We start from the raw sequence: 72,089 nt of genomic DNA, 5'->3' as shown, positions 1-72,089 counted from the left end.
GAGAGGTGCTATGAGCATTTTAGTATATATAGGTTTTTTAGCTTTTTCCATAATCCACTTTGGAAATAGACCTAGTAGTAGTATTGCATGGGTCAGAGAAAATAAGGAGTTTAATAACTCTTTAGGCACAATTCTAGTTTGTTCTCCAAAATGGTTGGATCACTTCACAATTATACGAACAATGAATCACTGTCTCAGTTTTTTTTTTTTTTTTTACATCTCCACCAATATTTGTCACTTCCCCCCTTCCAACCATTTAAGCCATTTTGTCATGTACCAAATTATATTTCAAGGTTATTTTATTTTGCATTGCTTTAATCAATAATCATTTAGAATATTTTATATGATTTTAAACTTTTTGGATTTCTTCACTGGAAAACTACCTTAATATGTTTTGATTGTCAACTGGAGAGTGATTCATATTCTTATAGATTTGACAAATTAATTTACATATTTGAGATATGAGACCTTTATGTGAAAAACTATCTAGAATCTTTGCTAATTTTCTGCTTTTCTTCTGATCTTGGTGACATTTGTTTTATTTGTCCAAAACCCTTTTTTAAATTTAATGCAACTGGAATTATTCATTTTATACCTAATTTTGCTATTATTTATACATAAATAATATACATACAAATAATATGGTCCATGTTCTTCTAATTTTCTTGTAAACTCTCTCTTTATACCTGTCATATAAACATTTTGACTTTGTCTTAGTTTATGCCCAGTTTCTATCCCACAACTTTAATAAAAAAAAACCAAAATATTGAATTATTATCCCCATATCCTGTCTCTTCTCTTGTTGAATACTATTGTTAATATATTTATTTGTTATTGTAAATGATATGTCTCCTTTGTTCCATTAATTATTTTTCTATTTCTTCAACAATACTACATAGTTTTCAAAATTATTACCTTATGATATAGCTTAAGATCTGGTATTGCTTTACCTCATTTTTCACTTTTTTCACAAGTTCCTTTGATATTCTTGACTTTTTGTTCTTCCAAATGTATTTTATTATTTTTTTAATTCAGTAAAGTATTTTTTGGTATTGGGAGGTCATTGAATATATAAATTAGTTTAGGTAAAATTGTCATTTTTGCCTTGCCTATCTATGAATTAACCAATATTAATTCAATTATTTAAATTTGATTTTATTTGTATGAAGTTTTTTAAAATAATTTTCTTTATATAGTTTTGGTGTTCTTTTTTTTCAGTAGATTTTCTCTAGGTATTTTATGCTGTCTAGAGTTATTTTAAATGGGATGTCTCTTACTATCTCTTCTTTCAGAGGTTTAATTGTGATATATAGGAATGATGATAATTTATGTAGATTTACTTCATATTTTGCTACTTAGGTAAATTATCCATTGGTTTAACTCCTTTTTTAGTCTAATCTTTGGGATTTCACAACTATCTCATCAAATCATCCGGAGAACACAGAAATTTCTGACCTATTTTGACATCTTTATTGAGAGGATTTTAATATTTAGTCTTATGGTAAAAGAAATTGTGAGTCAATGAAGTTTCCCCTTTTTTATACTTTTTCCTGTGCTGAGGTAAAAATAATAGAAGATGCAAGGACCAAATATTTCTCCTAGATCTGTGCCAGCATGAGGCTGAAGCCATATCAGAAACCCATATTAATTATGATGAGAAAATAATAAATAACTTCTCTTGGGGGAGGAAGAAAATTAGAAATAGCATTTTACTATCAAAATTTAATCTAGCTCTCCTCTTTATCCTCCATAAAGAGACTTTTTTGCTTCCTTTTCACTTTCTGCTATGAGGAGTATCATCTATATGTATAAAATTGTTTATATTTCTCTTGGAAACCTTAGTTTGAGCTTTTGATTTGTCCATCATGGCATTTTGCACATTGTACATTGCATATAAGTAAGTAAAATGACAATAAGCTGCCTTGTCTTATACCTTTTCCAATTGTAAATCAATCAGTTATTCCATGTTCAATTCTAATTGTTGTTTCTTGAACTATATATCATTTCCTCAAGATACAAGATACTCAGGTACTTACATCTCTTTGGGAAATTGCTTTTATTTTAAATCATTGTATTGCTGAGAATAGCTAAATCATTTACAATTGATCACAGTACAGTATTATTACTGCATACAATATTCTCTTGATTCTGCTCATTTCACTTTGTATCAATTCATGTAGGCCTTTGAGATTTTGGTGAAAGCATCCTGTTTTCATGTTTCACCATGACCTTGTATTGGTTCTTCAATTCCAAAATTAATTTAAAGGACTTATTTTACTTTATATTTTTTACTTTTTATTTTTAATAATATTTTATTTTCTCCCAGTTATATGTTAAGAAAAAAATTAACATTTGTTTTTTACAAGATTTTTAGTTCCAAATTTTTCTTTCCCCCTTCCTTTACCTCCTTCCCTCTGTCAAAGAGGTCAAGCACTTTGATATAGTTTATAAATATACTATCACTCAAAACATATTTCCATATTTGTTGTGAAAGGAGAAACATCAAAACAAAAAAAAGAGAAAGAGATAATAAAGTAAGTTAAAAATGTGCTTTAATCTGCACTCTGAGTCCACCAGCTTTTAATCTATTTATAGATAATATTTTTTCTTTGTGAGTTTCTTGTACTTGTCTCGGATCATTGTGTTGCTGAAAAGAGCTAAGGCAATCAGAGCTGATCATCACACAATGCTGCTGATACTATATACAATATCTTCCTGCATCTGTTAATTTCACTTCATATAAGTTTACACATCTCTATCCAGGTTTTTCTGAAATCTGCTTGTTTATCATTTCTTATTGTTCAGTAGTATTCCATTACATTTATATAGCTTGTTTAGACATGTTCCCAATCCATAGACATTCCCTCAATTTCCACTATTTTGCTATCAACAAAAAGACTTAATATTTTTACACATTTAGTTCTTTTTCCCCTTTTTATAATCTCTTTGGAAGATCTAATAGAGGTATTGCTCTATCAAAGGATATATAGTTTGGTTGTTTTTTGGGTATAATACCAAATTGCTTTCCAGAATGATATTCACAATTTTACCAACAGTGCAGTAGTGTCCCAATTTTCCCATATCCTCTCTAACATTGATCATTTCCCTTTTTTTAATCATAGAGGCCAATTTGATAAGTATAAGTTGGCACCTCAGAGTTGTTAAATGAGGCCTCTATAAGAAACACTTGTCATAAAGATTGTTTCCCAGTTTTCTGCTTTCCTTCTAATCTTGGGTGCATTAGTTTTGCTTGTGCAAAAGCTATTTAATTTAACAGCTTTTAAAAATATATAATCAGAATTACCTATTCTGTATTTTGTTATGCTCTCTATCTCTTTTTGGTCATAAAATTTTCTCCCTCTCATAGATCTTACACATAGATTATTTCTTGCTCTGATAATTGGTTTATTGTGTCACTCTTTATACCTGATCCATTTGGATTTTAGTATAAAGCAAGGTTCTTCAGCTTTTGCCACTTACAATCCCTTTTAACCCAATAATTTTTTATGAGACCATGGATATATAAGTATACAAAATAGATGTACGAATCAAACATTTACTGATAATAAATCATAAAGACATTCATCTAAAAATAATTTTGGTATACATGTAATTTTACCATTTATTAAATTCAAAAGTAAATTTATATAGTAATGACATTATTTGTTTATTTTTACATAAGGAATTAAATTTTCATGGAATATTTGATACTTTTTACAATGATCAAATTATTCATGTCTTTCATATTCAGTTATATAACTCTATATGGATATGAGGCCCACAATTCAAAAAGTTTTGATGTAGAATGTGAGATCCTGATTCATACCTAGTTTTCCAATTTTCCCATCAGATTTTGTCAAATAGTGAATTCTTATCCTAAAAGTCGGTGGCCTATATACCAAATCTATTCTACTGATCCACTACTCTATTTGCTGCTAATATCAGATAGTTTTGATGATTACTACATCATAATTGGAATTAATCATTCTTTAAATTTTTAGGAGAATCCATTCATAAACCATATAGTCTTGGTTTTGTTTGTTTGCTTAATTTAGGGAGTTCATTAATGGCTTGTTCAGTCTCCTTTTCTAAGAATGGTTTATTTAAACATTTTATTTTCTGATTAGTTAATTTGTTAAATCACATTTTCATAATACCCATTACTTTTTCTCAGAATGTTAGTTATAAGCATATAATTGGACAAAATATTTCCTAATGATTGCACATTCCTCTTCCTTTACATTTCTGATGCTGAATATTTAATTTCCTCTTCCTTTTTTAAAATAAAATTAATCAATGACTTATCTATATTTTTTCATTAAACCAATTGTAAGATTAATTTACTAGCTCAATAGTTTGATTTGATTTTATTTCATTAATATATTATTATTATTATTATTATTTGCTGAGGCAATTGGGGCTAAGTGACTTGTCCAGGGTCACATGTCTAGGAAGTGCTAAGTGTCTGAGACCAGATCAGAACTCAGGTCCTCCTGATTTCAGGGCTAAAGTCACCTAGCTGCCCCCAGTTTGATTTTTTAAAATTTTTATCTTACTAATCTCACATCTGGTTTTCATGATTTTCATTTTGTTGTTCAATCAGGAATTTTCAATTTGTTCTTTTTCATTTTTTTTCATTATATGCCCAATTCTTTGATCTGTTTTTTCCCCCATTTTACTGCTGTAACAATTTAAAGAAATATATTTCCCCCTAAATATTGCTTTAGCTGCATCCCATACATGTTGGTATGCTGGCTCCTTGTCATTCCCTTTCATGAAATTATTGATTCTTTTTATAATTTGTCTATGACCCACTTATTCCTTAGAATTAAATTATTTAATTTTCCATTAATTTTTAATCTGTCTTTCTACTGTCTTTTGTTGAATATAATTTTTATTCCACTGGTATATTTCTGTTATATCACAACTAAATTTTATTATTTTATTAAAGCTTTTTTATTATTTTCAAATCATATTCATAGCTGTTTCCACACTCACCCTCGAAAAACCTTGTGTTCCAATTTTTTCCTTCTTTCTCCTCCCCCTTCTCCTAAATGTTAAGAAATCCACAGATTTCCACAATTATCATGTTGCACAAGAAGAATTTGATCAAAAAGAAAAAAAAATGCAAGCAAATAACAACAAAAAAGTGAAAATACTTTGTTGTGATCCATACTCAGTCCTCACAGTCCTCTCTCTGGGTACAGATGTTCTCTTCATAATAAGACCATTAGAACTGGCCTGAAACACCTCACTGTTGAAAAGAGCCATGTCTGTCAGTATTGATCATCATATAATCTTGCTGCTGCTGTATACAATGTTCTCCTGGTTCTACTCACTTCACTTAGCATGTGTTCAATTAAGTCTCTCCAGGCCTCTCTGAAATTATCCTGTTGATCATTTCTTACAGAACAATAATATTCCATAAAATTCATATACCATGACTTAGTTAGTCATCCTCCAACTGATGGGAATCCACTCAGTTTCCAGTTTCTTGCCACTAAAAAAAAAAAAAAAAAAAAAAGCTACTACAAACATTTTTACACATGTTGGTCCTTTTCCCATTTTTATGATCTCTTTGGGATAAAGGCCCCATAGAGATGTTGCTGGATCAAGGGCAGACAAAATAAAAACTAAATTTTATCTACATTTCTCCTGAGCTAAGAATCCTGCATCTCTAAGTTTTGCTTGCACTTTACATTGACAGAGGTAAATGCTGTTTTTTTTTTTTTAAGAGATGAATAAACAATGCTGTTAGTAAAGTGTAGAATTTTTATTTTTCATTTAGTAGCTTCTGAATGTCCTTATCATTTTCATCTCACCTGATGTTCTCAAAGAGTTGGGGAATACAATTTAGAATCAAATATGTAACAAATGATTGGTTTAAAATTTGAAAATAAGTTCCAGAGGTGGAACCAAGATGGCAGAATGAAGCTGAAAGCTACCCAAGTTTTCCTGCTTTTCCTTGAAAAAAAAAAAACACATGAAACCAAACCTCTGAACAGAGTCTGATGAAATGAAACCACTCTCCAGCTTAGAACTCAAGAAATATTAGTCTCACTGAGATGAAAGTGGTGTTCAGTGTGCAGGAAAGCCAGAGAGAGGATCTTTCTTAATCACAGCAGATCTGCAACTGAGATACTTGATCCTAGATCAGTAGCAGAGTAGACCAGTGAGATAGCTTTCAATCCTTGTGCAGAAAGCAAATTATCAGTATGGCAAACTAGATTGTTCCTTGGAGAAAGCAGGAAGGGCTACCCCCTTGTTGTGAGCAAAACATCTTTGTATTTACAAAGCCAAAACTCAGAGATGCCTAGGAAGCTTTGGACAACACCATCTGTAACCCAAGAGCAGAGGTTGACCTTAAAAGTCACAAATTAAAAATAAAGAAAAAAGTAAACAAAAACAGAAAAGAACTTTAACCATAGAAAGTGATTATGGTGATAGGGAAGATCAAAACACCAACTCGGAAAAGTACAAAATCCCTAGGTAGGAGATATCAAAAGATGCTATGATTTGGTTTCAAAGCCAAAGAGGCTTCTTGGAAGCACTCATAAAAGATTTTAAAAGATAAATAAAAACAATAAAGAAATGGGAAAGGAAATGAGAGGTATAGAAAAGAGAATCAACAGTGTGAAAAAGAAAAATAATTTCTTAAAAAATACAATTTGTCAAATGCAAAAGATAAAAACCTCCCAAAACTGAAGAAAACACCTTCAAAAGAAGAATGAATCAAATGGAAAAAGAGATACAAAAGCTAATTGAAAAAAAAATACATTAAAAACCAGAACTAAGCAAATGGAAACTAATGATTATATGAGACATCAAAACTCAAAAAAACTAAAAAGAATGGGAAAATGTAAGAAAATGTAAAATATGTTGTTACGGGAGCCACCTGCTAGTGATTGCTGAAATGTAATTCTGACCAGCAAAACAGATCATGTCATGTGAGAGGATGATAATGATGCAAGGAGATAAAGAGGTAGTTACAATGAAAATCTCTTAACCTCTTATCTCTATCTCTGATTTATTTCATCTTTATACAGAATATATATTTTCTAAGCACAGCAAGGTTATTATTATGTAATGATAAGCATACATTCTTTCTCAAGCAACACTTGCATTAGCAAATTGTTTTATGACTTTCAGAGAGATATTTCTGATGCTTTGGTGTTGTGTTCTCTTTTTTTGTATAATATAATCATTCTCTCTAGGAGCAGGTTTCTCAGGGAGGTTTTCTGGAGGCAGCCTTAGTTTTGGTTCAAAGTAATAATCATTCCAAAGACAGCCAGTTGATAAAATCCAAATGTTTATTTTCTCCTTCCAAGTGTTGGGCCTGGTCAGCTTTCTTAGAGGCCTATCTCTCTGCTTGGTTCCAAGAGCTCTTGCAGTTTGTCCTTTGCCTCTGCTTTTTTCAGCCTCCAGCTAGCACAAAGGTAGAAGATGGAATGAATCTGACTTCACCTCCGAGAGTGAGCTTGTGGGCTTCTGTATCTCCCAGAGTGCTCTGTGGCCCTGAGAGCTTCTTGCTTATATGCTATTCACTGAGTACACACCAATCATTATATCACTGGGAAACCATTATTTGTTGTAGGATTAAATCAATTCTATACTAGATTTAAACATTGTCTCCTCAATTCCACTTAGTATCTTGTTTCAAGTTCTGGCCCATAACATCTCCTTGTAAGATCAGATCAATCATACTGAACCATGCTAAATTAGGCAACTGACATCACTTTGTAAGGATTCTAGCACTTTGGATTATGTTGGTCTTTTGGGGCCTTTTAGCTCTACTTTAAAGAGAATAAGATAAAGATTGCAATAACAAAACACTTCCTTAGTCTCTCTAAGGTGATGTGCCTCACAGCTGTAGGGCTGAAGAACTGATCCATCCCTTTGGTATAGTCATCTTTGACCATTTTACAAGCTCTCTGAGTTCCACATTTGAGCATGGACCTCAACGATATGTCATTAGAAAAAAACAGCCAATTTGGAAAACAGATTCAAGAAAGACAATTTAAAAATTATTGGTTTACCTCAAAGCCATGCCAAAAAAAAAAAAAAAGAGCCTTGGTTGCATTCTTCAAGAGATCATCAAGGAAAACGGCCTTGATATACTAGAACTAGAGGGCAAAATTATCATTGAAAGAATCCAATAATCAACTCCAGAAAGAGCTCCCAGAAGGAAAACCCCAAGGAATATTGTTGCAGAACATCAGAACTATAATCTCAAGAAAAAATATTACAAGCTGCCAGAAAAAAAAAAAAATCAGGTATTGAGGAACAACAGTCAGGACTCAGGGTCTGGAAGCTTATAGACTAAAGGGTCATTGGGTCTGTAATACCATATTCTGGAAGGCAAAGAACTTGAAATTACAATCTAAAATTCACTATTTAGAGACTCTGTGAATCATCTTTCAAGGGAAGAAATAAATTATTTCTATTGAACAAAACAAAATAACAGAAAATTTGATCTTCAAATACAGGTCTTGAGAAACAAAGAAATGTAAACAGGGAAAAAAGAATGATTTAAAGGTTAAACTGTTTATGTCCCTAGATAGAAAAATGATACATGTAACTCTGGAGAACTATATCTTTTATTGGGGCGTTTAAAGGGGCATACGTGGCAGAGGATGTGAGTATGAATTGACTTAGATGTGATGATATAAAAAAGGATATCAAGGAATGGGAAAATGTTTGTACTGTGAGAAAAGGAAAGGCAAGGTAAAATGAGATAAATTAGAACACATGAAGAGTCACAAAAGACCTATTACAATAGAAGAAAAGAAGAGAGAAGAATGAAAATTGTCTGAAGCTTAATCTGAACAGTTTTGTCTCAAAATGAGAATGATATATTCACTCAGTTGGGTATGGATATTTACCTTTTCCTATAAGAAATAAGGAGGAGAAAAGGGAAAGAAAAGAGAAGGACTAGATAGAAGGGAAAGCAGATATACTAGGAGAAAGGGGTAAGAAGGGGAAAAATTTTTGATGATGATGACATTCAAGATATTGAGAACTTTGATAATTAAGACAAAATTTTTTATTTTTTATGCCCTGGATTACAATGAATACTGCAGGAACTTAAACCATGTCTGTGTCATTAGTGAGACTGGCCAAGACAGTAGAAAGCATGAATTCCAGTTGATATGCAGAGAATCTTTATAACACTTGGTAAACCCATCGACTTCATCTCTGGACTTCCAGCCAGTTTATGCATTATTTCAGCACCATGATCATCTGTTTATTAGACATATTTGCACAAATTGTATCTTGTCTGTTTTATATTGGAGGAATATCAATTACTGCAGTTCTGATTATTGTATCATTTGCCCTGTAAAGCTGAAAGATAGTATCATTTTCTCTGCATGTGTTAGGTAGCTTCATTTATTTTTTGACTTATGAATGAGAAATTACTTAAATTATTGAACTGAAATAATTAAAGGAATGAGCACATAAGAAATGTTTAAAGAAGATACTGAGTTTTTAAATGGGTAATTTAATTATGTCTGTTAATGGAAAATGTGGAAAACAGGTTGAATATTGTTAATAACTTTTCCTTGTCAAAGAGGAAACCATCAGTTTCAATACCTGTTACACTTGTACTCGGATTACAAAAAATTTGATTATTTTATGATACTCTTAACAATATCTCACATTTTTATTTTGACTCTCTGTCCAGTGCCCTCCTTATCTCTACCTTCGCCTATACTTTAACTTTGCTTATCCAATAATAAACCTCTTTTATCAATCTAGCTCTCCGGGCCAATAAATGCTTTTATTGGGAACTCACGCTGCTACTAGACCCCCTTGCGTCGAATCTGTACCCCAAACCTGCCACTAGACCTTAACCCTAATTTCATTTAGGTACCCCAAAGCTAGACCTCAACAAATAAAACATTTTATAAAGAGATTAAAACAATTTATCAGCAAGATAATACACTATGACCGGGTGGAATTTATACCAGGAATGCAGTGCTGGTTCAATATCAGGAAAATATTATCATAATTGACCATATCAATAACAAAACTAATAGAAATGATATGATAATCTCAATAGATGAAAAAAAAAGCTTCTGACAAATACAGGCATCCATTCCTATTAAAAACACTAGAAGACATAGGACTAAAGAAGCAGCACCTACATAAGTCCATTAGCAAGTGTTATTTGTAATGGGGAGAAGCTAGAAGCACTCTCAATAAGATCAGTGGTGAAATAAGGATGCCCATTATCACCATTATTATTCAATATGGTGCTAGAAATATTGATTTTAGCAATAAGAAAAGACAAATTAAAGGAATTAGAATAGGCAATTAGGAGATAAAACTCACTCTTTGCAAATGAAATGATGGTATGATGAATCCTAGATAATCCTAGGGAATCATCCTTAAACCTGCTTGAAACAATTGCAGGATATGAAACAAACCCACACAAATCTGTGTATATATATATATTATTATTAACAAAGCCCACCTTCAAGAGATACAAAGATAAATTCCATTTAAAATAACAGTAGACAAAAATAAATATCTGGGTATCTATCTGCCAGAAAGTATATAAACAAAATTATAAAACACTTTTCATACACAAAAAAGTTAGATCTAAATTAATCATCTCTTTCCTTTGAATTTTCAGAGTTAGGGAGAGAAAGCTAGTTTCTAAGGAAGGAAAATTTAAGTTCAAATCTGTCCTGACTCATAGTAGCTGTGTCACCCTGGGAAATTCAACTAATCACACAATCTGATAAGTATGAAATATTTAGAGGTCTGTCCTATTAGTCAATCCAACAGATAAGAAGTACTAGGTAGTACCTAAGAATTGCTTTAATTTGGTTAATTTTAATTTCAAAATTATTCATTTCTCCAATGAATAATGAGTTAGAACATTTTTTCCTGTGGCTATAGATAGTCCTGATTACTTCATCTGAAAACTGAATATTTTTGATCATTTATCAGTTGGGAAAAGATTTGTATTCCTATAAATCTTACTCAGTTCTCTTTTGAGAAATAAGTCCTTTGTCAGACAAACGTCCTTCAAAAAAAATTTTTTTTGCAGTTACATTTGCTAATTCTATTTTCTCCATCCTATTCTCACTTCTGTTTATTTTATTCTCTCTCTCTCCTTTTACTCAGTTTCTCCTCAAAAGAGCTTTGCTTTGACTACTGCTTCCTTCAATCAGTCCTCTCTTCTATCACCAACATTTCTTTCTTTTATTCCCTTCCCCTCATATTTTCCTGTAAGTAATATAGATTTTCATACCCAATTCAATGTGTGTTATTCCCTCTTTGAGACAATTCTGATGAGAGTAATGTTCACTCCCTCTCATTCACATCTCCCTTGTTCCCCTACACTATAAAAGCCTTTTCTTTTCATTTACCATCTGTTGGCTGAGAACTACAGAAGCAGTTGCTCCAACAGTTGATTTAGTGGCTCTTAAAGACTCCTCCTGATTTTCTGGATTTGAGTCTGCCCTGGCAAGATTTGTGAAGAATTGTGCTATACTTTCATCAAGGTGTGAAGAAACATTCCTGCTAACTAAGCTTTCTTTTGTTTATTCTGATGCTCCAGGAATTGTTTTAAGGCATTATTTAAATATATTCAAATTAGAGTTGTGGGAGAGTTCAGGTGAGTCATTGCCTTTTCTTTCTTTTTTTTTAATAATAACTTTTTATTTTCATAATACATACAAAGATTGCTTTCAACATTCACCCCAAAAAACCCTGTGCTCCAAATCTCTCTTCCTTTCCCCACCCTCTCCTTTAAACAGCAAGCAATTCAATATATGTCAAATGTGCAATTCTTTTATACATAATTCCACATTTATCATGCTGCACAAGAAAATCAATTCAAAAAGGAAAAAAAATTAGAAAGAAAAAAAAAGCAAGCAAATAACAAAAAAAGTGAAAATACTATGTTGTGATCTACTAGTACCCACATTCCTCTCTCTGAGTGCAGATGGCAAGACCATTGGAACTGGCCTAAATCATCTCATTGTTGTAAAGAACCACGTCCATCAGAATTGACCGTCATGTAATAATGTTGTTGCTGTGTACAACGTACTCTTGTTCTACTTACTTCACTTATTTCTCCAGGCCTTTCTGAAATCATCTTGCTGATTGTTTCTTATAAAACAATAATATTCAACTTATTCATCTATTCCCCAACTAATGGATGCTCACTCAGTTTCCTGTTCCTTGCCAGTACAAAAAGAACTGCTACAAACATTTTTGCATAGATGGGCCCTTTTCCCTTTGTATGATCTCTTTGGAATAGAGACCCAGTAGAGGCACTGCTGGATCAAAGGGTATGCACAGTTTGATAGCCCTTTGGCCATAGTTCCAAATTACTGTCTAGAATAGTTAGAACAGTTCACAACCCCACTAACAATATATTATTGTCCCAATTTTCCCGCACCCCCCTCCACCATTCATCATTATCTTTTCCTATCATCTTAGCCAATCTGAGAGGTGTGGAGTGGTACTTCAGAGTTGTCTTAATTTGCAGTTTTCTGATCGATAGTGATTCAGAGCATTTTTTCATATGACTAGAAATGGTTTTAATTTCTTCATTTGAATATAGTCTGTTCATATACTTTGACCATTATCAATCAGAGAATTACTTGTTTTCTTATAAATTTGAGTCAATTTTTATATATTTTAGAAATGAGGCCTTTAATTGAATCATTGCCTTTTCTGTACCATGTTTTACAGAGTTTTTTAGCATGAATCTCTTCATTGTTGTTCTTCTCATCAATTTTTTTTCATGCCACTATAATTGGATGAGATTTGTGGCCCTCAAGATGTGAAAGGAAACAAGTGAGCAACTGCTAAGATGAGATTCTGAGAAGCTATTGTTTAGGGACCAATCATCCACCTTTCTCATCCTGTTTTTCTGAAATCCATATACCTTTCAGAAAATTGAGTGTTCTTCAAGTTCTAATATAAGACTAGTATTGGAATACAAAAAGAAAGTAGTCAGAAGAAGTCCTCAAATTAATGTTAAGCAAACTTCCGATAAATTATTATAATTAAAGATTATTGTCTATTGTCTATCTCCTGCTTTACTATATAAAAATAGTTCTGACTACAAATGCATATGTTATACATTTACTCTCTTCTCTTCAATTCTCTCCTTTCAGACTCTATATTCTTTTCCAACTGCTTTCTTCCTCTCTCTTGAATCTTGGAGTTGGTTTTATTCACAGTTCTCATAGTACTCTGGGAATGGGATCCACTAGGATATTGATCACTAGCTAAGTCTCAAAATGCAATGATTAAAACTGTAGCTACCATAAAACATGTGATGTCATCTAGGGACAGTATTACTGTCTACTCTAATTCCTTTAATCTCTTTCTCGACTCTTATTATAGAGGCTAGTGTTTCAAATACAGTATTGAATAATAATGGTGATAGTGGGCAACCTTGCTTCACTCCAGCTCTTACTGGGAAAGGTTCCAGTTTTTCCCCATTGCATATGATGCTTACTGATGATTTTAAATATATGCTCCTGACTATTTTAAGGAAAAATCCATTTATTCCTATACTCTCAGTGTTTTTATTAGGAATGGATGTTGGGTTTTATCAAAATCTATTGAGGTGATCATATGGTTTTTGTTAGTTTGGTTATTGATATAGTCGATTATGCTAATAGTTTTCCTAATATTGAAGCAGCCCTGCATTCCTGGTATAAATCCTACTTGGTCATAGTGTATTAGCCTGGGGATGATTTTCTGTAATCTTTTTGCTAAAATTTTATTTAACATTTTAGCATCAATAGTCATTAGGTCTATAATTTTCTTTCTCTGTTTTCAGCCTACCTGGTTTAGGTATCAGTACCATGTCTGTGTCATAAAAGAAGTTTGGTAGGACTCCTTCAATCCCTATTTTTTCAAATAGTTTATGTAGCATTGGAGTTAATTGTTTTTTAAATGTTTGGTAGAATTCACATGTAAATCCATCTGGTCCTGGGGGTTTTTTCTTAGGGAGTTGGTTAATAGCTTGTTCTATTTCTTTTCCTAAGATAGGACTGTTTAGGATATTTACTTCTTCCTCTGTTAATCTAGGCAAGCTATATTTTTGAAGGTATCCTTTCTTTTCATTTAAGTTGTCAAATTTATTGGCATAAAATTGGGCAAAGCAACTCCTAATTATTGCTCCAATTTCCTCTTCGTTAGTGGTGAATTCTCCCTATTTTTAAGACTAACAGTTTGGTTTTTCTCTTTCCTTTTTTTAATAAGATTTACTAAGGGTTTGTCTATTTTCTTGGTTTTTTCATAGAACCAACTCTTCATTTTATTAATTAATTCAATAGTTTTTTTTTTACTTTCAATTTTATTAATCTCTCCTTTTATTTTTAGAATTTCAAGTTTAGTGTTTGACTGGGGGGTTTTAATTTGTTCCTTTTCTAGCATTTTTAATTCAAGTCCAATTCATTGACCTTCTCTTTCTCTATTTTGTGCAAGTAGGTCTCTAGAGATATGAAATTCCCCTTATTACCACTTGGCTGCATCCCACACATTTTGGTATGATGTCTCATTTTTGTCGTTTTCTTGGGTGAATTTATTAATTATGTCTATCATTTGCTGTTTCACACAATCATTCTTTAGTATCAAATTATTTAGTTTCCAATTATTTTTGGTCTACTTTCCCCTTGCTTTTTGTTGAATGTAATTTTCATTGCATCATGGTCTGAAAATGATGCATTTACTATTTCTGCCTTACTGCATTTGAGTTTGAGGTTTTTATGTCCTAATATATTGTCAATTTTTATATAGGTTCCATGAACTGCTGAAAAGAAAGTGTACTCCTTTCTGTCTCCATTTCGTTTTCTCCAGAGATCTATCATATCTAATTTTTCTAGTATTCTATTTACTTCTTTGTTTCTTTCTTAAATTCCTTCCTTCTCCACAGATCTGAGAGGTAAACTATCCTATGTTCTTCTCATTTGCTTACAATATCACTCTTTATGTCTAAATCACGAACCCATTTTGACCTTATCTTGGTATATAATGTTACATGTGGGTAAATGCCTAGTTTCTAGCAAGAAGATTATAGCAAAATATCACAAGAATCACATATTCTGCCAAAGTGGGATTTTATGCCAAGCATGTAGGGCTAGTTCAATATTAGGAAAATCATCAGCATAATTTACCACATTAATAACAAAACCCACAGAAATCATATGATTATCTCAATATATAAGATGAAAAGCCTTTTGACAAAATACAGCATCTATTTCTGTGTCAAACACTAGAGGATATAGGAATAAATAGAGCTTTTTTAAAAAAATCATAAATAGTAGCTATCCAAAAACATCAGCAAACATTATCTGTAATGGAGATAAGCAACAAGTCTTCCCAATAAAGTCACATGTGAACCAAGAATTTGCATTATCACCATTCTTATCCAATAACATATAGAAATGTCAGTTATAGCTATAAGAAAAGAAAAAAAAAAGGAATTAGATTGGGGGATAAGGAAACAAATCACTTTTTGCAGAAAATATGATCATATATTTAGAGAATCCTTGAGAAACACCTAAAAACTACTTGAAATAATTAACAATAACAGAGTTGAAGAATATAAAATAAATCCCATAAATCATCAACATTTCTCTATATTACCAAAAAAGCAAGAGACAGAAAGGGAAATTCTATATATAATAATTAGTGACAATATAAAATGCTACTTGTCTGAACAAACCCAGGAACTATATGAATACAATTAAAAAACCCAAGTCATATCTAAATAATTGGGAAAATATCAATTCCTCATGGGTAGGCTCAACCAATGCAATAAAGGAAATAAAAATGATAATTCTAACTAAATTTATTTATCCCGTACACAATCAAACTGCCAAAAGTTATTTTACAGAGCTACAAAAAATAATAAAATGTTTCTGGAAGAAAAACATATTTATCAATGGAATCACTGAAAAAAAAATTTAAGAAGGTGACCTTGAAGTACCAGATCTTTAACTGTATTCCAAAGTGGTAATCATTAACACATCCTGGTACTGGCTGAGAAGTAGAGTGGCACATCAATGTAATGGAGTAGCTACACAACACGCAGTAGTAAATGACCACAATAACCTACTGTTTGATAAACCCAAAACTCCAAGGCATTGAGACAAGAATTTGACAACAATTTTGACGACAATTGATGGGAAAACTGAAAATCAATTTGACAAGGAACAGGTATAGAACAACATCTCATATCACATAGCAAGATAAGCTCAAAAGGTGAATGCTGTTTATTTTTTATTTTTATTGTTTTATTTTTTTCTGGTTATACTGTATATTAACTTATTTATTACATTTTATCTCTAAACATAACAATATAAAAACCCTTATTCCAATTAAAGTCATCAATATACCTATTAAAATTAAATTGTTCCTGGAATGTTGCAATCATAATTTGATCACTCTGCCCCATAGACTTACCTATATATGCCATCACATATCTCCCTATTTTGTATGCCACAATTTTTGTCTGCTACTTTTGTTTGATCATGTATTTCTCCACAAAATTTAAAAATGTTTATACTTACACTATCCAAAGAGAGACTTATTTAAGGCATTAAGATTTGACTAAGTTACTAAAGCAAAATACTAGGTAATTTCTTCAATAATTCTCAATCACAGAAAGTCTTTGAAAACCTGAAAGTTTGAGTTAATTTTAATTGCAGTCCTAAAATTGTGGAAAAGTTAGACATTACCACCAAACTTTTTCTCTTTATGGAGAGCTAAGAAAAAAACAAGGTATAAAAATTGGCTGTAGTAAGGATTAAAATAAGAAAGTAGAGGACAATGGATATTTCCAGAAGAGATTCATTTCTTCTACTATTTTGTACCTGGGGAATTTTTCAAGTTATCACTATATAACTTCATTGCAATAATCATATCACAAGATAGTTATTTGTTGAACAGAGAATCTAGCACTCTAAACCCCTACTGAAAAAAAAATTATAATCCAATTTTGAATGTAATATCCATCACTCATGGAATCCAAACAGAGGGTTCTGGAAAAGCTCTAGTGTTGACCTATTGGACTCTAACATAGACCTCTTTTACTCCATGGGGTAACAACAATTTCCTTAACATTTAATCAGATAGAAAGTGCACCTGAATGTTGCATTTGTATACTTATCTCTATGATAACAAAGGGAAAAAACAAACAAAAATGATGTGTAAAAGAGGCAAAAGTCAAGCTTTCTCATTGACCCATTGCAGTCATGACACTGCGGTCATTCTGAAACTCACATACTGAAATGTGATAGATAGTTTTAAAAAAAATTATCTGAAAAATTACCTTTATTTGGAGTTGAAGTATTCCATAAATAGGTATTTTGTAAATTGGTTATTATTTTAAAACATCTCCATTTAAGGTTATAGAATAAAAATAACCCAACTTGGTGGCAGAGGACCTGAGAAAATAAACCTCCATGTCCTCTTTGCAGAGTAGAGACCATGGGTGAGAAATAATACATATTCTGACAAATAGAATTAACATGTTGATTGGTCTTGCTCAACTTTTTCACCTTTCCTTTTGAAAAAAAATTGTTTACTAGAAATGGTTTTCTGTGACATGAAGAGGTGTGTGTGTGTGTGTGTGTGTGTGTATACACATGCACAATCCATATGTGCACATATTATGTATAAAAACATGCATATATATGTATATATATTCAACATGCAGATGTGCGTGTATATGTATAAATCTATGTTGTGGGCATATAATTGACATATATTTGAAAAAAACAAAATCTATCAAAATGAACTTTTTTTTAAAGGCACCTAAGTCAAGAAAACATAAACAGAATTAATTGTGTAGTAGGTGGGTCTGACTGACTGAAGAATCAGTAGTTTGAATTTCAAAACATATTGATTTTGTTAAATTTTCTTTCTGATAATCTGATGCTAAGTGAAATGAGCAGAACTAAGAGATCATTATACATATATGATGTTTGATTCTGATAGGTGTGCCTCTCTTCAATAATTAGATGATTCAGGCCAGTTCCAATGGTCTTGTGATGAAGAGAGTCATCTAAACCCAGGGAGAGGACTGTGGGAACTGAATGTGGTTCACAATGTAGTATTTTCACTCTTTTTGTTGTTGTTTCCTTGCATTTTTTTCAATTTTTTCCCTTTTTGATCTGATTTTCCTTGTACAGCATAATTGAAGAAATACGTATAGAAGAATTGTATATGTTTAATATATATTGGATTACTTATCTTCTAGGGAAGGGATTGAGGGGAAGGGAGGGAAAATTTTAGAACACAAGGTTTTATAAAGGTGAATTCTGAAAATCATCCATGTATATATTTTGAAAATAAAAAGCTTTAATTAAAAAAATTTTCTTTCTGAAATCAGCCTATTCATCATTTTTATAGTGAAATATTACTACACTATATTCATTTGCCACAACTTGTTTAGCCATTCCCGTCCATTTCTAGTTCTTTAATCAAGGGACTTTTAAAAGTCTTCTATAGCATCACAATTCAAAAGAGTTGCTTCAGTGGCAGTCATCTGAAAAAAAAAAAGAAAAAGGATCTCTATGTACAAAAATGTAGCAGTTTTTTTCTGAAGACAAAGAATTGAAAATTGAGGGGGTGCCCATCAATTGGGAAATGACTGAACACGTTGTGGAATGTAATTATGAGGTAAAACAAGTGTGAAATGAAGAACAAGATACTTTTTAGAAAAAACTGGAGAGATTTACATAAACTGATGCAAAGTGAAAGGTTCTGAGTATTTTAAGATGATCAAGTATGAATGTTTTAGGTATACTCAGTGATACAGAAATCCTAGACAACCTTGAAGGGCTTATGAAGAAAAATGCTATCCATCCCAAGAAAATGAACTGATGATGTCTGAATACAGATTGAAGTATATATTTTTTTAACTTTCTTTATTTTTGGAAGGTTTTCTTTTCTTTTGGGGGACATTTTATTTTCTTTTACAACATTATTATGGAAAAATTTTACATAGCTACACATATGTAACCTGTATCAAATTGCTTACCTTCTCAATAGTGAGGAGGGAGGGAGGACATGTGAAACTCAAAGTTATGAAAATAAATGTTTTACATATAACTTGGAGAAAATAAGATACTAAATAAACTTAATTAAAATAAATCTGTAGGGTAGACTTTGGGGAGCCAAGATGGCTGACTAAGCAGTGAATTAGTATAACTCTCTTGTTCACATCTGGGCAGCCATAATATAGCACCACAAGACATGTCCTAGAGGTGTAGAACCAAGAAGGACATAAAGCAAAACAGCATTAGCCCAGGGAATAAAAGGATATAGTCAAAGACAGAAAGATTCCCAGTGAGCAGCAAGCCCTACTTCAGTAGACCAGCAGAAGATCCTAAGCCCAAATGCAGTAATGAACAAGCAAACATCAGGGCCCACCATATTCATTTGCATAGCCAAGAGAGCCAGCAGATTCCAGTTCTAGGAACTATTATGTGCTTTGATGCAGGCTTTTCCCTGAAAGTTTATTTTTTTTTTTGGTGGAGGGATAGGTTTCTCTTGATGTTAACCTTGCCACTTTGCCTCGTAGAATATCACATTCAAAACCTTACTATGTTTTAAAGTAGAAGCTACTAAGTCTTGATTATAGTAATTGTGACTCCATCATTTTTGAATTGTTTTTGTTTTTGTTTTGTTTTGTTTTCCTGGATGCTTTTAATATTTTTTCCTTGACTGGAAAATTCTGGAATTTGCTTATAATATTGCTGAGAATTTTCATTTGGGATATTTTTAATAGGAGAAAATTAGATTATTCCCATTTCTACTTTACTCTTTGGTCCTGGGATATTAAGGTAGATTTTGCTGATAATTTCTAGGGCCTTTTTTTTTTTAATTAGGGCTTTTAGGACGTCCGCTAATTCTTATATTATTTATGCTGTATTTATTTTTCAAGTCAATCATTTTTTCCAATGAAATATTTCAAATTTTTCTACTATATTTTCATTCTTTTTATTTTAGTTTATGTGGTGAGCTTTTTCTTCTCAAAACACAGCCAGGTGATAAAAGTTCAGATCTTTTATTATCTCCAATATAGCCCGGTTAGCTTACAGGTCTATCTCTCTGCTTGATTCCAAGAGCTCCCTCCAAATGTCACCAAATCCAAAGGTTTTGTCCTTCAGCCTCTGCCTCTGCTTTCTTCAGCCTCCAGCCAGCTCCATTCTTCATGTCATTCCGGTGAAATCTCTCAAAGTGCTCTGTGTCTGCAACAGAGTGCTCCTCTCCAATCCAGCTGAACTCTCTTCTGCGACCAACCAGCCAAGTGGAATATATTCTGCCTTGCCTCGGAGAGAGGGCTTCTGATGTAATTCCGCTGAAATCTCACTGAGAGCCTCTGTCTGTTTCTTTTATACAAGAGGGATGAATTGTGGGATAGAGAGAGAGGGATTATGGATTTTCTCCCATAGTGCTCTCTGGCCCAAAGAGCTTCAAGGGAAGTGTGAACTCACAAAGTTACAAAGTTTACTTAGTGAAACTGGCATACTTGTGAACTCCAATGAGTAAAGGTGCAAACACAAGCATTGTACTAATTAGTTCTACTTAGTACCTTGTTTCAGGTTCTGCCCAAAACATCTTCTTGTAAGATTAAATCAACAATCTATCAACTCTAATGAGTGAGGAGGGAGGGAGGACATGTGAAACTCAAAGTTATGAAAATAAATGTTTTACATATAACTTGGAGAAAATAAGATACTAAATAAACTTAATTAAAATAAATCTGTAGGGTAGACTTTGGGGAGCCAAGATGGCTGACTAAGCAGTGAATTAGTATAACTCTCTTGTTCACATCTGGGCAGCCATAATATAGCACCACAAGACATGTCCTAGAGGTGTAGAACCAAGAAGGACATAAAGCAAAACAGCATTAGCCCAGGGAATAAAAGGATATAGTCAAAGACAGAAAGATTCCCAGTGAGCAGCAAGCCCTACTTCAGTAGACCAGCAGAAGATCCTAAGCCCAAATGCAGTAATGAACAAGCAAACATCAGGACCCACCATATTCATTTGCATAGCCAAGAGAGCCAGCAGATTCCAGTTCTAGGAACTATTATGTGCTTTGATGCAGGCTTTTCCCTGAAAGTTTATTTTTTTTTTGGTGGAGGGATAGGTTTCTCTTGATGTTAACCTTGCCACTTTGCCTCGTAGAATATCACATTCAAAACCTTACTATGTTTTAAAGTAGAAGCTACTAAGTCTTGATTATAGTAATTGTGACTCCATCATTTTTGAATTGTTTTTGTTTTGTTTTGTTTTGTTTTCCTGGATGCTTTTAATATTTTTTCCTTGACTGGAAAATTCTGGAATTTGCTTATAATATTGCTGAGAATTTTCATTTGGGATATTTTTAATAGGAGAAAATTAGATTATTCCCATTTCTACTTTACTCTTTGGTCCTGGGATATTAAGGTAGATTTTGCTGATAATTTCTAGGGCCTTTTTTTTTTAATTAGGGCTTTTAGGACATCTGCTAATTCTTATATTATTTATGCTGTATTTATTTTTCAAGTCAATCATTTTTTTCAATGAAATATTTCAAATTTTTCTACTATATTTTCATTCTTTTTATTTTAGTTTATGTGGTGAGCTTTTTCTTCTCAAAACACAGCCAGGTGATAAAAGTTCAGATCTTTTATTATCTCCAATATAGCCCGGTTAGCTTAGAGGTCTATCTCTCTGCTTGATTCCAAGAGCTCCCTCCAAATGTCACCAAATCCAAAGGTTTTGTCCTTCAGCCTCTGCCTCTGCTTTCTTCAGCCTCCAGCCAGCTCCATTCTTCATGTCATTCCGGTGAAATCTCTCAAAGTGCTCTGTGTCTGCAACAGAGTGCTCCTCTCCAATCCAGCTGAACTCTCTTCTGCGACCAACCAGCCAAGTGGAATATATTCTGCCTTGCCTCGGAGAGAGGGCTTCTGATGTAATTCCGCTGAAATCTCACTGAGAGCCTCTGTCTGTTTCTTTTATACAAGAGGGATGAATTGTGGGATAGAGAGAGAGGGATTATGGATTTTCTCCCATAGTGCTCTCTGGCCCAAAGAGCTTCAAGGGAAGTGTGAACTCACAAAGTTACAAAGTTTACTTAGTGAAACTGGCATACTTGTGAACTCCAATGAGTAAAGGTGCAAACACAAGCATTGTACTAATTAGTTCTACTTAGTACCTTGTTTCAGGTTCTGCCCAAAACATCTTCTTGTAAGATTAAATCAACAATCTATCAACTCTAATGAGTTAGCAGTTTGTTAGGATTCCAACAAGTTTATATTTATCTAATTATAATTTGTAAATAATTTTCTTCAGTGAGTTTTTTTACCTTCTTTTCATTTGACCAATTCTACTACTTAAAGAGCTCTTTTTCCAGTGAAATTTTTTATTTTTTAAAATTTGTTCAATTCTGCTTTTTAAGCTATTTTCTCTTTAGTGCATTTTTGTACCTCCTTTACCATTTGGCCTATTTTTAAAGTATTATATTCTTCCATATTTGGGGGGCTTCCTTTACCAAGTTGTTGATTTTTTTTATGATTTTCTTGTATCACTAATTTCTTTTCCAAATTTTACTTCTGCCTCTCCCATTTCATGTCTATAATTCTTTTAGAGTTCTTCCAGGAATTTTTTTTAAGTCAGATACCAACTCTTATTTTTCTTTGTGTCTACAGAAACAGCTCTTTAGATTCCACTATCATCTGAATTTGTGCCTTGATCTTTCCTATCATGTAGTAACTTTCTATGGTCAGATTATTTTATTGTGGTGATAATTTCCTCATTTTCTAAGGCTATTTTTTGGACATTTAATTTTGTGTTAATCCACAATGCTCCCAGTTTGGAAGAAGCATTGTCCCAAATTTCAGGGGTTTATGCTGCTGTTTTCAGAACTAATTCTGGAGGGTCTCAAAGTTGATCATTATTTTAAGGTGGTATGACATAAGGAGAGATGTGTTTACTACTTTCCTGGTCTATGCTCTGGTTTGTGAGTGACCATAAGCACTTTTCCTCCTTAAAATTGACCACAATCCCTGTTCATTTGCAGCCATGATCATTAGTATACTAGTGCTTCTCCTCAATAGGTGTATGTAGAAGTGTGGTTCTTAATCCTCTATTGCCAATGTAACAGATTCTTGCTCTCAATGCCAGCAAAAGGTCACTTGTAATTTCATTCTGTCCATTTGTCTGATCCTTTCTTCTATCTGTGGGCTGAGTTCTAGATGCCCACATCATTACCTTCTGCTGGTTTGTTAAGGCATATATCATTCTGCACTTTGACTGGATGCCCCATCCTCAGATGAAGATGTATTCACTACCTTCTGTTGGCTTGCTGAGGCATAGCTTATTCTGCACTGTGTTCTATTTATATCCTTAGTTAAATGTCTCTAAGCAACAGATAGAGATAATCCAGCTTCCCAGTCATGACAGTGAGGTTTAAACAATGAAATAAAGTTTTCTTATAATTCCTATATAAGTAAGCAAAGTTTTCCCATGAGACAGAAAGTAGAGCTGATGTATAATAGAATAGAAAAGAAGCAGAGCTAACTCCAGAATCATTTAACAAGATAGAGCTGGTGTGGCTCACAAAATTTCCACAATTCTCTCAATTGTTTCCTTTAGACCAATTTTCTGCTGCCAGTCACTTACCTACCTTTGGTCATTCACCACTCTAGAATCTATTCCTTTATTTAGAAATCCAATTTCTTTTTTTGCTTATTGCAATTGGGGTTAAGTGATTTGTCCAGAGTCACACAGCTAGGAGGTGTTAAGTGTCTGAGGCCAGATTTGAATTCGAGTCCTCCTGACTTCAGGAGTGGTGCTCTCTCCACTATGCCATCTAGCAGCCTCAAGAAACCCAATTCCAAATAAATGTTGAGGAGTATATTATGGCATTCCTCACTTTGTCTTCTACTAACAGATTATTGGGTAATAGAAAGAACCCCCAAATTTGGAAGAAAAAGATTCAGGTTGGAGTATTAGGTTTTCACTCACTGACAGTGTTACATAGGATCAGACACTTTCTTCTTTTGGTCTAAGATTAAATTAGATCACATCTAGGATCACTTTCAGAACTAAATCCATAATCTTATAATCCTATTATTCTATGATTACTGGCATATCTTCAACCTTTATAGCCTAGGAAATTATTTAATAGTCTCAGGGCTGAAAGACTGAAATTACATAACTGAAAAATTAAGCCCTATAAAACACTAAACACAATTAATTGAAGTTATTTGCTATTCTTTGTTACTCAAAGTCTTTTAGCCAAGGTTCTATTCTGAATAATACTTGCTCCTTTTTACTTGAATTAAAAACTTAAGGTCATAATCTATTGGTCCTGGGTATATTTTGAAACTTGCAAATCTACTTTGTGAATTTGGTCCTGGTCAGAATAATGCTTTGCAATAAAATTTATCAAACCAATAATGAGGCCATTCTATTTGAAGCTTTACAAAGAATCCCTCCAGGGTTACAGGATTGTACTCTTACTTGCTGGGGAAAATTTGTATTTTACCCTTTCATATTGCACTCTGATTGGCAACATCTACTTTTCTTGCAGCTAAATATAATTCAGGCTAGATGCCATCAAGAACAGACAACCTCAACCAAAGAAAAAGTGTAGAAGAAATGTGAAGCATAAGAATCAAATAAGACAAATGAAATTCTGATGAATCTTTTGAATTCTCTATCCTGCTCCATATAAGTAGCATTCAGGGAAATGCAGGAGATTGCAGGGATGGTTGCCAGACTGCTGAAACTGGATATTGCTCAATAAGTTCTATTTCTCGCTGCAATTTGAGTTCTGAAAAATGTATACTGTTTCTTGATAGGACTAGAGACCCTTATTTAACTCCACTCCCATTTTAAAAAACAAAACAAACTGATCTGGTATTTTAAGCTTGAGTTTTTGAAGTGGCTCTTTTAGCTGTGGCCAGATTGCTACGATGGAGTCCTGGGGATTTACCACTCTTACCCTCATTGTCTGTATTTCTTTCTTGGTCTTTTTTTCTCTGTGGAGAAAAGACCCCAAAGGAAGGAAGCTACCTCCTGGGCCACCTCCTCTCCCCTTTATTGGGAATTTGTTACAGCTAGACAAGAAGGACCTCTCCACGTCTCTCTGCAAGGTAAAGGGACTGAATCTTGTGGTTGAACTCCATCAAGTGTAATGTCCATTATAAAGTCTTCTAGTATTGACATCCTATAGCTTATTCTAATATGATTGAGGATTAGAAATAAAGTTCTCAAAAAGTTTTTTTTCTTGATGTAATAAAAAATAGTGGTGAAATGTGGGCTGGAGCACTAGATCCAGAGTCAAGATAATGTTGCCTTAAAGACCAAGTCAGACAATTTAAAAGACTAAAATTGTAGACAAAACCAAATACCAGCTCTATATGTATGTCTGCATGTACGAATATGCTTGTGTATGTGTATGCCCATACATATATACGTATGTATATATGTATATTCATATATATGTATATGATTGTATATATGTGTGTATGTATATGCTTATGTATATATAAACATAAATCCGCATGTATATATGTGCTTGCATATATATATAAAGGAAAAACACAAATCTGCATGCATATATATATGTATGTTTATATGTACAAACATATATGTATATGTTTGTACATATAAACATACATATATACATAAATCTGCATGGATGTATATGTTTTTATATACAAACACACACACATGCAGGTATATATATATATATATATATAAATTACATACCTATACACACATATGAATATACACATATATGTATATATATGTGTGTATGTGTATATATAGTATGTGTATATTATATAAATATTATATATATATATATATTCATAGTTATACTTAAGTCTCTGTATCTCTAGGCTATCTCCAAAAATATGTTCATTTCAAAAATAAGCTTCACTTTGAAAATTTTTGTTCTCCCATGTACTAGCATGAGAGAAAATGAGGTTAGCATTAGCAAGTGTGTCAATTACACTGACAAATGTTAAATATAAACATTAATATTGATTTTATTTTACATTTATTTTAAATACTAGTGTATTTAAATAATACAACATAACTTTGCATGCTTGTTCTATTCTAGTGTCTGCTTTGAGGCTGTGTTGCTATTCCTTATAATTGTTTTAAGTGAGGGACCAGGAGGAAAAGAAGATGATTGATAAACTATGGGAAATCCAGCTCTGTTAACCCTACCACTTATTTTAGACTAGTATAAATGAAGTCTTTGCCAGGCAATCAAGGCAATTCAGTACTTAGAACTTTGAAATAAATTAATCACCAAACATCACAGTTGGGAGTGCTTTGTCTCAGAGACTATGTAGAGCAATCTATTTTTAACCTTATACTCATTATACTCATAGTAAAAAGGATGTTCTAGAGCAGGGATTCTTAACTTAGAATCTATGAACTTTCATGAGTTAATTGATAATTTTTTAAAGATCCATGAACTTGGAAAGGAAAAAAAATCATATTACTCCTATAACTCTCTAATTGTAACTTGGCATTTCTATCCAATTATGAATTTTAAAAATATATTATTCTGAGAATTAATTAGTAGATTTCACCAGATTGTCAGTGGTCTATGACACATAATAAATTTGAAAGCCCTTTGTTAAACAGACATTACCCTTAGATTTGGAGTAAAAAGAAAAATTGGATTCATATCCTAGATCTGATACTTAAAATCTGTGTATTGTTGGAAAAATAAATGAAAGTCCTCATCTTCAAAATTAGGGTGGAACAAAATAATCTGAAATTCACCTCAAGATATACAAATGAAAGGGATACTCAGTACTTCCTGGGGGGATTCCTCATTTTACTTTTAGATAGATCTAATTGTTAAGATTTATTTCTCTTTATTCAGTTGAAAACTGACTCTTTCAACCTCTGATCCAATGCTGATGGGTTCTGTTTTTTTGTGGCACGGAAAAATAAATCTAATCCCTTTTACATATAATAGCCCTCCAAATAAATGGTTATCATATTTCTGTTAAATCTGTTCTTTGAGATTAAAAATCCTTATTTCCTTAATTTAATCTTTGCACAGTTTAGTATTTGAGCCTCCTTATCAACTTCGCTAATCTGTCAATATGTGCCAATTTTGGAATGTCATCCTTAATCGTGGCACTCAGAACTGAACATGGAAATTATCCAAAAGCATCACACAAGAACAGAGGATATAGTCACCTTTCCCATTCAGGATATCTTTCTTCTTTTAATGTTACCTAATTAACTCTGATTTAAGGAATAGAGAGCTATTCTAGGAGATTTGAATTCAAATCCCACCTCTGCTATTTACAGCCATGTGGCCTTAGGCAAGTAATTTAATCTCTCAGTATCCCAGGAAGCAGTTTAAAACTATAAATTGCAGAAAAAATACCAATTTACATTGCAACCAACCATCTTATTAAGAGTTCTTATACAAATAAAATCCCAAGTTTTCTCCTACTCCCTTATAAATAAAATAAATCACAAACACAATAATCATAATGCTTCTTCAATATACCAATAATACTATGTTCTCAGTGATAGGGGTATTTCCCTCAATAGTATAGATTGCAACCCAGAAATGTTTTATTAAGTTAAATCTTATGCACGTTCTTTCTTCATTAATCAGCTACAATATGTTTATTTATGCTATCTACCTTTGCTCTAGGTCAGAGAGAATTTATAGTCTTAAAGAATTAGTTTTCTGTGCTATTGAAAAATTAAGTCCGATATGCCATTTCTTCTTTAAAACTTTCACTCCTTGACAACTTCGATTTTCCCAAGGTTGTGGTTCTGAAATAATTGTGCAAACACATACATTATCCCAAGGAGAATATTTACATACATTAGTAAAGGCAGTTTCCTTAAGAGGAGTTCCTATACCAACGAAATCTCAAATCTTCCCTCCTTTCTTAAAAAAATAAAATAAATCACAAGCACAATGATCTTAATGTTTCTTCAATATATCAGTGTAACTATGTTCGCACTGATGTAGATGTTTCAGTGTTGTAGAATGAAACCTAGAAATGTCTTCTCAGTCTCTGTAAATTTTATCCATATTCTCCTATTTATCCATGATATGGATACATATGTTGAAGGCCTTCCTCCAGGTTAGGGGCTTTTAATCTGGGCTTCCTTGACCCTTAATTTTAGCAGATTCAGCTTTTATATATATATATATATATATATATATATATATACATATATATATATATATATAACCATGGTTCAATGTAATTGGTTTGTTTTATAATTATACACATTTTATTTTATTAATTTTAAATCATTTACCTCAGTAAAAGGGACCATAGGTTTGCTTCCCCAGACTAGTCCCACACATAGAATAGTCTTTCCTCATCACGCTATCACAGCTTTCCTTGAAGATCTACCTAAAATCCTATATTCTATGAGAAGCCTTTCTCTTAATTCCCCCACCTTAATTCTATTTATTATCTCCAACTTATCATATGTATGGTTTGGGGGGTTTTGTTTTGTTTTTTTTATCCAGACAATAGATTTATTCAGCAGTGCTTGCAGTTGCAAAACAAATCCCGTGCAGTGATAGAGGCCCTGAACCCTGGGTTCTTCCCAATTAACATCCATTTTTAAAATTTGTAATCTTTATTTTCTTGGGTCATTCTGGATAGAACTGCAAGATTCTCATTTATTTAAAAGCAATAAACCATAGGTGCTTTCCTAGCAGACATCGATAATGATGATGATGATGATGATAGATGAGAAGTAGATAATTCTAAAGATGCAATCATCAGATTATGTGAAATGAAAAGTTTTCAAAATAAACAAATCCAGTGAATAAATCAAAACCTTGTGGGAATGGAATAAGGTATCATATGTATATGTAGATGTATACATATGTATATCTTGCATTTCACAATGTTGTTTTCATGTTGTCCCCTTATGCTTTATTATACTATGAGGCCCTTGAAAGAAGGGACTGGCTTTTGCTTTTTTAAAAAAATCTCAGCACTTATGGCAGTGGTTAGTATATAATGATGCTTAATAAATGCTTATTCATTAACTTACAGAATATTCAATTTTGTACCTACATCATTGCCTATTTGCAGGTCTTCTCCAAGTTATTTGAACTAAATTGTTAAGTCAATGAAGTTTATTTTCAATCATGTGTCTTTATCTGGACAATAAATATTTATGATCCATTTACTATTTTTTTTCATGAATTATTAGATTGATATCTTGAAGAATCATATCATACAGAAGTGGCTTTCTAGTGTTCTAGGTTTGATTTAATTAATGGAATGTTATTACCAAATAGAACTATCTAGAATATGTCACCATTTATAATGAATTATTTCCATTTGCATTCAGTATAGAATCCTTGGCTTCCATTCAAATGGAAAGTCTCCAAAACCATTAGAGAGCACATTTCTCCTGGACATGTCAGTCTTTTGTCATGAATAATCAGGTTGCTAAAGAGATATTTTGCTGTATTTTCACTTATAAAGGAATCTTACTTATACTCAATTTGTAAATGAGCAAATGATTTCTGGTGTTATTCTTCCCTGTGATCTCCCCACTCAGCTAAGTGAATCAGTGAATCAAGTCTTGGGCCTGGAGTAAGAAAGACTGGAGTTCAAATTTTACATTTGAAAAGTATTAGCTGTGTGACCTTGGTCACATCATCTAATCAATTTTCCTTAGTTTCTCAACTGTGAAAGGAGTCAAATAATTGTAGCACTTTCCCAGAGTTGATATGAAGATCATATGAGAGAAAGTTTATAATGTGCTGAGCACACATAAAAAGCACTATATAATTGCTGGATATTATTATTATTCCCATTAAAATATCTGTAGTCAGTATCAGTACTATTTTTATAGTTCTACTTACTTTATTTTGTATCACAACTGTTTCTATGACTTTTTGCATGCCTTCCTTATTCTCCTCTATATTGTATTACTGCTACAGAATATAGAAATACTTCTATTTTCCTCTGTCTTTCTTTGGAAAAAAATATCATGTTTAGGCTAATCTGGTGCTGGGCTCTTTGGGCTTACATTGGCAAATCTAGGTTACCCCAGTTAAACCTACATGAAATAGATATAATCAAAGTTAATAACACTGCCTCTGTTATTTCCTGTTTTTAGGAAATAGTTTTTATCATCCTTCCTATAATATATAAAACTTTATAAACTATCTATTTCTCATTAAATTTCCAAGTGATGTTGACTTTTACTGAAATGATTTTAAGTGCTTCATTGAACACATATAGCTTATTCTATTTCCAATTTTGGCAGTTGAGCATTTCCTAATACAATGTAGTAATATACATTTTATATAGTTTGGTAATCATTAAATCCAATGCCTACTTGCACTTTTTTTTAAAATAAAAGATTTATAATATATTGGCATGAAGAAGACCTAACTTTATTTTCCTTTATTTTCTCCCTCTGTTCCAACCTAATCATTGGTTGTTACCAATCATTAACGTCACCAAGTATAAAAGTATGTGTTTTCATGGTCTAAACAGCCTTGTTAGCTGCTTTATGAATTCCTCTATCTATTCTTTAACCACAACAGAAAGTAACTGCAGTTATTTATATGGTGCTGCTTTTTGTCATTATTGTTAGCATTGTGTAATAAGATGATCAAGTGTCCAGTAAATTAGCTTTTTATTGACTCTGGAAACACTGAACTAAATGCTGCCTATTTCTTGTTTTGCTCTCTAAAGAATACTATAGGTCATCATGTTATTCAATTACAACTTCATCTTTTTGTTTTGTTTATTTAAAGAATATTAATATCAATAAATCACTATTGTTCCAGCAGTACAACAATCGAACCAAAATTTCATATTGAGGATTTAACAAAAGTTTAATATTTATAGATGATCTATATGACTCTTGCCATCCTTTCCTCTATTTTCCATGACCACCCACACCATTACTAGTAAAACAAAAGAAGTCCATGTGCAACTGAAATTCATTTTGATGCCTTTCTTCTTATGGGTCGTCAAAGTCAAAGAATTTATTTCCATGTACCCAACTTACCACTGATGATCTTCTCTGCTTAGCTGAGTTGGTCCATGAGTATCAAAGTGATTCTGGTTCTGGAACCACACTCAGTCTTTTCTGCCTATCAGAATCTTTAGGGCTTTAGTTCTGTTCAATAGTCTATGAGATCAAAGGATTACTTTCACATCACTAAAGGATGTTAGAGTAGGATTTAGTGGATCATCTGCCCATAATGGTAAAAGACTTTTTTGAGATTGAATGTAGGACACTTATCAACATTAGTTTCTATTTTCTGATTTCACCCATTCCTGAGTGAGGCATGATTTTTGTGGAGTTGAAACTAAGAAGAGCAGCAAATGAAAGGTTTAGTTAAAAAGTTCTGTGGAGCATATATGTCATCCCTATGCAAGATTCTCTATTCCTTCAGAGCAAGAACTATGTAATCCAAAAACCTGGGGTCCTCCATGAACTCAGGAGAAATGTGTTGTATACAAAATAATAGCAATGCTCTGGGATAATCAACTATAGATGACTTGGCTATTCTCAGTTGTACAATTCACAACTTCTCTGAAGGACTTATGATAAAAACCCTATCCATACCCAAAGAAGGAAGTAACTGTGTCGATACAGATTGAAGTATTCTCTCTGTGTGTCCCTCTCTCTATCTCCAAACCTCTCTCCATTCCTTCTTCTCTCTCTTCTTCCTTCCTTTTCTCCTTTCCTCCTTTTATCCCTACATCCCTTCCTCTCTTCCTTTTTTTCTTATTCCTTCTTCTCTCTCTCTCTCTCTCTCTCTCTCTCTCTCTCTCTCTCTCTTATCTCCTTTATTTTTTAGGGTGGTAAATCTATGTTTTCTTTCAAAACATGACTTTTATGAAAATGTTTTATCGAACTTCACATGAAATTTCTTAATGAAGGCTGGGGCTGAAGACAAGGGGAAAATTTTGAAATTCAAAAGTTTTAAAAACAATTTTTAAATGGTTTAAATGAAACTGGGCAGAATTTTAAATAATTAAAATAAAAGATTTATAATATATTGGCATGAAGAAGACCTAACTTTATTTTCCTTTATTTTCTCCCTCTGTTCCAACCTAATCATTGGTTGTTACCAATCATTAACGTCACCAAGTATAAAAGTATGTGTTTTCATGGTCTAAACAGCCTTGTTAGCTGCTTTATGAATTCCTCTATCTATTCTTTAACCACAACAGAAAGTAACTGCAGTTATTTATATGGTGCTGCTTTTTGTCATTATTGTTAGCATTGTGTAATAAGATGATCAAGTGTCCAGTAAATTAGCTTTTTATTGACTCTGGAAACACTGAACTAAATGCTGCCTATTTCTTGTTTTGCTCTCTAAAGAATACTATAGGTCATCATGTTATTCAATTACAACTTCATCTTTTTGTTTTGTTTATTTAAAGAATATTAATATCAATAAATCACTATTGTTCCAGCAGTACAACAATCGAACCAAAATTTCATATTGAGGATTTAACAAAAGTTTAATATTTATAGATGATCTATATGACTCTTGCCATCCTTTCCTCTATTTTCCATGACCACCCACACCATTACTAGTAAAACAAAAGAAGTCCATGTGCAACTGAAATTCATTTTGATGCCTTTCTTCTTATGGGTCGTCAAAGTCAAAGAATTTATTTCCATGTACCCAACTTACCACTGATGATCTTCTCTGCTTAGCTGAGTTGGTCCATGAGTATCAAAGTGATTCTGGTTCTGGAACCACACTCAGTCTTTTCTGCCTATCAGAATCTTTAGGGCTTTAGTTCTGTTCAATAGTCTATGAGATCAAAGGATTACTTTCACATCACTAAAGGATGTTAGAGTAGGATTTAGTGGATCATCTGCCCATAATGGTAAAAGACTTTTTTGAGATTGAATGTAGGACACTTATCAACATTAGTTTCTATTTTCTGATTTCACCCATTCCTGAGTGAGGCATGATTTTTGTGGAGTTGAAACTAAGAAGAGCAGCAAATGAAAGGTTTAGTTAAAAAGTTCTGTGGAGCATATATGTCATCCCTATGCAAGATTCTCTATTCCTTCAGAGCAAGAACTATGTAATCCAAAAACCTGGGGTCCTCCATGAACTCAGGAGAAATGTGTTGTATACAAAATAATAGCAATGCTCTGGGATAATCAACTATAGATGACTTGGCTATTCTCAGTTGTACAATTCACAACTTCTCTGAAGGACTTATGATAAAAACCCTATCCATACCCAAAGAAGGAAGTAACTGTGTCGATACAGATTGAAGTATTCTCTCTGTGTGTCCCTCTCTCTATCTCCAAACCTCTCTCCATTCCTTCTTCTCTCTCTTCTTCCTTCCTTTTCTCCTTTCCTCCTTTTATCCCTACATCCCTTCCTCTCTTCCTTTTTTTCTTATTCCTTCTCTCTCTCTCTCTCTCTCTCTCTCTCTTATCTCCTTTATTTTTTAGGGTGGTAAATCTATGTTTTCTTTCAAAACATGACTTTTATGAAAATGTTTTATCGAACTTCACATGAAATTTCTTAATGAAGGCTGGGGCTGAAGACAAGGGGAAAATTTTGAAATTCAAAAGTTTTAAAAACAATTTTTAAATGGTTTAAATGAAACTGGGCAGAATTTTAAATAATCAAAATAAAAATAATAATAAAAAGAACTATACAATTTAATATGTTAAGATATCTGAGATCTTGTTATGGGGATTGCCTGTACCCATAAAGATCACCAATCACCCAGACTTTAAGAAATACTTTAATGAGTATTTCCAACAATTTTTACCTCATGTTCAATCTTATTAAGTCACTTTGAACTCATCTAAACTAATCTTGAGTTAAGGAATAAATGAACAAAATGAGAAAAATTTATTAAGAATTTCAAATGTTCCTGGAACTGTATTAAGACTTGGGAATTCAAAGGGAAACAAGCGAGATCATCTCTATCATCAATGAGCTTACATTCTATATGAAAAGGAGAAAATTCAGAAAGGGGGTTTTGTAAAGCAGTGAGGAGTGATTCTATGACATGAGATTGCAGAGAAGTAATATGGAAGCTGATTTTTAAAAATTAAAAAAAAATAAGCTGAAAAGTCATCTGTCAATGGATAGAGTTCAAGGAAGATAGACTAATATTTCAGTCAAATTTAATAATTAAATACTTACAGTGTGTGTTACATACTTTTTAAGATATTAAACATATTGGAGACAAATAAAAGAGAAAATGCTTGTACTCCAGGAGTTTGATTCCTAAGGGATGAAGGGAATATATAACAATGCACAATCATGAAAAACAAATTATAGAGAGAGATGGGAGAGAAAAATTAAAGGCATGGAGATAAGAACAGGGAATCAGGAAAGTTCTTTAAAAGAGATCACTTTCTACTTAGGCATATAGGACATATTGTAGGACAAACATAGCCATATGCCTTCAGTTTCTTAGCACTTGCTATAAAAGTCCAAATACATTCACTTTCATGTTGGGCACTATTCATTGAGTTGTTTCTTATATTTTCCCCAGCTATCTGAAAAGTATGGCTCTGTGTATACTGTGTATTTTGGGTCTCAGCCAGTCGTGATTTTACATGGATACAAAGCACTGAAAGAAGCTCTGATTGATCAGGGAGACATTTTTGGAGGCAGGGGAAAATTACCAATATTTGATGACATTTACAAAGGACATGGTAAGTTTCAGGTTATTTCAGCCAAAGTGGTAAAGATGAAAAAAAAAATAGGACAACTAAAAGATGATCTTCAAGCTAGCTAGAAACAATGATAAAAATTAAAATTTTGCTTTAAGCAACTTAGAATTATTAATTCCATGCTTGGTTCATTTTTTTCCCCTAGGAATTATTTTTAGCCATGGAGAAAAGTGGAAACAAATCCGCAGATTTTCCCTGACAACTCTGAGGAACTTTGGGATGGGGAAAAGGAGTATTGAGGAGCGTGTCCAGGAAGAAGCTCAGTTCCTTTTGAAGGAACTGAGGAAAACAAATGGTTGGTTATCATTAAATATTTCTTGAACACATGGGTCCTCTATAACAACATCACCGATTTTAAATTTCTTTGTATTGAAAATCACTCTGTTTACCACTGTCTATCTCTTTGACCATGTGGAACCTTTATGGAGAGAAATAGGACAGATCAGATTTTTCCCTTGGTCATGTTTCATAAACTGTTTCTGTGTTAAATATAAAGAAGGAAAATGGTCTAGCTGAGATATCAAAGATCAGCTTTAAAGGAACTGAATCCCACATTCAGATCAAATCTTAGTAGATGTCTTTTCCTTGTTATATTAATGCTGGTTTGCTAAAAATATTATCATTAAACTTTTTTTCCATTTTGTAAATTATTTATCATTAAGGTCAACCCTTTGACCCAACCTACATCCTTGGATGTGCTCCATGCAATGTTATTTGCTCCATCCTCTTCCATCAGCGCTTCAGCTATGACAATGAGAACTTTCTTTCAATGATGAGAATTTTAAGTGAAAACTTGATTCTATTGAACTCACCACTTGCTCAGGTAAGGTCAGAGTCATCCTCTGGTTGTGTACTTGGTCATCAAATTTTCCAACACAAAAAGGGAAAAGATTCTTCCATAATGCCTCCTACCAGAGGCACACAATCATAATAAACCTAAATAAGATTAAAAAGGTCATAATGTGACATTATGTTTCTTCAACCACATCTTATGCAAAACTCTATAAATAATCATTTTATCTATAAAATAATAAGCACTAGAAGTGAAGGCAGCTTTCAGAAAAGAAAGTGAAATTCCCAGAGTAAGATCTCATGTTCATATAGTAGTTGATGGCTTATAAAGAAAATTAATTAAACAAAACTATGTTTTAGGTAATGTAAGCACAATTATACATTTAACACTGGGGGTACTCTTCATCATATATGAGAACTCTCAATACCTCTCCCCATGAAAAACTATGCCAGAATAAACATCTATATTCTCTGCTTTTGCATTTATTTAAAGTCCTAGCTTAAATGTCATCAATAATATTTAATCTTATCAGTTATCCTTAGAAGACAATTAATTCAAAATAAAACATTTAATGACATAAAAGTTGATAAATCTAGTAGTAAAATGTCCCTTGAATAAATCTAAGACACAATTACCTACAAAAACACATAGCAGCAGTGGAAAGGAAAGGATTAATAGTAATCATGCATAAGTTGAAGAGATGTAGAAAATATGGGTGACCAGAACACATTTGTAGGCAGTTCACATGCAGGTTATACGGGCAGTCAGGGAACATATAAGTAACAAATCTTTGATACTTCAGAATAATTCATTTCTTCTGGCAATGTCACCTCAGTGTTCTTGTTGGGTATGCGACTCCATGGATACTGTTTACTGAACATATTTTTCCACTGGTCTTGTGAAATTACCTGGTACACAGCAAACACTGTGTATTTACAGTTTTTTTTGGGGGGGTGTTATTCTGGTGGTCTTTTCAGGATTATTTAGTGATCATTTAGTGATATAGATAGATATAGTGATCTATATGCCAAAGTATACAGACTAGAAATTCTCTCCTTGGAATGAGCAACAAAATAGCTCTTTTATCATATAGTTAAGATTAGGGGCCACTCTTAGCAAAGTAGTTATCAAAACAGTTTGGTACTGGCTAAGAAATAGAGTGGTGGATCAGTGGAACATATTAAATACACATGACATAATAATCAAGGTCTATAGCAATCTAGGATTTGATAAACCCCCAAACTTCAACTTCTAGAATAAAAACTCACTCTGAAAAAAATTGCTGGGAAAACTGGAAAATAATATTCAGAGACTTGGCATAGACCTATATCTCACACTACATTCCAAAATAGTGTGAAAATGGGTGCATGATTTGGCATAAAGGGTGATACCATAAATAAATTAGGAGAACAAGGGATGATTTACTTATCAGATCTTTGGAGAAGAAATGAATTTTATAACCAAAGAAGAACTAGAGAATATTACAAAAGGCAAAATGGACAACTTTTATTACATTAAATTAAAAAGAGTTTGCACAAACAAAACCAACAGAAACAATATTAAAAGAGAAGTACAAAGTTGGAAAAAAATCTTTATAGCCAGTTTTTCTGACAAAGGTTTCATTTCTAAAATATACAAAGAACTGTATCAAATTTATGAGAAGTCATTCCCCAATTGATAAGTAGTCAAAGCTTATGAATAATTTTCAGATAATAAAATTAAAGTCATTTATAGTTAGATAAAAAAAGTACTAAATCACTATTCATTAGAGAAATGCAAATTAAAACAACTCTAAGGTATCACCTCATACCTCTCAGATTGGCTAAGATGATAGGAAAAGACAATGATAAATGTTGGAGGGGATGTGGGAAAACTGGGACACTAATGTACTAATGGTGGAGTTGTAAAATAATCTAACCATTCTGGAGAACAATATGGAATTATGCTCAAAGAGTTATAAAACTAGATATCATTTGACCCAGCAGTGCTACTACCAAATCTGTATCCCAAGGAAATCATAAAGGAGGGAACAGGACCCACATGTGCAAAAAATATTTGTAGCAACTTTTTGTGTTAGCAAAGAATTGGAAAATGAGTGTATGACCATTAATTGGGGAATGGCTGAACAAGTTGTGGTTCATGAAAGTAATGAAATTATATAGTCTATAAAAATGATAAGCTGATTATAGAAAGACTCGGAAAGATTTACATGAACTGATGCTGAGTGAAACAAGCAGAATCAGGAATACATTGTACACAATACCAACAGGAATGTTTGATGATCAACTGGGCTTGGTTCTCCTCAGCAGTTCAGTGGTCCAAAGCAACGTTATCTCAAAATAGTGTATTACTTTTAGCAATTCTATGTTACAGCAGAGTAGAACCTAACTAAGGATTATTTCAAAGAGAACAAATCTTCCCTTCTCCCAAGGATGAACTTCACCCAGTTCATGTAGCACTCAGATGTCAGCACCAGAAATTGATTTTTTATCCTGATAAACTGAGATTGAATTTTGTCACATTCAATATCTGTGTGATCCTGAACAAAGTATTCAACATCACTTTCTCACTTTCTTCATCTGAAAATGAAGTTAATAATAATGTCCACCTCACAGGTTTGCTATCAATATCAAATGAGAAATACAAATTAAGTGATTTACAAACCTTAAAATATTGTCTATATGTTAACTACACAGTTATCTGATGCTGACCCAAATTTGTAAATTCATTGGTTTAGGAAATTCTGAGTGAGTAAACAACCAGATTAGCAACTTCTCTACAATTTATAGATTTAAAGAATTATCAAGGGTTACTGAGAGGTTAAGGGACATGGCCAAGGTAATACTTCCAATATAATACAGTACAGTACCTACATAAAAATTCATTTCAAATGTTCCTAACCATCAGAATGGCTCTCTACCGAATATTAGTTTTACTTTGTTGTGATTATTATTTACTATTGTTGCAATCTATTACCTGAATATGGAATGTCTTTTTTGTTTTGTTTTGTTTTCTAGCTAATTTGTGTTTACAAAATTTAGTTAACCTGTCAGCCCTTTAAAAGTAAGAATACTATATATTGCTTTCTATGTCCATGTACCCAGTGGCTTGTATAGTACTGAAAGACAGATTCAAGATACTGGATAAACTTGATAATTATTGATTGGGCTGGATGTTGATTGCACAGGGAAGCCCATAACTTCTTGTGGTGAACTGTCTTTTCCCAAGAATACACAGGAGGTCTATTTGGTGAGAAAAAAGCAAGAGTTTATAGAAAACAATACTTTGTAGATGACACTGAACTTTTCCTTTCTAATGTAGCCAGATTTTCCAGGAAAAGGCTGCATTAAAGTTATTTTTTCTCCCTCCATGACATATGAAAAAACACTACTCACCCATCCTGTAAAGAGATTTGTGTTATATAGTTTAAGATAAGGGTAACTGCAGAATCTATGATTTACTGATATAGACAATCTCTAAATGAGCAAATTTGTTCTACCAAAGCAAATCAGCAATTATTTTGCAAATTATAATCTTACAGAATTATCTAGAATAGTAGTGTACAACTCAAATAGCAATGGGGAGCCAATATTTCATACACAAAAATCCCTGCAGGTTGCATATTGCCTTAGAAAACCACATATTGACATTATCTATGTTCTAATTTATTTTATTTTAAATTGTACTTACTGTTAAATATTTCCCAATTACATTTTAATCTGGCTGGGCCATTGGCCATTTTTGACACTTCCATGGAGATTCAGGGAGATTAAGTAACTTGACCAGTTTCACAAAGCTGGTGTCAAAAATAACTCTTGAACCCAGGTTTCCTGGCTTTGAGGTCAGCTATATAGACCTGATTTTAGCATGCTGTTTTTTAAAAAATCATATAGATTTTCAATAATTTTTTTTATATGTGAACAGATGCTGAGTTAAGGATTGAACAGTATCTTGCACATTTCTACTTAAGATTTTAGCATCACTTCCCTAAATCATAATGAATGCCTTCATTTTCCTGATTTCCACAAAAAAATTATTCCTAAATATTTCTAGGTATAATACTCAATAACTTTCTAATTAATTACTACTCTAAACTACCCTGTTTTTAAAGGGGACAAAACATTTTCCTTTTGAAAGAAACAAATATAATGTTAAACAATTGTAAAACTGAGACTGTGTAAGATATTTTTTCTATATTAAACTCACATATGGTACTTTTCTCTCTCCTCCCTTTTTATAGCTTTATAATAATGTCCCTTGGCTTCTCCGCTATTTTCCTGGACCGCACAAGAAATTTTTTTCAAATATCAAGATACTTAAAAAGTTTATTTTGGATAGTACAAAGAAACATGAAGAGATCTTGGATCCTAACAATCTTAAGAATTATATTGACTGCTTCCTCTACAAAATGCAGCAGGTATTGTACACATTGGAAATGGCTTGTATGGGAAATTGTTATGTCTGCTCTTTTAATAATATGACATTGAAAATATTTTCTCATTAAAGTTATTCTAGAAATTCTTTGCCTTTCCTAGTTAAGTTTTGAAATAAATGAAAAATTGTCAATTATATTAAAAGATCCCGTCTAACAAGTATTCTGCACTTTGTCTCTAATAAGTAAAGTAGAAAATGATTTGTTACCAATTCTTGGTATGATTAGTGATTTTTTAATTGTGTGTCATTCAACTTCTATTTAGTGATCTTTTTATTTCATTTGTAATTGTCTCTATTGTTTATATTGGTTCTATTAATTTCATTCTTTATGAGATCATACAAATCTTCTCAATGTTCTTTTAATACCCAATGATATTCTACTACATTTGGACATCAAAATGCATACATTTATTCTATCTTTTCTCAACTGATGGAATTCATGTTTCTAATTCTATTTCTCTAATGACATGATGCCGTGATGACTAAAGAGATAAAAAAAATATGTTGTATATATATATATATATGTGTGTGTGTGTGTGTACATACTATACAAATACACATTTAATATATCTGTACGTGTGTACATGTGTTTATATGTCCATGTATGCATATATACTTACTTACATAATCCTTTATCTTATTGAAGTATATGCCCAGCAATGCAATTCCTGTAATAAAGAAAATGAGCAGTTTAGATATTTGTCTTGTATGATTAATAATTGAACTTCAGCATGTTTGTAACAATATGCAGCCTACCAACAGACTATTAATGTGCATGTCTTTGAAGTGAGGTAGGAGACTGACAAGAGTGGGGACAGTATGAGAGTAAAGAAGTAGGGATACTTGAGAAATGTTACTAAGAGAAAATTGACAGACTTCGGCAAAATATTACATATAGGGATAGGAGAGTGAGAAATTTAGAATAATTTGGAAGGTGATGGTGTCATTCACAATAATAGGAAGATTTATAAAGAAAAAAAACTTGGGAAGGTGGGAAAGAAAGATAATAAGTTCAGTTTGAGAGATATTTGGTTTAAGTTTACAGGACTAATTACTATTTTCTAGGAAAGCCATCTTTTTAAAGGTTTTATCTTTTCCCTTGGCAAATGATTTATGAACTAAGATACTGTTGTTTTAGAGCCTTCTTCCTCATTGTGTATGTTGAGTATTTTACAATTTTATGAAATGTGGTTAACACATGTGTACCCATTGATGCTTATTGATTATTTTAATTCAATTTTATTTTATATTCAGATTATTATTCTTTTCCTCCCACAATTTCTATCCCCCCACTGAGAAAGCAAGAAATATAAAACCTGTTACAAAGATGTATAGTAAAGTAATATCAATCCCAAATTGATTAAGTTAAAATTAAAAATAAAACCCTTAAACTTCTGAATCCATCATTTCTCTCTCTGGAAATGGGTGATAAGTTTCATCACAAGTTCTCAGTAATTCTGATTGGAGTAGTGAAGTCTTTCATAGTATTTTGGCTTTGCAATAGTCTTGTGACTATGTATTTTTAACTGATTCTTCTTATTTCACTTTGTGCTATTTTATGCAAGTCTACTCAGATTTCTCTGAAACCATCTCTTTTTTTTCTTACACTACAAGAATATTCTATCACATTCATATCTTAGAATTTTTTTCACCCATTACCCATTTGATTGGCACTCCTTTGTTTCCAATTCTTTGTCACCACACAGAAAACAGAAAAGAAGAAATAAATATTTTTCTACATGTGTCCTTTCTCTTTTAGATCTCTTTGGAATTTAGATCTAGCAGTAAAGTCACTTCATCCAAGATAATACACAATTTAATAGCTTTTGGAACACAGTGCCTAGTTGCCTTCTAAAATGGCTACACCAGTTCACAGTTCTACCTCTGTTACCTGCATTAAAGTATTTGTTTTCTAGCTGTCCCTTCAATATGTGCATTGTTTTTCTTTGGTCAAACTTGACCATCTGATTTGTGTGAGGTAATACCTAACAAGTGCTTTAATTTCTATTTCACTGATTAATTTTCTATGGCTTTTATAAGTTTTATATGGCTATTGACAACTTTGAATTTTTCCTCTGAAAATTGCCTATTCATGCCTATTGACCATTTATCAAATGGAGAATAACTCAATTACCACCCATTCCCAATATATTTTAGAAATTATATTTTAATGGAAAAAAATTTATTTGAAGATTTCCCCCACCCGATTCCTGCTATGAGCAGATAGGATTTATATCAGAAATGAAGGACTGGTTGAATGTTAGAAGAAAAAAATAGCACAATTTAGCTATTTTCCTACTGTTATCCTGAATTTATGTTTTGATCTTCACTCTGATTTTAGTAGGCTTTTATGGTGAAATTATTTTAAGTTATTTGCTCAGGAATTTAGACTATTTCTTTTTTTTTCTTCCTCCAAAATTCATTACAATTTTACTCTACTATGCAATTCAACTTGAATCCTTTTAGAACAAATTCTGTGACAATGAAGTTCTATGTAAGGTATAATGGTGAGAGAGAAGATCAAAAGACAAACTCAGAAGAAGGCAATATTGTCAAAATCCCTACATGCAAAACCTCAAAAGGAAATATAAATTGTTCTGAAACTTCAAAAGCCTTCCTGGAAGAGCTCAAAAAAAGATTTTAAAAGTGAAAATAAGAGAGACAGAAGAAAGGTTAATAAAATAAATGAGAAGTACACAAGAGAGAATCAACATCTTGGGAAAAGAAGGTCAAAAATTAGAAGAAAACAATTCCTTAAAAAAAATTGGCTAATGGGGAAAATATAAATGAAGAAAATAACTCCTTAAAGAATAGAATTGACCAAATGGAAAAGGAAGTATAGAAGCTCACTGAAGAAAATAATTCCGTAAAAATTAGAACTTGGCAAGTAGAAACTAATGACTCAATGAGACATCAAGAATCAGTCAAACAAAATAAAAGAATTTTTAACAAGTTAAAATCCTAATTGGAAAAAACAATCAACCTGGGAAGTAGATAATATATAATAGAAATGGGATAAATCCTCCCATAAAACAGAAGCAGACAGCACAGTGAATTAAAAAAGAAAATCCTACAATATGTTTAAAAGAAACACATTTGAAACAGAAATATACATGGAGAATAAAGGGGAAAGACTGGAGCAGAATATGTCATGCTTCAGCTGAAGTTAAAAAAAAAAAAAAGTAGTAGTGATTCTGATCCCAGACAAAGAAAAAGCAAAGATGATCTAATCAAAAGAGATAAGGAAGCAAACTACATCTTGCTAAAGGGCACCATAAACAATGAAGTAATATCAGTATTAAACCTATATGCACCAGTGGTATAGCATCCAAATTCTTAGAGAAATTAAGTGAGTCACAGAGTGAAATAGACAGCTACTGAGAAACTTTATTCTCCCCTGTAAGAACTATATAAATTTAATTATAAATAAATAAGAAAAACAAGAGAATTTTAGAAAAGTTAGATATGATAAATCTCTGGAGAAAATTGAATGAGAATAGAAAAGAATATCCCTTTTATTCAGTAGTACATAACAAATATACAAAAAGTGACAAAGAATGAAGGCATTAACAATCTCACAATCAAATATAGGCAGAAATATTAAATTCATCCTTTTCAGATAATGATACAATAAAAAGTGTGTGTAACAAAAGGCTATGGAATGATAGACTAAAAACAAATTGATAATTAAACATTTGAATCCTAAAGAATGAATGGGTAAAACAACAAATCATAGAAAGTCAATAATTTCATTCAAGAGAATGATAATAATGAGACAACACGCCAAATATGAGATGCAGCCAAATGAGTTCTTAGGGGGAATTTTATATCTCTAAATGCTGACATGACAAAAATGAAAAAGTGATCAAAGAATTGGGCATGCAAATAAAAAAGCTATAAAAAGTACAAAATTAAAATCCCAATTGAATACCAAATTAGAAATTCTGAAAAGTCACAGGAAATATAAATAAAACTGAAAGTAAGAAAACTATTGAACTAATAAATAAAACTAAGAATTGGCTTTATGGAAAAAAATTAAAAAGATAACGTTTTGGATTAGTTGATTTAAAAGAAAAAAGAAAACCAAACTACTACTATTAAAAATGAAAAGGTTGAATTTATCACCAATGAAAAGGAAATTAAGAGAATAATTAGGAACTATTTTGTCCAATTGTATGCCAATAAATCTGACAATCTAAATGAAATCAATGCATATTTACAAAAAAACATAAATTTTTCAGATTAACAGACAAGGAAATAAAATATTTAAATAAAACCATTTTAGAAAAACAAATTAAGATGTTATCAAGGAACTCCTCTTCATATTAAATTTATTGTTTTTCTTGCTTTATAAATTTTGCTTTGTAATTTTGCTTGACATAGTACTGAATATTCAAATTAACTTAGGTAGATTTATCAGTTTTATTATATTGGCTCTGCCTATCTATGAGCATTAGCTCAGCCTATTTGTGAGCAATCAATATTTTTCCAGTTGTTTGCATCTGACTTTAAATGTGTAAAAAGTGTTTCATAATTGTGTTTGTATAGTTGTTGGGTATGTCTTTGCAGATACACTCCCAGGTTGTTGAGAATTATTTTAAAGAATTTTTTTTCTTTCTGTCTCTTGCTGCTAGATTTTATTTGTAATAAATAGAAATGCAATAATTTATGTGAGTTTATATTGAATCTTGCAACTTTGCTAAAGTTGTTAATGAGTTCAACTAGTTTTTTAATTGACTAGCTAGGATTCTCTATGTATACCATCCTATCATCTGCAAAGAATAATTTTTAAATGTTTCTCAATGTGAAAATTTTAAAGACAAAAACTGTCCTGCTTCAAATTCAAAGATTTGTCTATACTTTACTACATGGAAATATAAATTTCATTTTATATGCATATTTTAAACATATCAATAGCATGTTTAAACAATACCATAATCTCATTGTTGACTATCTTTTTATCTATTTTTAGTTTAGTGCATGTCAAATGTCTATGTTCCTTTAGGTTCTTTTGAGGAAATGAATTCAAGCATACCTCATTTTTATCAGTTAGACAAAACTTTGCTTTCTAGTATGTCATATGAGTTTGTCCCCTGGATTCTTGTAAATTAGTAATCCCATCCTTCCCTGGAATAATAACAAATAGTTTTACTGACTACCTCTAAATGTTTTTATTTTATACTGTAATTCTGAAGTTTGTCTCCAATGATTTTTGGTAATATAAACTTGAGATTTCAATTCACTTTCTATGTGAATTCCTTCAAACTGAAATTTGACATTTCAGATTTTTTTTCACAACTTTCCTGAATCATTTCCAGTAAAGTATTAAATTTCTTATTCTTCACCATTTTACATAAAATTTATAACATTTAGATTGTTTCATCATCCTATCTTCAAATTGCATATCCATTTGCAGAGTTCTTATATTTTCTTCCAAACAAGTTGTCATTTGAGGGTTTTCTATTTCAGTTAAGTTTCTTTCAGCCCTTAAATTTAGAATTCTAGTTTTGTTATTTTCTTGTGAGATAATTTATTAATGTGGAGAATCTTTTTTTCTTAATTCTTTCCTTTTTTGATTAATTCTTTGAGAATCTTTTCCCCCAATTGATTTAATATTTCCTTTTTATTCTTCACTTGATATTCTGAGATATTTCAAAGATTCTTTTTTAAAAAAACTAATAATAGCATTTTATTTTCAAAATATATGCAAAGATAATTTCCAACATTCACTATTCCAAAAACTTGTATTCCAAAATTTTCTCCCTCTTTTCCCCCTGTCCCTTCTCCTAGAAAACAAGTAATCCAATATATATTAAAAATGTACAATTCTCCTATACATATTTGCACATATATCATGCTGCACAAGAAAAATCAAATCAAAAAGGCAAAAAAAAAATGAGAAAGAAAACAAAAAGCAAGCCAACAACAATAAAAAAGGTGAAAATACTATGCTGTGATCCACATTCAGTTCCAACAGTCCTCTTTCTGGATGCAGATGCTTCCTCCATCACAAGTCTATTGGAATTGACCTAAATCATCTCATTATTGAAAAGAGTCATGTCCATCAGAATTGATCATTACATAATCCTATTGTTGCTATGTAAAATGTTCTCTTCAGTCCACTCATTTCACTTAGCAGCAGTTCATGTAAGTCTTTTGTCTTTTTTGACATCATTCTGTTAATCATTCCTTTTAGAACAATAATATTCCATAACACACAAATACCATAACTTATTCAGTCATTCCCCAATTGATGAACATATTTCTGAAACTCTTAAAAGTTTCTTCCTCATCATTTATGGGGGACTCGCAAAATTTATTATAATTCTTTAATTTTCCAAGGGAATATTTCTTATTGCAATATTTTATTTTGTTTTTTTTCTTTTGTTGTCATCTTTCTTCTTCCTCATTGATTTTAATCTTTCTCTATTTTCTACCCTACTTATTTTTCTATGGTGTCCATACTGCAAATCTATTTCTTAACAAAGATCTCTTCATTGTTATTTCTTTCTTCCATTTTTCTTGTGCCTTTGAAGTTTGATGAGATTAGTGGCCCTTAAGAGAATCAAAAGGAAACAAGTGGGAGATTACCACAATGAAATTCTGAAAAGTCACAGTTTGGGGAACAATTATGTACGTGCCTTATCTTATTCTTCTAGGATCCACATGCAATGGCATTTTTTTTCACTTCTATGCTAAAGCTGGAGGTGGTAGTAGTGATTAACAAGGGAGACCACCAAATTAATAATTAAGGAAAACTCTGACAATTCAGTGCAGCTAATACTGGTTGTATATTCCCTCTTTTACTACATATAATAGTTCTGGCTATCCCAGCATATGCAGTAATACTTTCACTCTCTCCTCAGTTCTCTGCTTCCTGCCTCTACATCCTTCTGTACTTGCTTCCTTCCCCTCTTTTTTGAAGGTTGGGATTAATTTCATCCACAGTGCCCACATTACTCTGGGAATGGGATCCACTAAGACAATGATGATTGACTAAGTCTCAAAGGAAATGATTAAAACTACAACTACCACAAGAGATGTGCCATCATTAGGGGGAACATAGCTGCAGATTGTGAGGAGTGAAACAAATGTTTGAAGGACCAGGAGCTATCATCAGCAGTTATTTTATCAGCAGTTTAATTTTAAGAATTACTTTGAATTGGATTCTTTCAACCATTTATTTTTTACTGACTGCTGCTTTCTTGTATTTGAAAGTCATTTTTCTTGTATATTTGAAGTGGATGTTGAAAGTTGTATCCCATATATTTCAATCAATTTAATTTTTTTCTGGTAATCTCATTGAAGTGATTTCTTTTTATAAAAAATTCTGTTTAATTCACAGCAGTACTTGGATGATAAGTTGAAGATGCCAAAAACTGCATCCATCCTATACTTTGATTTTTAAAAATTTTTATTTATTTAATTTTTAATTTATGGGATGAGATAAGCATACCTCTTTTAAAAAAAAAGGAGAAATTAGTTCCTCAGTAACAATGTTATAATTTGCCTGAGATATTCTTTTGTAATCTTGATAATTTGGTTGATTTAAGATGGATGTGGAGGAATTTGTTTTTACTAATTACTTGATCATATTTATTATATTATTTGGACATTTTATTTGGACAATTATATTAATTGTCCTTATCCCACCTACACACAATGTTCTACCCTTATGCTAGATGATTCTTATACTGGGCACAGTTTGTTTGCTCTGGTAGCCATACTGCCATAACCTAATTTTCTGGATTTCCATCATACACTATTGGCTGACAAAGAATAAACCTCTTCTTTGGAAACTTGAACATTCATTCATAATCATTCTCTAAAATACTAACATTTAATACTATTTGGCTTCTAGTTTTATTAAGTGATGAAAATATATATAAATAATGAGTGGAAAAAATATGGAGATGTATGGCATATTAAGAAGTTAATGTTATATAAGAATGATAGAGAATGTGGAATACATGATAGAGAGTATTGGTGAGATCAATAAAGATACACACATAAAGTATTACCATCCAATTATTTTGTTGTTGTTATTGTTCAGTTGGTTCACTAGTGTCCAACTTTTTGTAAGCCCATTTGGGAATTTCTTGACAAAAATAGTGTAGTGACTGCTATTTCATTCTTCAGCTCATTTTACAGATTACAAAACTGAAGCAAGCAAGATAAAATAACTTGCCCAAGATCACACAGTTAATAAGTATCTGAGTCCAGATTTAAACTTAGTAGATGATTCTTTCTGACTCTAGGCTGTACCTTATTTCTATTGCTCCACCCAGTTACTCCCCTTAGAAATATAGTATAAATAAATGATGTCAAACTAAAATAGAAATGGGACTGTTAAATCATTCATAAAGATCCCTGTGTACTCAGAAAACTACATATCAACATTATGTACATTCTTTTGTATCAAATATTTCTCAGATATATTGGAATCTTGTATGGATCTGTATTGGGAAGTGTAACTGCATGCAGTTACACATACAGGTAGACTGCATGTTTATCCTTATGCTAGAAATCATCAAAAAAGGAAAAACTTCCTTTGAATTTATTAATGATTATTTAAATGCTAAATCTAATAGTTTGTACTCAAACCATATCTTTACCTCTGTGCAGCCTTTGACACAGATGTTTATTTTCTTTAATGTGATACTATTTTCTCTCTTGGCTTATGACATTACCATCCCCAATAATTTTGCTGGTCATGTGGACTAAACTTGGGTATTCCTCAGAGCTCTGTCATGGACCTTCTTCTCTTTTCTCTCTGTTATGTTTTTTTTTTTTTTTTTTGGTGATAACATAACTTGCCATGGATTCAATTATCTCATTGATGTTGATCCTTAAATTTATTTATCACATCTTAGCCTCTCTAATCATCTTTACTATCACATTCCTAATTTCCCACTTGAAATCTTGAATTCAAACATTCAAACTTGAAATCATGTTTAAGAAACTCTCCCTTATCAGTAACTTTCCAGTTACAATTAAGAGTACAACCACTTTCCCAATCATCCATGTTTAGAACCTAGGTGTCATCCTCAAGCACTCATTTTGAGTCCTCATACTAGTCAATTGTGAAGTGCTATCAATTTTACATTCACAGCACTTCTCACATATATTCCCCTTTCTTCTCTATTGCTGCCATCAATGTACAGGCCTTCATCAACTCATGGCAGCATTACTATAAAAGGCTTTTGGATAGTTCCCCTGCCACAAGTCTCTTCCCACACCAATTCATCTTCCACTCAGCCATCAGAATGATCTTCCCAAACTTCAATTTTGACCTAGTTATTCTCCTAATTAATAGCTCTGTATTTCCTCAAAATCAACTATTAAGTCTCAAAGACCTTCATAGTCTGCCTCTCCTCCAATATTTCATGTCAAGATACCACATCAGTTCTGTGATCCAATGACAATGGATTTCTTGTTGTTCCTCAAACACACAAAAAACAAAAACACCAAAATTACCTCCAGTTACATATTCAGTGCATTTTCATTGGTTGTCCTTTATGCCTGGAATGTACTTCCTCATTATCTCTTTCTCCTGGCTTCCCTGATTTCTTTCAGGTTCCTGATAGAATTCTACATTCTACAGGAAGTTCTTCCTCCTATACTTCTTAATTTTATTGCCTTCCTTCTGTTGATTAATTGCAAATTGTGTATTACATTTTTATGATACCTAAAAAGTTGATGGGATCTTAGGTTGCATCAAGAGAGAGATATAATCAGACTAGAGAGCTGATAACTCAAGACAAAAAACATATTTATTATGTGCTTCTTATGCACTCAAAATGGATGCTCCAAGAGCAACTCACCAATAGTAATGGGGCTCCAGACCTAAGTCATCTTATAATGTAATGAGAATATAGAGGACAAGGTACCTTGTTCTCTTGTCTTTTAAGAATAGGAAGGATGCTAGGGCATGGAAGAGTATACTCAGGAGTAGATCTTGGTAAAGTACTTTGTAAAGTAAATGACCTGATTACTTCCTCAATGTGTGACTTAAAAATATAACTAATCAGAAATTAAGGATGCAGAGGAAAAGATATCTTCCAGGATCCAAGAAGACAACATAGGTGATGGCTTCTGCTAGGGTGACAAAACTGATGCTATATACAAGTATGTTCAGAAATGCAAGAGTAAAAGCAGAGACCTGAGGGAGTGAGATGTGGTTATTCTATTGTAGTATGATTTTTCCCTGTTCATATCATATCTACATTATTACCTTAATTGTGTAGTAAATTTGAGGAAGGATTTTAACTAGCAAGGGAGCATTCAGAAAAGGATATGCAAGGAGGTAAAGGACTGTGAGATTATGCCATGTGAGAATTGGTTGGAGTTAGCAATGTTTCACCTGTAGAAGGAAAACTTACATAGAGGAAATGACAACTTCAAGCATTTACAAGAATAACAGTAAAAGAATAATTAATTTCTAACAGGCAGACTTAGGAGCAATGCAAAAATGGCAAACAGAAAGATAGGTTTGATAAAATGAAAAAGTTTATAAGAACTAGAGTTGGCCAAAAGTCTCAAGAGATAGTAGATTTTGCTCTCCTTTAAAAATTCTTAAACAAAAGCTCATTGACCAATTTTAGGAAAGTGATAGCAGTCCCCTTGACTCTGGAATTGCTTCTGTAGGCTAATATGTTTTAATCAGTGAATAAATAAATACACCCTCAGCTACCTATGATCTGTAGCCAGTCTCAGATATTTCACACCCAATTTAATTATCTTTCACAGCCATCTTTTCATCTGTGGTGACTTCACAAACACTCCAACTCATCCTGCCACCTTTTGCTTTGCTAGGTTTCAGATATAAATACCTTCTGTATGACATTCAAGGATATATTGACAGTCCAAGACAGTTCCTAGGCCAAAGGCCCTCTCCTAAAATAACAAAAAGATGCTCTTTCCATTTCTTTACAGGTATTTTAGTAACCATTATTGTGCCAGGTTTTCACCAACATCCCAGTAAAGTAAAAGCAAGTTCTGATGAGGAAGAGGTTAGGAAGAGTAGTGTTGATCACTGTTTGTCATGGACAGTACTATGTCCTGATTAGCAAGAAGCTCTCAGTCTCTAGAAAAGAGGCAATGGCAGAACTGGTTGGTCAAAGGGGAAGGAGACTAAAATCAAACTTACTTACTTCCAATTGCTGTCCATGATTGGCTATATGGCCGTTACTTCTTTCAATATGGGTTCTGTGAGGATTATACTATATATTGGAATTTCCCTTCTTCACAGATAACAGGACAATTGGATTACACAACAACCAGATAATTAGAAGGATTCTCAGTCTCAGAGCTGTTTGATATATCAATAATCATTTGTGAACTCTAGTCAAATTGTACATGCCTGTAGTTGCCAGAAACCAAACAGCTCAAGGGCAACCTTGAGCAACAGTTTAAGACCTTGCTCAGAACTTTCTAAACATTATGGTTTATTGTATTTATAGACATTCTCCCTTTCCCTTTAATATATGGAATTTGCCCCCAAACCTCTAGAAAGCATAAATAGTTCACCCTTTCCCCACTCCCCTTTGAGCAAAGAACTGTCTCTGAAGCTGTTTCTGTCTCTGTCTCTATCTCTATCTGCTTCTTTCTCTGTATCTCTCTGTCTCTTCTGAACAAAATTTCTTCTTACAGGCTCTTCTTTTCAGATGAAAAAAATGCTTTGCAATCTTTGAATGGATGCTGTTTCATTTAGAATCCCTCTTTCTGGGCTCAGGAACTTTGTTAACACTTCTTAATTATTGAAATTTTATTTATTTATTCACCCATTCCTTTTTCCATCTTTTTATCCATCATTTGTTCATTCATTTGTTTATTTCTGCCTGAACAATTTGTAGGACCAAAAAAATCCAGACTCCGTATTTGACCTGGAAAATCTGGCAACATCAGGGATGGATTTATTTGATGCCGGAACAGAAACAACCAGTACCACTTTGAGATATGGCCTGCTTCTCATGCTAAAGTACCCAGAAGTACAAGGTAATAAGAAAATCTACATTGCTCTGATAGTAACTCAAGATTTTGGCCTAAGTTGCCCAGCTCAACTTTTTGCAGAAACTAGTCCAACATTTTAGCATTGTGTTTGTATCAATCTCAAACAAGAGTGCAGCTTATAGGATAGAGTCCTATAATAGTGAGAAGCAGAAAAATGAATGAAGTGAGGGGAGGATGGAAGAACAAATATGAGAGAATGAGCACAGGACTCAAGACACAGCAATTGACTCACTTACCACAACCACCACATTTTACACCTAAGTAACTATTCTAATTCTCCATGACCACAATGTGTTGGATTGTTCCTAAAGCAGATACTCCTATTAATGACTACTTACACTGGAATTGGACCCTTTTTTAGATGTTGTCCCATTTAAAACTGAAAAAGTAGAACAGAACATATCTGAAATGTGTTTCATCCAGAAGAATTAAGAGCATTGAATGTTTTCTGTATGAACCCAATCATTTGATCAATGAGCATTTATTAAGCAACTACCATACCATCAAGCATTGTGCTAAGTTTGGAGGGGATACAAAAACAAAGAATGAAATAATCTTCCCTTTCAAAGATTTCATATGCTAAGGGGCATCAAGTGTATATTATACATATATATATAATGTATGTATATATATATATATATATATATATATATATATATATATATATAATTTAGTCATTTTCAGTAATGTCTGGTTCTTCTTGACTCTTTGAGGGTTTTCTAAACAAAGATCTGAAGTGGTTTGCCATTTCCTTCTTGCTACTTTACAGCTGAGGAAATTGAAGCAAACAGGGATGGGTGACAAGACAAGAGCAGCAAAGCTAGTATTTGTGTCCAGATTTAAACACATCTTACTGACTCCAGGCCTGGCATTCTATGTAGATATCTTACAAATATAGAGAGAATAAATTTAAAGAGTATAGTTATTGTCCTATCTCTCTCCTCCCTTTTGTGGCTAAACTCCTTGAAAAGGCAATCTATAATAGATGCTTCTAGTTCCTTTCCTCTCTTTTGTTCTGCTTAATTCTTTGTTATCTTCTGAAATGTTTATCCAATAAAAACTAGTTGGGTTTTTTTTACACACCCCAAAATTATTAATGATATCTTAATTACCAAATCTAATTATTTTTTTCCAATCCTTGTCCTTGTTGATCAAAAGGCCATTTCACTTTGCAACTAAGGATTTCTTTGTTCTGCATTGTCTGAAATCATCAATTTCCCTTTTCTCCTTAATACTCTTCTATTTCTATATTTTCCTGACATTGGACAATGTCATGTCTCCTAACATTGGACAGTTTCCACAACTGTCCAACTTTGTTAGAACTCCACTTGAGTCTCACCCATTAACCATGAGCATCTCACAAAGCCTGTCCTGAGTCATCTCTTCTCCTATAGCATTGCATTTGATGATCTCTTCAGTTCCAATGGGTTTCAATTATCATCTTTATGCAGGTGACTTTCATATATACATGCCCAAACCTAACCTCTCTCTAGTCTTACAACTCTAATCACCTATTAAACATTTCAAACTCAATGATTCCTGGACATATTAAATTCAACTTGTCAAAAACAAGTCATTAACTTCACAATTACTAGCAAGAGTAGTACCATCCTCCTAGTCATCCTTGCTCACAACCTATGTATCATATACAATTCCATACTATCTCTTACCCTTATTAATCAATTGTCAAATATTATTATTTTTAATTTTGTGACTTCTCTAATGTACATAAGAAGTGGGTGGTTTAAAAAGGCATCATATAAAATTTGAATCCTTTTGAAAAAAAGAGAGCAATTTTGGGAAGCAATGAAAAACCAAGAGTGCATTACCCGTATGGGAATGCCCTCACTCCCCCCGCCAAAAAAGCAAAACAATAAGAGATGGAGTGCCATTCAGATGGAGCAAAGAGAACACCAATTTCAGACTTAAGCAATGAGGCTGAAAAGATAAGAGTTTTTGTTTGTGAAGAGTTTTAAAAGCTGAGCAGAGAAGTTTCCATTTTATCCTAAAAGCAAAAAAAAAAAGGAGCCTCTAGAGTTTATTGAGTATAGAATTAACATTAACAAATATTTTAACCAAACACTTGACTATTGAAGAACATTTTGAAGGGAAGAATAACGAAGTCTGAAGGTTACTCCCATTCTTCCTGGAACTGCTGACTCCTACATGCTGTCAATTTATAAGGAGTCATGCAAATGATAGAAAACATATAGCCTTTAACTCAGATGCCTCACTAGTTATAAAAGTGTCGCATTATATATTTATAAGACAGGAAAACACTTAGAGACTTTACTCGTAAAATATATATATATATATATATATATGTGTGTGTGTGTATATATATATATATATATATATATATATATATATATATATATATGTTGCCTGCATTATGGCTAAGTAAAGCTTAACACTACTTACTGTATAGCCACTATCAGATCAATTGTTCACACAAGAATGTGAAAGTCAGTCCTTTACCTTTAGGGAGAAAAGGTGGAGTTTATCCAGATTGACATAGTAAAAACAATCTAAATTTGGTGTCCGAAGACTTGGGTTTGAATCATGGTTATTTTCTTGTGTTCTTAATTTTCCTATTTGACAAAAAAAAAAAAAAGAATTTAGACTAAGAGATATTCAAGTCTTCTCTCCAGGTATAAATTATAGAATTCAATGAGTAAAAGCAAGATCTTTTTCTTGGACTTCTAGAACTTTTGTTTGGTTTACTTTTCATTAACTTCCTGTTCCCAGTTTAGTATTCCCAGTTATTTAGACAAAACAAAATTATTTGTTGTTTATGACAACACAGATAAAGTTCAAGAAGAAATTGATCGAGTTATTGGCCAACATAGGATTCCTTCTATTAAAGACAAAATGGAGATGCCTTATACAGAAGCTGTGCTGCATGAGATACAGAGATATTCTGATCTTGTCCCTTTAAGTTTGTCCCATGAGGTAACCCATGACACCGAACTCCAACAGTATTTCATACCTAAGGTAAGAGTTTGGGCATTACAGAAATGTCCTTGCTGCATCAGAATCTATAACTAATACATGTAGAAATTTTAGCAAGGATCGTTAAATGTGAACCCAGCATATATACCCTATAGAGTTTGTGATCTCTTGTTAATGACTTGGGAAGGGGGAAGGGACTCAGAGATTAAATAACTTATTCTGGGTTTCATAGCTAATATAGAGAGAAATTTAACTTTGTCGGTTTGAATACATGGAAGGAATAGTGATATAAACTTAATAGCTATAATAGAACACTTCTCCAAGTAGCTTTTTCAGTTAAGACAAGATCCATTTAGAGCACATCCTGGCATCTGTATCACCCTACTGAATCTTGCTTACATCCTTCTCATTTACATTAGCAAACTGAGTAATATTTTCCACTGTGGAATAAGTATACATTCCTTTGGTGATCCTTGTATTTCAAAATTTTGAAGAAGAAATAATGAAAGTCAAGATTTTATTGTCCTTTGATATCTATGGAGAGGTAAGTAATAGAGCAGAATAAATGGACAGTCTATCTTGGAGTTGGTAATCCTTTTATTAAAATCTGCCTCTGATTCATAATGGTTGTGTGACCATTGGAAAATCAGTTACCTTTCAGTTCTGAGGTAATCTTCTAGTTTTATAAAACACAACCAAGTTGATTATGACTAGTAATAAGTGGGCTTTCCACATAGATGAAGTCACAGGTACAGACTCCTCACCCACCATCAAAAAAAAAATCTCATGTATTCTACCAATCATTTAAATTTGAAACAGTAACTTGCTGCTAACATATATACTTGTCTCTAACTATACTTTTAACTTGAGGCACAAGCCTGGAAGAAACAATTTTTATCAATTTAAATTAATTTGTGTTTTATTTAAAGTTAACCAGGACCCTCTAAATTAGTCTCTCAAAAGCCACTTTACATTTACATTTGGAAAACTTGCTGCTAGTAAACAAAACAAAACAAAACAAAACAAAACAAAACAAAACAGAAAACAAAAACAATCAATATTGTTTAGGGATTCATAGTTTGGGAAACAGTTGAGGTACCAGCTTACTTCAACAAATACAACTGTCATTTAACTTTCAGCAGATTTTTGGATATTTTTTCCCTAGAACCATTTAATAGCACTGACTAGTACCTCCACAAAATCTCATTTATACTCAGTCAAAGGTGAATTCAAAAAATATTTCTCCTAACTGAAATCATTAAAAATTTCTTTTTCATAGTCTGATAACTAGTCAAGGCAATGAATGGGGAGGTGAAGTGGGGAAAAACTTGAATGAGACTCTGGATTCTGTTTTTGTTGTTGTTGTTGTTTTGTTTTGTTTTTGTCCTAAATCATATTACTGCCTTTTATCCAGTTTCTGAAACTTTAGTTTTAATTCTTATCCTACTGCACACAAGAAGTGATTAAGCCATGCTAAAGGTTGTTCAATGAGGCTGGGGAGGAAAGAGGCATGGTAGGAGAATGTTATTTTTCTTCGACACACTGAAGAGGGTTGAAATTGAAAAAAATGATGTATGTATGTCACTAAATTTCACGTATAGAGAAACAAGTGGTTTATATTATAACAAGTGTTGAATTGGATGTCAACTGTCAATGTAGTGGCATTATATGTTCAAGCAGTTTTATAAGCAATGGAGGAAAATAAAGTGGATACAAATAGCATATATGATAGTTTACATGAATCAGATACCTTGGTGATTTCTTTGGTATAGTTTACAGTGATCTACAAAATGATCAGGAGTTCCCACACTAGATTCTGTAGCTAAAAAACATTAGTCCTCCTACAGAGATTTTGCCATTGACTCAAGGAAATTTTGAATCTTGAAATATTCTGCCTGCATAGAGAATATCTATAGTAAGTTCATCTTTGGAATAGGGTACTATTAGTCTACAGAGAGGGGAAATTTGTGACACTCTTTCATTGAGGGAATTATTCAGATTGAATTTGTATTAGAGAATATTTTTTGGACAAGAATGATTCTATGATGTGATATGGAAAAGGTAATCATAACTATCACTTACTTATGGCTAAGAAAAGTATTCATGATGACTTTTCTTTTTGGGACAAAATAAAATTTAGGAAATTTTAGAAAACTGGATCTCTTGACCTAGTTGGCAGCAGATATATACAGTACACCTCAGGTAACATCTGACTTTAGTGTGTTCATGGAAATATATTTTCAGTAGAAAATGGGATGATTTTTAGCTGCTTACTTAGAGGACATAAGGACTTTTGAGTTGCTGGCATATTTTTTTGTCACTGAAAGGAAACGTGAAGAATACCAGCAATAGCATAGTAGTCAGTACATAATGATTTATGGACCAAAAACTGAAGGACTTTCAATTAACCAAAGTATAATGAGGAAAGTATTTTTGTAGACATCTATCTTTCTGGGATTCATGTGGATCAAAAGCAAGATTTTGAGTGCAAGCTACTCAAGTTGGTGCTTAACCAAGCAGGAGTAAAGCTACAAAATACTGTAATATTTTGCTTAAGGACACTCAGAAGCAGAGAGGTTTTTAGACTATATTCTTCATCTTCAATACACAAAGAATGCTTAGTCCTGAGAAGAAACCTTGGCAGAAACAGCTTATGCCTTTTCTAGTGCAGACCTATAATTCCTCCCAGAATGGAGTTAAAAGATTTTCTCCATATAGGTCAATTTTTGTATGAGAGTCATGACTTGGTATTTATGTAGTAGAGTTTTGTGAACTGAAAAGATATATTAACTCAAAGTCACTGCTTAAGAGATCAGATTTTGAAACAGAAGCCTACTATTCAGTTATGACCTTTGCTTAGAAGAGAATAAAAAATAACATTATAACACTTGAATTTGTGGTCACAAAATTGTCAATAGATAACATTGTCTTAAACTTAGAAAACTACAAGAATACTTGTAGGGAAACAATATTTCTTATTGTGATAAGACTAGATAATCAACCAGTCAAAAATAAATCAAACAAACAAAGCCAGAAGACAGCAGCAATCCTACAAATATGATGTATCATAAGTACCTATAATCCATAATAGTTTGTTGTTGGATTCACTAGTAACCAGGGAGATAGGAAGATAGAAGAGCCAAGAAATAATGCTCCAAGAATATACAAATGGATATAACTCATAAGAAGATGACCTAGGTCAAAATATGGAAAATGCACACCACTTGAAGTTTGAAGAGAATTACTGAGACTTTCCAGTTAGAGAATGTAAGCTGGATCATATGTAGTAACCAAATATGGAGAAAATTATTTTCCTACCCAATATTCCAGCAGTTGAGTTTCCAAAGGAACAGAGGCCCTTGATAGAACTTTACTCCTTAGGAAATGAAGACAGTATCTTTTTATCTATTCTTTCTATCAATGTAGAGATTAAAGGTGAATGGATATTAGGATAGGACCTTTCACTATGCAGAAAATTAAGTTCTTATTCAATGATCTTTGAAAAGTCTTCAAGACTCAATTTGATTTATGAAAATGCAGGGCTCTGACTGTAAGCCTTTGCTCATATATTTAGAAAATATAAAGTCAGTAGGACTTTTCTTAAAGTGAAGAAAGTGAAAAAGAATAGTTCAGTTTTCTCACAAGTATATTAGCTAATATAGATAAATAACACCAAACCAATTACCAACCAAAATTAAAGGAAAAAATACAAGTGCATTTTGCCTGCCCAAGTCCATGTAGAAAGATAGTAACAAATGTTTGGTCTCTAAAGAAATGATCCAAAAGGGAAAATAAATACTTCTAATCTCAATTCATAGAATTCCACTCACCCAGTTAGGAAACCAAAGTAGCTAGTAAAGATGAGAAGACACAATTGTTTTACTCTGATCCTAAACCAGGAACCTATGAGGTTCAGATTTGAAGGACAGCAAGTATTCAAGTATCCTGTTTTCCATCACTTTTTTTGCTTCTTTGCATTTAAAAATACTATTTATCATATACAGGATGACTCTCTTGGTAGGCTAGTAGCAGAATAAATAAAAAACAACAAAAACTGTTCAAAAAGATATTATAAATAAAAGTTCTACAAGAGGTGTTCTAGGATCTATAAATAGATCACATCAGTCAATGAACTTAGATGGTGAAATTACATCTTTGCTCCAATATAAGTGATTACATTTACAGCCCTATGTATTTTATTTTATGAATTTACAAATAGTATTCCAAGCTTTCCATAGAAATCACAAGATTACCAAATAGGTACAACATACACAAGTGCAAAGGAATTAAGAACCATTGCTATTGAGGAAAAGAATTGGAAAAGAACTAAGTACAGAAGGTACAGCGACTTCATCAAGCAGACTTCCTGGAAATTAAATTGGTAAAAGCAGGTAAATTATTTCATGAGTCAACAATTAATATCAAAACAAAATTGAAATTGAAAAATAAAATCAGAAAATGTTAGATATCTACCATGAAAAAAAACTTAGAAAACATCTTGAAGAGCTATCGTCTAAGAATCAGAAGATGATCTGAAAACTTCAATCACTAAAAGAAGTAAATACTATATTTCAAGAAATCATAGATTAAAACAACCATGAAAACTAGAAAGTAGTTTGACAGGAATTGTTTAGATTAATATCTCAAAACATATACCATAGTAAGTGCATATATGGCATAGATTTTAAAGTTCGTATTATAAATAAATTAGAAAAATGGAAAATGTGATGGAGTAAAGAATGTATAATCAGAAAAAGAGTGTTGTAGAAGATAAAAAGGAGAAAAATGAAAATATTATTTACTAATTTACATCTCTATGTTAACGATTCCTAGATTTATATAGCCAGTCCTTATGTGTTTACTGAACTCCATCACACATCGCCAACTGCCAGTTATCTATTTCAAATTGAATAAACTTTAAACATCTCAAATAATAAGTCCAAAACTGAGGACATGTCTGTGGAATGTACAACCCATTAAAATGCCAGAAATTAGACCAGCTGCTCTGGCTCTCACAGAGATCATGAAAAGCATGAGAAAGAAAGACAAAAAGACACGGTATTCTTCCAAAGTGAAGTAGTAACAAGAATAAAGTAGAGAGCTCTTTATTATCATTAATTGTAACCTTAAATGCTTTCTAATCACAATGTTGCTAAGGAAACACAAATGAAAACAAAAAGTGGATAAATCAGTCAGTGTATGAAGGGACTATGTGAAAGTTGAGTTCAAGGAGAAACTTTAGCATCCTCAAACAAATTGCCCCCCCTCCTATCTGGGCAGGTGGCTTATCATTTCTGCAAATTTGTTCCCATAACATCTGAATACTTCCAAAGCTTTCCAGCCCCTCTTGGCCTAGGAGCAGACTGAAGTGGGGATTTGTGCCAGGTCAGAATGATACGAATTACTGCAAACTGAGTGCAGATTGAGCAGGCCAGAATGCCTGAGAAAGTACAGCTTGGAAATAGCAAGGTATACACAGACTATGCAGGTGTGATTACATCACCAAGGCAGGTGTGATTACCTGAGAGGTCACAATGTCTATTATATAAGGAAACTAGACAATAAGACAGGGGAAGATCTTGTAAAAGTGATCCACTAAGTGCTGTTTTTTGTTCTTAATGTGGTTCAGTCTTCCTGGATAAAAACTTTATTGCATATATGTTCTCTAATTTGGGTCTCCTGAACAACTGAGATGATTCTGACATATGTGGAGTCCTCCCACTCCATTTGCTGATCAATATTAAAATCTGTGATGAATTATTAAAAATTTCCTTCATTTAAATCTTAAAGAATTTGGTCATTTGATAGTAATTAAACATTTATTAAGCACTTACTACATGCTTTTCATTGAATCAAAATATTAATTCATTTGCTATTGTTATTTCTCTTTTCTAGGGCACAACTGTGTTCCCAATACTCTCCTCTGCCTTATTTGACCCAAAAGAATTCCCCAACCCACATCAGTTTGACCCAAAGCATTTCCTAAATGAAGATGGCAGTTTTAAGAAAAGTGACTACTTTGTGGCTTTCTCTATTGGTAAATTATATTTCTCACGTTTATCTCTAAAACTGAAACGAATCTATCTCTATAACATTTTCTCTATTAGGATATTTTTCTTATTGTATTCTGGGTAGAAATTTCTGTATTTTTCCACATCACTGATGTTTACATGATTCAACTTTGTTTCTGTAACCAGTATGATTGGGTATAATCTCAGAACACTTCAGCAAGTTAGATTAAACCTGAGGAGTACTTATTGCCTCGCTTCTTTTAAGACTACATAAATACTTTATATGTGTTTTCTATGATAGCAATGTCACAGAATAGAAGCTGAATAAATGCTTATTGGATAACTGAGTCAAACCACACCATGGAAATTAGAGTACATGGGTGACAAATAGTTATATGATTAAGTTTTATTCACTCATGTTACTAATCATAATTAAGTTTATCTGAGACAGATTTCCTTCCATTTTCTCTCATTACATTTATGGTAACATGTTTAACAGTTTATCTTTAATTGTTTACCTTTTCTTTCCTTCAAATAACAAACATATTATAAAGCATTTCATAGAGTATATATAAATGGAGATAGAGTATAGTGGAGGGAGAGTCAGCTTTAATGTCAATGTGTATTCAAGTCTTGCCTGTGACAGATGCTGGTTATACAACTCTGGGCAGGTTATTAAGACTTTAAGTCTGTGTGTAAATGCTTAAAAGTATTTAAATGACTGCAAAGATGTCATTTAGTTACAGTAGAAGAAGAGAATTCCTTATTAAGGAAATCCTCATACTGATAAAATTGTGGATAAGGGCAAAAAATTATAAGTAAAGGGCATTGTGCTTGAAACATAGCCTGTGATTTCTAAGACTATAAAATAATTAAGTAGGGTAAAGAAAACATAAAAAGGACATTATGAATTCATGAAGATTATGCTAATAACATATTTTTATATACCACTTTAAAGTTTCAAAGTGCTCAATCTCATTTGATCTTCATAACAATTCTGGAAAGATAGGTGCTTTTAATTATTCCCATTTTACATGAGGCAGAAAGAAGTTTAGTGATTTGTGCAGAGTAACATAGTTAGAAAATGCCTGAGTTCAGATTTGAAATCAGTTTTTATAGGTTCCAAGTACTGCACTATAGTTTAGAATACTACCTAGATTTCTAATTAAGATATTAATAATTCAGGTATTCTATTTGAATGAAGGGGAAATACCTTAGATATGATTTTCTGAGAATGGTGGTATTAAAAGATTTTTACATGAAGGTTATTAAAGAAAATCTTGTCTTTCAGGAAAACGAGCCTGTTTAGGAGAAGGCCTGGCTAAAATGGAATTATTTTTATTCCTGGTCACTATTTTGCAACACTTTATCCTCAAGAGCACCATTGATCCAAAGGAAATCAACATCAAGCCATGTTCTACTGGGATTATCACAGTTCCTCCAAAGTACAAACTCTACCTTCTTCCCCGCTATGAATGAAAGTCACCCTTCAAATCCATCATATTGTTTTCTTACCAAGATTCTAAATATCTTAACCCTTAAAATTAACGAATCATATTAAGGGAAAATATAAGAGTTATCATTCTTTTAGTAGGTTTCAATTCTCATACATGTGTACAAGGAAAGGTAATGGATTAAAGAACTCCTTGTATACCTTTATGTCAGAGGGCAGCATTATAAAGTGACATGAAGAAGATACTCTTAGCATCATTAAGCTGTAACCATGCTGCATGCTTAGCAAGTTTTATTTTAATAAAGGCTGATTCTTTATTCCCTTTGAAGTTCACTGAGTATGATTCATTTTGTTCCTTAAGAATGCTATTTTGATATTAAAAGGAGAGAATGGCTTGAGGACTGAAAAGACATGCCACAAAGCCTTAGATAAATATACATTATTGTTCAGTGGCAAGTTTGTTTTTTCAAAATCGAGATAATAACAATAACTAGTTATCACTTGAGTCAATATAAAATATGAAAAAAAGGATTATCAAGTCAAAAAATAGCTCAAGCTGTAGTCCTGAGGGCAGGGACTATAAAATTGGATTACCATTGAGTAAAATCTTGTCTCTTTTAAAGAAAACACTTCATTCTAAGAAAGAGCTTGGCTAACATGGAAATGTTTTTATTCCTAGTAACCATTCTGAAAAACTTTGCCCTTGAGACTATTTTTGACATAAAGAAAATCAATACCAAGCACTACTGGAAGTATTAATGTTCTAACACTACAAGAGAATTTTGAAAACATAACAGTGGATTCAATTGACATCATCACATGTCAAGAGTGAGTCTTGCCACCCAGCATTCATGATTAGTGAGGCAACTACAGTGATTTTGTTGTGAAATACCTGGTCATTACTAAAAGTGAAACCCCATGCTGATATTCCTCTCTCAAAGCTGTATAAAATCCCTACACTACTTTTGACAAAGTAATGGTGAACCTCAAGTGTCTATGATGCCAAGTATTTTATACTAAATGACATTGAATGTGAATTGAATAGAAAACCAAAGGAATCAACTTGGACTCAAACCCATAGCAGATGAGAAGTTCAGGAACATCAGAAATTATAGCAAAAAAAAAAAAAAAAGAAAGAAAAAAAGAAAATGGTTTTTGGACCCAGGCAATTATGTGAAACTGAACAAATCATTTACCATCTATTAGTCACAGTGTTCCTTGAAGTATAGTCAAAGATAAGAAAGTACATCATATTTGGGGCATCATGGGCAATCTAATTTGGTTGGAGCATATCTTTAATGTAGGGAAGTAGAAGGAGACAAAATACATATGAGATACTAAAGTCAACTTACAAGATCCAAAAATAAGTATTATTTGCCAAAGTCAAAGTGACATCGATAAAGCTTTCTGGCACTTCTAAGAAGTTATTAAACAGCAGCAAATTGAGTACCTTCTTTGGATTAATTTTTTGCTCAGGGATCAATCACTAAGGAGTAAGTAATATGAAAGACCTGAATTAGACCTGGCCTTCTCATGAACACAGTTTATATCACAGGTCCCAACAAAGGAACTATTTCATTTAATTACTCCTTTGGGGACCACTTATAGCATGAAACATTGGACAGTTTCCCTAAATGTCCGCCACAAAGGATGGAGAGTGTTTTCATAGAACATTAGATTCAGAAGGAAACTTACTTAAATGTGAGTTACTAGGCTTCACTGTGTTCTATGTACTTATAGGATTTTGTCAAAGAGATACAAAATCTATTTCAATTCATTGCTATATCTGATCTGAATTTAACTGAGAAAGGAGCTCAAAAGTTCTGAATCATGGAGGAGCATTATTCAAAGGTAAATATGAATGATCTACAAAGATTAATACAATAGATGTATAGAGAAATAATATGAATCCAATATTTTAAATATTTGCTTTGATCATATAAAATATTTTCATGTATCAGCAGATACTTGTTTCAAATTATATTTTTATGGAATTCTAAGCATGTCTCATTTATAAATGTAATCAAATAAATACAAATAAGAAATCCAAAATCAATTTATTATCACTGAGTTTTATTTCAGAGCGTGACAGTAACAAGTGGTTGGAAAGCCTTTTTTTTCTATTTTCTTATTTCTCGTCCTCATAACTTTATTCCTGAATTCAGGGTAATATATACATCTATTGTATGGTGTTGGGAAGTTTCTGCCTTGGGGGTCAGGACATCGGAAATCTGATATTGAACTCTTCACTAATTCCTTTAAAGAAATTGTTGAGTATCTGGAGCTCAGTTTTCTCAAATATAAAATAATTGGACTAGATGCTTTCCCAGGTTCTTTACAGTTCAAACTAATGATCCTGTGAATCTAGCAATCCCTTTTCTCAACTGCTATCCAGTTGCCACTTGAAGGCCACTAGTTCATGGGAAATCGCTACTTCCAAAAGCAACTCTTTCCATTTTGGAAAATTTGGTAAGAAAAAATTTCCTTGTATAAATTTTTTATAGCTGAGTAAATAATGAAATGATTCATAGAATAAATCCACAGGATCCTTGAAAATAAGAAAAACACACACAAGACATTTCCTAAAGAAGAGAATCACAACTGAATCCCCTCATTTGAGAATATTGTGGACACTTTTAATTTATCTTTCTATATGATGAATTCATGGAAAAAGAAAATAATTTTACACTGAAAACTCCTACAGAAAATTGCTCAAAGGAATGTGGGGAATAAACATCACTATGTTTGCTTCTGCCTGTTCCTTGTTTGCTTTGTTTGTCCTTTAACTCTGTTTATATATATTTTCAGTATCTCTAATGATAATGCAATTTTAATTTGGCAAACTATGTAAATGGAAATTGTCAGTCTCACAATCATTCCCAATTAGTGTTTTTCAGGAAAGGTACTTTGGAGGTTATTATCCAGGTTAGCTAGATTGTCCTTGGGGTCAAAAGAGTATCAGTTTAATTTAAAACATTCTACCTAGATTACAAATTAGTTAAAAAGAAACAAAATTGGGAAATACAATCCTTGTTCATTTTGTATATATTATATATAGTGCTTTTTTATTCAGTTTTTTTTTCCTATTCATAATGCTATTTTATGAAACAATTGATTTATATTCACATTATCATTCACTAAAATTCCCAAGCATTTTTCAGATGAACTTTTATATAGATATTTTTTTCTGTCACCTTCCATGGAACATAAATTTAATCTAAATTCTATAATTTAATTCTTCTGCATTTTGTGTACAAATGATTAAAAGTCCTGTTTTGAAATGCCCCATTTATTGCTTTCTATCCATTTTTTTTTAAATCAGGAATTATTTCTTCATAAATTTAGTTGTTATATCATTAGGCACATGTCTATATTTGCTATTATCCCATTAGTAATGAAAAACAATCCTAATATTTTATTTTTTAATTCTTATTTTAAATTAAACTCTGCCCTCTATAATGATTGCAATTGTGATTTTATATATTTACCTGAAGAATAATTTGAGTCTTTCCTCTGTAAGAATTTTTTAAAATATTACATATATTCCCTATTGTCAGTATTGATTGTTTTGGGGGTTTGTTAGTATTAAACTTTTAACACAATTAAATTCAATCTATTCATAATTTATATTCTTATAATCACTCTGCAGATGGAAATGCATTTTCTAATAATCATTATAGCATATTCATCATTAAAGAGGGTCAGCCAATTGGCATTCTTTAAGGGCTTTCTGATGTCATCACATATTATCTCTATAGAGATTTAGAACTGATTTATTTCATTTATGTATTACTTTTTTATTTTTGTCAGAGAAAAAAGTAAATTTTCCTATTTTTAATTATTAATTCTTTCACAAATTTCATACACAAAAGAAAATGTATTCCTGAAAATTCAAAAATTATTTGTTTTGAAATACTTTGTTTTTCAAAGTATTCTTGCAATTTTTCAAGTATTTATTTGAAATTTGTCAACACTATTCTACTCTCACTTATGATCTTTTTTTCCCCTTATTTGTATCATCCTTAATAAATTCTTATATATATTTTCCTTTCATTAGTTAGTGAACTAAAGTAACAGTTTTAAAAGTTCAATTTATTAAATACATAATTTGATGGCCCATCTTTGTCCCTAAGTTTGAACTATCATTGATACTCAGGTTAAAAGCTACTCCTATTTTAGGCAATTTTTCTATGAATTTCTGAAAATTATTCTGCTTTTCAACATTCAGCTCTTGTTTTCACAAAATAATTTTTGGCTTTACCTAAAAGTTAAGTTACTCCACATCTCAGAGTTAGGAGAGATATTAGAATCTCTCCAGTTTGATTGAAAGTTTTGTCAAATTTCTATCTCTAAAAAACTTGTTTTGAAGATCCTTAGATAGAATCCCCATTCAGCCCATTTCATTTTTGAATAGTTCTAATCATTTGGTAGCTTTTCTTTACATGGCTTTATTTTCCTTTAAAACAAATCTGTCTCTCTTCATACCCAGTTCTCTTCCTACTTCTTGGCCTCTAGCTCCAAGCAGAAGAAATAAAATACTTCTTTCACAATAATGCAAATTCTAAAAATAAATAAAAATAACATCCTCCCCCTGTCTTTATGAGCACCAGTAATTCTATTTTTTCTACTGTTCTGCCTGAAATATTTCCACTAGGACTGAACACAATCTTGTTGATGTGCTATGAAGAGTAGAGTGTGAAGAGCATTTCCCTTATTCTCAACATTATGCAGTTTAAGCTTATGTGAATATATTTGTTTTTATGATGTAATTGAGTCATCTTCACATTACCATTCACTAAAATTCCCAGGCATTTTTGCAGATGAACTGCTATATAAATATTCTTCTCTCATCTTCCATAACATAAATTTTAGAGCATAAATCAATATTTGATCAAAACTTTCATTTTATTAGTGAGGAAAATCAAGCCAATATAGATTTAATGATTTCTCTAAAATTATACAATTATTTTGTGGCAAAACTAAAGATTTAAGTTCAGCTCTTCTCATTATAACCCTTACATTTATTCAACAGTTATCACCCTAAATTTTGTTGTGATTTGCATTTTTGAGTATGTCAAATTTTAAATGTGTTTTAGCACACCAGATTCAGTATGTCTTTTTGTTATTTAAACACTTTGTGTTACTGAACTAGTTATTTTAGCTATGTGATATCAGATATTCTAATTGTTTATAGGCTCTTTTCATTTCTAGTGTTAATTGAAGCTGAACAAAGATGTATGTTAATGTTCTCTGAATTATTTTATTTTACAAACTGTCTTAATTTTGTTTTTTCCACAAAATTTCCTTTTATAAGTTTTTTGAAACAGAGAATAAAGTGGCAGATTTTTTTCTTGACAGTTTTTTAAAGTAACACATAATTCTAACACTTCTCTTGATTGGTCTTCAAGATCTAATTCATGTCATGGCTTCCATTTTTGCTTAAACTACTTGCTTAAACTGCTGCTTAAACTTTTTTTCACTTTCATTTTTCTGTCTCCACATAATATATTCACACTTAAAATCAAACATATTGTTTTATTTACAGTCTAATTTGTATTTTTAAAACAACTAAATCTCCTATCACTTAAAGATTGTTTGATTGCACCTAATTCCTTATTTACTTTGTAATATTCTTTGGAAATTTGTGTCCTTCCTTAAATTCCTTTAGCATATGTAGTATTTATACTATTCTATTCTCCAAATTGACTTCAGCTATTACTTGAGCAAATACTAAATTTCTAAAGACCCACAAAAGACTTAAAGGAAGCTATAGTTCTTCACAACATAAAATAATCATAAGGATACTGCTTTTTCTGTTCAATTATAAATTCAGTGAAGTCAGACTGACTAATTCTTATTTCATCTTGGCAGTAGGGTTATATAATATTAAATTACATAACATATCAGCTATCCAAATTTTAAAAAAGAGTATTGTTCAAGGCAGCTAAAGAGTGCATCATAGGTATGGTGTCAGATGCAACATATTAAAATAAAGAATAAAAGAAAACCAAGATTAAGTGATACCATCAAAACAAGTATGTTCTAAACAGATGCCTTGCAATCATGTCTTGCAAATGAGAAATAATTGATGTGTCACACCAAAATGCTTGGGATAAGAAAAGATAAAGCAAGTAATATCCTCTGTGAACTTCAGTGAATGAATGAATAAATGAAGAAAGATTTTATTAAGCATTCACAATTTGCCAAACATTGACTTAAGTTTTGAATATATAAATAGAAAAATGAGACAATCCCAATTTCTTAAGGAACTACAATTTAATTTGGGGAGATAAAGGGACAGTTGCATGACAGATAAAAGGGCACAGTAGTCCTAAAAATGTAGTTGCAATGAAGTTGATGTATGCCAGAGGTCTTAAAGAGTATACTGCCTTGAAAGTCTAGGCAGCAAGTCAGAAGATGTATGACTAACATACAAGATTCAGCAGGAAGATAAGAATAGAATGATTATATGTAATTGAAATGATGAGATGTAGATTTTATATGAGCATCTTCAATGCTTGGCACTATACCATGTATATAATTGATCTTAAATAAATGTTTATTTGATTGAAATTATTAAATGTTCTGTAAGAAATGTTTACTTAAGTTAAACAGAAGAAATTCATCTTTGTCCATGCCACTATAACCAATATCATTAGGCTTACAGAGGTAGAGGACTGAAACCCAAAATGAGGGAAATGAGGCTCCAAGAGAAAGATTACAGCTCTGAGCAATGATACAGAAACATGACTTTATAGATCACCCTTCCAGCCCTGTTTTATTCACATAATGTTTATGGACAAAAAGAAAAATACATGTACATACATAGTACATTTAAAAATTTAAAAAGCATTGAAGATGAGATAAAATTAAAATATGATTTTCGAAATTGATTTTCATACAAATACAACAATAATAACTAGCATTATGTAGTATTTTTAGGCATGTGATACTATTTATATCCCTGAAATATAAGTGCCATTTTATTCCTCATTTTATGACTGAGGATAGGGAATGTCTTCAAGGTAAATGATTTATCCAGAGACATGAAATTCTAAATATCTGAAGCAGGATTTGAAGCCAAATCTTCCTTACTCCAAATCCAATCATCCTTCTACTTTACCATGCATTCTCTCAAGGGTCATTAATGATTCTAAGCATGAAGAGAGATAGCTAGGTGACAAAGTAGATAGGGCACTGAATCTGGAGTCAGGAAGACTCATCTTCTTGAGTTCAAATCTGGTTTCAAACACTTACTATCCCTATGCTCTGGACAAATCCCTTAACCCTGTTTGCCTCCATTTTCTCATTTGTAAAGTTGGCTAGAGAAGGAAATGAAAAACCACTCCAATATCTTTGCCAAGAGTCAAATACAACTAAAAAATAACTGAAAAGCATAAAGAAAAACTGGGTTCTATTTAATAACCACATTACAAAATTAGCTAGCGGGGAAAAAACAATCTATTTCAGCTTGTGAAAATATATCTGTTATATTATTACTGAAATTGTCAATTAAGAAAACCTATATTATTACTTAATCAAAATCTTTAATGTCTTTTTCAAGTTCAAATAGCACATGTAACTACCCACAACCTGAGGGTCTCCTGTCTGATCCAGAAAAACTTCCCATCCTAATGGCCAAAAGAAACCAGACAGAGGTGACTGAGTTCATCCTGCAAGGCTTCTCTGAACACCCTGAATTTCGGATCCCCTTATTCAGCAGTTTTCTCTCCTTGTATATGGTGGCTCTCACAGGAAATATCTTGATAATCATAGCCATTGTTGTCAATACTAATCTTCATAGTCCTATGTACTTTTTCTTATTCAATTTGGCCATAATGGACATCATCTGTACCTCTTCCATTCTGCCTAAAGTATTAGAGGGTCTGCTCTCAGAGGAAAACACCATCTCCTATGGGGGCTGTTTGGCCCAGCTGTACTTTCTCACTTGGGCCTTATCATCTGAGTTGCTCCTTTTCACAGCAATGGCATATGACAGGTATGTGGCCATCTGCCACCCCCTACATTACAGTACTATGATGAGCAAGACTCTATGTAGTGTGTTGGCAGCTGGCGTGTGGGTAATCTGTGCTTTCAATTCCTCTATACACACTGGTCTAATGATGCGACTATCCTTCTGTGGATCGAATGTCATTACTCATTTCTTCTGTGAGATCCCACCTCTATTGTTGCTCTCCTGTACCTCTACCTACATAAACAGTATCATGACTGTCTTGGCAGATGCTTTTTATGGAATATTTAATTTCTTACTGACACTGGTGTCCTATGGCTTTATTATCTCTAGCATCCTTAAAATCAGGTCAGCAGAGGGAAAGAAGAAAGCCTTTTCCACTTGCTCTTCCCACCTTATTGTGGCATCCATGTATTATACTGCTGTGTTCTATGCTTACCTAAGCCCAGTTGCGAGCTATAACCCAGAGAAGAGTAAACTGGCTGGTGTACTCTACTCAATGTTGAGCCCCACTTTGAATCCCCTGATCTACACTCTGAGGAACAAGGATGTTAAACAGGCTCTCAGAAAGCTCTTCCCTTTTTGTAGAAATTAAATGATATGGGACTTGAAAAGTATAGATATAGGAAAAGTGATCTATGTTATAAATATCAGATAACAATCTGGCACTGTCATTCTGACAAAAATGTTTAGATATATAAAAAATATAAGTTAAAGGTGAATAGAGAGGTATAAGTGATTATTGCAGGTAAGAGCAAGAAAAACCCACACTTAGACTATGGCAATCTGGGAAGTCTATTTTCCAGGCCATCAGAGAGAATGAAATGCTTCTTGAAAGAATGTAACCAGGACTTCAAAAATAAAAATGAGGAAAAGCAATTAGAAAAGGTAAATCTAAGCAAATCTGTGTAATAAGATAGAAAAAAAGTGATATGGAGAAGGAAAAGTAGAAGGGTTATGTATAATTGAACATTTTAAGAAAAAAATTAATTGAGAGAATATAAAGTGGACCTTTGTTAATCTGCTAAAAGGTGAAAATTGTCACAGAAAAAAAGGAAGAAAAATAACAGCTAAACACATAGAGATAAAAAATAATGCTCTTGAAAAATGGTGAGGTGACTCCTCAGAGAAGGAAAAGGAGAGGCACAGAATCTGTCAAATGAAAGATTATTTAGGAAAAATCAGAAAAGTGCATTGTCCCTGGTGACTCCCTATTAATAGGTAATAAATTAGTCCCTTTTCAAACTGATAATAAAAAAGATCTTTATCAGAGGCTTATGACTCTATTACCAATACAAAATGTAAAATTCTCCATTATTATCCCAAATGAACACTCCTAGTGATTTGCATTAAACAAATGAGATCACTAGAAGAAATAGAGAAAATCTTACCAAAAATCATCAATTCTTTGATAAGATATGATTATTTTCATAATTTCTATTTTGGGGTACTGAAAAAGAAAAAAAAGTTACCTGGGAAAGAAGTAGAAGACTGAGAATATAATTGGACTGGGATTTCTGGACCATGGCAAACTCCGGGCCAAGAATGGAATTCTCCTAATAAAGGTTTACTATTGCCTGCCATCTGATCTACTCAAGTTTTATCTAGAATAATGCATTAATTCAATTTTTGAACCATCATTTAGGAAAGACATTGATGAAGAGCTTCTTGAGTAAGATGCCAAGGTTGGGGATGAGACCTGAATCCATGCTTTATAAAGATTTACTGAAGTTAAACAGAAAATATTTAGAA

The 72,089-nt window shown here is 32.3% G+C and overlaps 2 protein-coding genes across 2 annotated transcripts; both read left to right on the top strand.

The window, feature by feature from the left end:
• Positions 1 to 24,780: 24,780 nt before the first annotated feature.
• On the top strand, positions 24,781 to 62,693 carry LOC127552019 (cytochrome P450 2C44-like). Its single transcript, XM_051982355.1, has 9 exons — positions 24,781 to 25,136; positions 34,530 to 34,692; positions 34,856 to 35,005; positions 35,373 to 35,533; positions 39,744 to 39,920; positions 51,793 to 51,934; positions 54,756 to 54,943; positions 60,797 to 60,938; positions 62,204 to 62,693. The coding sequence occupies exons 1-9, from the start codon at positions 24,957 to 24,959 to the stop codon at positions 62,389 to 62,391; spliced, it is 1,491 nt and encodes a 496-aa protein (XP_051838315.1). The 5' UTR covers positions 24,781 to 24,956; the 3' UTR covers positions 62,392 to 62,693.
• Positions 62,694 to 69,999: 7,306 nt separating this feature from the next.
• Positions 70,000 to 70,932, top strand: LOC127547184 (olfactory receptor 13A1-like). Its single transcript, XM_051973998.1, has one exon. The coding sequence runs from the start codon at positions 70,000 to 70,002 to the stop codon at positions 70,930 to 70,932; it is 933 nt and encodes a 310-aa protein (XP_051829958.1).
• The last annotated feature ends 1,157 nt before the right edge of the window (positions 70,933 to 72,089 follow it).

Source organism: Antechinus flavipes, chromosome 2, assembly GCF_016432865.1.
Source record: "Antechinus flavipes isolate AdamAnt ecotype Samford, QLD, Australia chromosome 2, AdamAnt_v2, whole genome shotgun sequence".
Taxonomy (NCBI): Eukaryota; Metazoa; Chordata; class Mammalia; order Dasyuromorphia; family Dasyuridae; genus Antechinus; species Antechinus flavipes.
This window is presented reverse-complemented; position numbering and strand designations above follow the sequence as displayed.

What these genes read in the sequence shown, in the direction of transcription:
- LOC127547184 (XM_051973998.1), top strand. Translation starts at nt 70,000, where the DNA reads ATGGCCAAAAGAAACCAGACAGAGGTGACTGAGTTCATCCTGCAAGGC.
- LOC127552019 (XM_051982355.1), top strand. Translation starts at nt 24,957, where the DNA reads ATGGAGTCCTGGGGATTTACCACTCTTACCCTCATTGTCTGTATTTCT. An exon ending in TGACATTTACAAAGGACATG is followed by an intron (nt 34,693 to 34,855) that starts GTAAGTTTCAGG and finishes TTTTTCCCCTAG; the next exon opens with GAATTATTTTTAGCCATGGA. An exon ending in TGAACTCACCACTTGCTCAG is followed by an intron (nt 35,534 to 39,743) that starts GTAAGGTCAGAG and finishes CCCTTTTTATAG; the next exon opens with CTTTATAATAATGTCCCTTG.